This window comes from Triticum dicoccoides, chromosome 4B (assembly GCF_002162155.2).
Source record: "Triticum dicoccoides isolate Atlit2015 ecotype Zavitan chromosome 4B, WEW_v2.0, whole genome shotgun sequence".
In the NCBI taxonomy this organism is placed as follows: domain Eukaryota; kingdom Viridiplantae; phylum Streptophyta; class Magnoliopsida; order Poales; family Poaceae; genus Triticum; species Triticum dicoccoides.
This window is the reverse complement of record NC_041387.1, coordinates 597,357,805-597,425,966: the sequence shown is the minus strand read 5'-3', so window position 1 is coordinate 597,425,966 and position 68,162 is coordinate 597,357,805. Positions and strand designations below refer to the sequence as shown.

The 68,162-nt window shown below is 46.6% G+C and overlaps 2 protein-coding genes across 2 annotated transcripts; both read left to right on the top strand.

The window, feature by feature from the left end:
* Positions 1-10,058: 10,058 nt before the first annotated feature.
* On the top strand, positions 10,059-11,675 carry LOC119291668 (ethylene-responsive transcription factor 1-like). The gene is made up of 3 exons (XM_037570474.1): positions 10,059-10,337; positions 10,469-11,192; positions 11,277-11,675. The coding sequence occupies exons 1-2, from the start codon at positions 10,091-10,093 to the stop codon at positions 11,161-11,163; spliced, it is 942 nt and encodes a 313-aa protein (XP_037426371.1). The 5' UTR covers positions 10,059-10,090; the 3' UTR covers positions 11,164-11,192; positions 11,277-11,675.
* Positions 11,676-27,339: 15,664 nt separating this feature from the next.
* On the top strand, positions 27,340-56,934 carry LOC119292865. The gene is made up of 6 exons (XM_037571544.1): positions 27,340-27,433; positions 53,611-53,804; positions 53,902-54,166; positions 54,290-54,385; positions 55,222-55,341; positions 56,662-56,934. The coding sequence occupies exons 1-5, from the start codon at positions 27,340-27,342 to the stop codon at positions 55,308-55,310; spliced, it is 738 nt and encodes a 245-aa protein (XP_037427441.1). The 3' UTR covers positions 55,311-55,341; positions 56,662-56,934.
* Positions 56,935-68,162: the final 11,228 nt, after the last annotated feature.

Sequence of the window (68,162 nt, the reverse complement as noted above, 5' to 3'; positions counted from 1 at the left end):
GTCAGATGGCCGAGGCTCCAGTCTGTGACAAGGATTTCGGTTCTTCGAGAGGAGCACGCAGGACTTGGGTTCTTCAAAATGTTGAGCGCGAGCGAAACACCCACTGGGCCGGTTGGCGGCAACCCAGCGGAGCCGGTTGGCGAGGAGCCGGCCGTGCGGCTGTTTATTTTTATTTTCTGAGCGGCGGGCCGGGTTGGTCGACCCGGCAGCCTTTGACTTGGTGTTTGAATCGTGAAGGAGCTCTGGCCTGTTGTGCCTGCCAGCCGACAGCCGAAGCCGGATCTGTGGCCTAGGGCAAAGTGGGGGACCGCGGCATCCTTAGCGCATCAGGAATCACCAAGTTAGGCGGTAGGGTGCTGGTCGAGCCGGCCAGCCCCCGAGCCCCCGGGTCGAGCGGGTCGGACCGGTGGCCGGGGTCAGGAGCGTAGTGATGCAAAAAAGGTAGGGAAACCATAAATTGGTCGACAAAAGGCAACCCCCGAGTCTTGTTCGGGGACCCCATAGTTTCATGCATTTATAAAAGGCGACGATACATACATTCGTGCGGCTAACTGTAAAACGGACGGAGGAGTTCCGCGTTCCACGGTCGGGTCGTTTCTTCGCCGGCGATGTCTTTCTTGCGCTTGTTTGACTTGCATGCGTCGATGAGGTAGTAGGCGTTGCGATCGCGCAAGGCCCTGCTCACGATGAATGGGCCATCCCATGGGGGGGACAGCTTGTGCTGGCCGGCTTGCACTCGATGTCTTGATCTTCTCCGGGTTCGCCTCAATGCCACGCTCCGAGACGAGGAATCCGAGTAGCTTTCTGGCCGGGATGCCAAAAACGCATTTTTTCGGGTTAAGCTTGACCTTGTATTAGTGGAGGTTGCCGAATGTTTCCTTCAAGTCGTCGAGGAGCGTAAGGTGCTACTTGGTCTTCACCACGATGTCGTCCACGTAAACGTGGATATTGCGGCCGAGCTGCGGCAGCTGGCATTTCTGCATGCAGCGTTGGAAGGTGGCGCCGGCGTTCTTCAAGCCGAACAACATGGTGATATAGCAATACGCCCCAAAGGGCATGATGAAGGATGTCTTCAAGGTGTCGGTCGAGTCCAGGTTGATCTGGTGGTAGCCGGAGTAAGCGTCCAGAAAGGACAGGAGCTCGCACCCGGCAGTCGAGTCAATGACTTGGTCGATCCGCGGGAGAGCGAACGGATCCTTGGGACAGGCCTTGTTGAGGCTGGTGTAGTCAATACACATGCGCCAGGTCTTGTTCTTCTTCAGGACGAGGACTGGGTTGGCCAGCCACTCGGGGTGAAACACTTCCATGATGAAGCCGGCCGCCAAAATCTTGGCGACCTCTTCGCCAATGGTTCTTCTCTGCTCTTCAGAAAAACGTCGCAGGGGTTGACGGACAGGATTGGCGTGCTTGCAGACGTGGAGTTTGTGCCCGGCGTACTTCCTCGGGATACCCGGCATGTCCTTGGGGGTCCATGCGAAGATATCCCGATTCTCACGGAGGAAGTCGACGAGCTCGCCTTCCTATTTCCTGTCGAGGCGGGCACCTACGACAACGTACTTGTTGCAGCTGGGATCCTCCAGGTTCAGCTTTACTTTCTTGGTTTCCTTGGAGGGCTTGAAGGCGGCCTCGTCGGCTGTGTCCTTGGTTGGGATTGACGCGGCCGAGGCCTTGCCTGCCATGGCGACGATCCGGTCGATCTGGCGCCGCTCCTCGGCAATTACCAGCGACTTGGCTAGCTTGGCGTCGTCTCAGGCGCACTCCAGGGACTTGCGGTAGTCGTCGATAATGGTGATGAGGCCCTTGGGACCCGGCATATTCATCTTCAGATACGCGTAATAGGGGACCACCATGAATTTGGCGAGCACGGGTCGGCCCAGCAGTGCGTGGTACGCACTGGACAGGTCCACCACCTCGAACCAGATTGGCTCACGCTGGAAGTGGCTGCTGTCACCGAACAGGACGTCGAGCCGGACCCGGCCAATGGGCGAGCAGGAGAGGCCAGGCATGATGTCGTGGAAGATCGTCCGGGTTGGCTCCAGGTCCTCGGCCTTGAGGCCGAGTTTGGTCATTGTGTCGCGATAGAGGATGTTGTGCTGCTGCCGCCGTTGATGAGGACTCGGGAGAATTTGCATGTGCGCCGCGCGACGATGGTAGGGTTGAGGATGAGGGCGTAACCACCCGGGTTCGGCATGACTGTCGGGTGATCCTCCCGGGTCCAGGTGACCGGGCGGTCCGACCAGTGCATGAACTCTGGCTTGGCCGGGACGACGGTGTTCACCTCTTGCCGAAGGAGGTGCTCGCTATGCTTGTCGTCGCTGAGGCTGGTGAAGACGGCGTAGGTCGTGTTCTGGTCCGTGTAGGCGTCATCGTGCATCGCGCCGCCAGCTGGAGGTGGCGGTGGAGACGGAGGTGGCTGCCCAGCGCCTGGAGCCGGAGCCGGAGAAGGCGGGACGTCGCCCCTCATAATGCGCTTTGTGATGGCGCACAGCGTGTGCGTGGATGGTCTCGCGCTGCTGTGGTGCTTGCAGGGGGCGTCGAGCATCTCTTCAAAGCTCATGGCAGGTTACCACGCTATCTTGTTGGTCTGCCAGCGCTTGGCCGCCGGGTCCGCTGCGTGCTCCGCGGCCGCGACGAGCCAGTTGTCATAGCGCTGCGCCGGCTGGTCGGCCTTGCGCTTGATGTTCTGGTGATGCTGCTGTCGTCTGCTTTCGCCGGTCGGCTTCGGAGGGCGAACCGGCTTCGCCTTGCCGGCTTCATCCAGCGCGACCTGGATCTTCATGGTGGAGTCGGCGTTGGCGTACTTGTCCGTTATTACCATGAGTGCGGCCATGGTGGCCGGCTCGGAGCGCAAGAGCTTGTGCTTGAGGAGGGTGTCGTCTCGGCACCCGTTGACGAACTACTGGATTGCTTGGACTTCATGGACGCCCTCACAGCTGTTCCGGAGCTCGGTCCAGCATGCGAGGTACTCGCGATCGGTCTCCGTAGGCCCTTGCACGCACATGGCGAGCTGGCTCGGGTGGCTGGGTCGCCTGTAGGTCCACGTGAAGTTGCGGATGAAGGCCTGCTCGAAGTCGACCCATGTGTTGACGCTGCCCATTGGTAGACCGTTCAACCAGGTGCGGGCCGACCCCTGTAGCATGAGAGGTGCGTAGCACACGACGAGCCAGTGATTGGCACCGGTGATGCCAATGGCGGTCGTGTAGTCGGTGAGCCAGTCTTCTAGCTTCACGGTCCCATTGTACTTGGGGGTGTCGCGGGGGAGCATGAACCCTTTGGGAAAGGGCTCCTCCTGGATGCGTGGACCGAAGCACGCCAGCCCGATAGCGCCGCTTTCCTCCACCTTCAGGGAGTGAGTGAGCTGGTCGAGGCGGTGGCGAGCGTCGGCGTCATCGATGGCGTGCGGGCCGAGTCGACTGGCGGCCAGGCCACGGGGGAGGGGGGGTCGGTTGGAGCCGGACGCCGGCCATGCTGGTCGGGTCCGCGCTGGGTCTCTGGGGTGGGCTCGTCGCCCAGGCCGCCGGCGGCGGTTGTGGCCGGGTCGCGTCGAGTTCGGGCTTGGCCGGAGTGCGCCTCGCCGGGCGGCGAGGGAGGTGTGTCGCCGGGATCCGTCGATGTGGGCGGAGTCGGACCCCGCCAGCTTGGCGAGGTGGTTGAGGCGGTCCTGCTGGGCGTTGGCCGCGTTGAGGAGTTCGCGCATCCGCCCGATACGCTCCCTCAGTTCCTCGCCCGGGAGCCGGTCCAGGTCGTCTGCGGCTGCCTGGGCAGCACGCATGTTCTTCGCTGGGGTCTCGTAGACGGTTGGGACGGTGCCGAGGGCCCGGCCGATCGCTCCTCCCCTGGCATGCACATCGGCGACCCGGCTGAGCGAAATCCAAGCGACGCTGAGTGGCGGCGAGCATCTTGGACAGGTCCAGCATCTGCTGGCACCTTTCCTCGAGCTGGTTCCGGGCCTCAGCGACGTTGGTGGCGTCGATGTCGGTGCCGATGGGGATGCAGAGGCTCTGCATCGCGGCGCGCAACGGATCGGACGGCTCGGTCCGTTCCGTTGCGGCCCTGGCTTTGGCAGCCTTCCTCATCTTGCTCGACGTGAAGGAGGCGTCATCGCCGGTGACGAAAACCTCCATGCGGACGTCCATTGCCCCGGCGCAAATGCCACCGCCGAGGGAGAGGGGGGCGTCGGAGTAGCTGAGTACCTCGCTAGGGTACTCGTCGGCGTGAGCGCAGCGCGGCGAAGGAGGCGGCGAGTGCGCCGACGACGTCGTCCGCCAGCGTGATGGACTCATCGGAGTAGGAGAGGGGGCCGTCCGAAGCATGCTCCCGGCCAGCTCCTCGAGCTACCCCATGGTGGGCGCCAACTGTCGTGGTGGCCGCACGGCAGATGCCATGGGATGGCTAAAGAGAGGAGGAGGCTCGAGAGCACTGGTGGGCTCCAGAGGCAAGGTTGGTATGAGCGAGCACGGGATGCAAGACATACCTAGGTTTGGGGCTCTCCGGAGAGATAATACCCTTAGTCCTGCCGAGTGTGGTTGATATGCAATAGTACAAGGTTGCTCCTTGAGTTGTATGGAGGAGGACGGAGGGCTGGCCAAGGCTTAGGCTGCTCCTTCTCCCCGAGTCGATGTTACTGTTTTGGTGGCTAGTTCCTCTCTTGCTTCTCTACATGTCTCTCTCCGTATACACGTGGGCTCCTGGGGGGTTTTATAGGACAAACCCCCAGGGGTACAATGGTAATGTTACAAGTTGGTGGGTCCGGGTTGTCGGCGTCCGAGGACCCGAGCTGGGACCCGCTGGGGGCCTGTGGTTCACCGGGTTCCCCTAGGTGCGGGCCCTGCATGCCTAGGAGGACTATGCGCCGTCTTGTCGATCGTTAGGGCGTGGCCGAGTCGAGTCAGGTACAGTGGCGTTCCGTCATGTCGCCGCTTGCTGGCGTCGGTGGTGATGATGTGGGCACTGTTGCCACGCCGGCCCTGGTCAGCGGGTAGGTGAGGGGCACTATTGCCACGCCCCGGCTGACCAGAGGCATGGGCGGGGTACTATCGCCTTGGTCATCGATGGCTGAAGACTTGTCCCATTGTACGGCCTAGATGGGACGGGAGCTGACCCGTGGCTGGATTGCAGAGCACACCATGGGTGGAGCTGGCTTGTTGAGGAAGCCTTGGTTGTGCCAGGTTCAGCCGTCTTGTACTACTTGTTGAGGCCGAGTCGATGTACCTTGCCGGGTCGGAGAGTTCGGCCAGGTTGCGAGGTTTGGCCGGGTCGAGCGACGCGGCCAAGCGCGCCGGCTAGAGGGGCGATGCTGGCCCCGTAATTTTGAAAAGGATCCGGGTTCCGTTGCCTACCCGGGGTTCATCCCCCCGACACCTGTCTCGATGGGATATCATTTGCCGACCTAGGGACCAGGGGGTCTCGGCATTGAAAACCTAGAAATTAAGAATAAATGCCTCATGAGTAAATGGATGTATAGATTATTAGTATAGAATGATGGTATGTGGGCACAAATATTACACAACAAATATCTGCAATCAAAAACGCTTGCCCAAGTCACCGCGGGACCTAATGATTTGCCTTTCTGGAAGGGACTTATGAGAACGTAAGATTCTTCTTTCATAGGGTCAAATTCTTGGTTGGCAATGGAATGACAACAAAATTTTGGGAGGATACGTGGTTAGGGGAGACGCCAGTAGCCATACAGTACCCCACCTTATATAATATTATACAACGTAAGGAGGATTGCGTGGGCACATTATTGCAATCGGTACCCTTGAATATTCAGTTTAGGCGATCTTTAGTTGGGGAGTGTTGGAATTCTTGGATGCACTTGGTATGGAGATTGATGGAGGTTCAATTATCCGACCAACCTGATTTGCTGCACTGAAAGTTGGCTAGGAACGGAGTGTTTACGGTAAAATCTATGTATATGGATCTAATCAATTCTAGCCCAATCCTGAGATCGATATATATTTCAAAGGTTAAGGTTCTCTTGTGTATTAAAATTTTCATGTGGTTTGTCCACAAGCAAACGATCCTCACCAAAGATAATTTACTAAAGCAACGGTGTGTAGATAGTTCACGGTGTTGTTTTTGTGATCATGATGAAACAATACAACACCTCTCCATATTTTGCCCTCTCGCGAAATTACTTTGGCAAACGATTCATATAGCCTTTAACATTATTCCTTCAGTTAGCATTGAATCATTATTAGGAATGTAGTTAATTGGAGTAGAACATACTACTGCGTCTCGTATTCGGATTGGAATATGTGCGCTTATGTGGGCTATATGGAATTCCAAGAATGATATGATTTTTAACAGACAACATATTTTAACCTTCTTGCAGGTCATCTTCAGTGCTACGGCACAGATCCGTATGTGGTCCTTACTCACTCCTACGGACTCCAGGGAGCCGTTGGTTACTGGGTGCAAGGTAGCATGGGCTATATTCAACCGGTTTGGATGGCGGTCGCATAACAGGATAGGAGTCTAGGGATCTTGTCCTTTTATTCATACCAGTTGTGTTATTGAGTTTTTTTATGAGTTCTTTGCTCCGTTTGCGAGCTGTAATATTTATTTGACTTTGTGATACTTCGAGACTTCTAATATGGCTGCATGCATCGTTCAGATGCAAAGGCCGGGGGCAAGCCTCCTTTTCCAAAAAAAAGTAGTGAAGTTGTCTATGATGATTCTTTTTCAATCTTGAAACACTCTGACTTGAGTGTTCAGTACGCATTCTGTGTGTGTGAGCACTATAGTTCATTAATGTTTGACTCATTTTATGATCTTCGCTGGATCATGAGAATGTTTACAAAATAGTACTACAAACCAAGACTTACAGTTACCTTTGTTGTTGTTGAATATCCTTTAAATAAGAAGCATTCCATGCATGATTAGAGACAAGGATAAAGTGTGTTATGAAGGAGATACATGCTTAGAAAAATAAGTCATTAGGTGGACAATATTGCATTCTTTAGCTAACCGCCTCATCTTCCCTAGTAGTTCTTTTAGCTGTTGTTGATCTGCCTCGGCGGTCGACCTTAAACTAAGTTTAGCTAGGGTGCGCAAAGTAATACAACTTGATTATTGTTGTTTCATACGGCGCGACATCATTGGTCAAGCAATCAAACAATAATATCAATTAGGCCCAACTAAGTGTTGTCGGCTTTTTTAATACAAGTGGTCGTCCTTTCGTGGATCTAAGATTGGTCACTAGAGCATCCAAGCCAAGTGGCTAGCAAGTTCATAAATCAGGAAAAATTGAGCGATTCATGCCCCAAATTGTGTGGAGTGAGTACTTGGTACTAGAGGATGCTAGAGCTAGAGGGATGTTCATTTGCATGTTGCAGCCACGATAACATTGCATTTGTAGAGAGAGAATAATAAGTTCCTTGAGGCTGGCATTGTGTACAGAACCCGCATTATAAGCTCGCGGCGGGGATTGACTCGCAAAGCCGACTAAGGCGATGGTACGTTCTTAGTTTCTGGGACTGCGGAGGCCCATGTCTTGTTCTGGTGGTTGTTTCGGCGGCGGCGATGGGCAGCGTGCGTTGGTTGGTTTGCAGAAATGCTCTCCAAGGTCCGGATTGTATTTTATTCTTTTAGTGGGGACTTTTTTAGTTCTATTGGGACACATATACTCTCGTGGGTTCTCTTGTCGTTTATGCGTGTATGCCACGTTTGGCCTCGTTGGTTTTAAGGAACATGCAGTGAACTTCTCAAAAAAAACATTAGCAACTTGCAAGCTGGGAGTCACGGGATGCAGCTCTCTCTCGGAGTCCATGTGAAGATCGATCGGGACGGGTGCCTTGCATCGTATGCACTTGGGTGAAGCTAGCGTTGTGGCATTGGGGTCAGATGACCCTAATAGATTTGTGAAAAATTGTACTTCCTCCATTCCATAATTTAGTGCATATAGATTTTTTAAGCAAACTTTACTAATTTTGACCTAGTTTATAGATAAAACTCTTTATCTACAATACCAAATATATAAAATACGAAACTACCTCCTATGATGAATCCGATGATATATCTAGATGTAAATATGTTTCTCCGTAAATTTGGTCAAAGTTTGTGAGGTTTGACTTTTCAAAAATTCTATATGCACTATATTATGAAATGGAGGGAGTACTAGGTAGTACTAAATTGATGGTAATCAAAGTGTATTGAAGGTTGATCATGTGGAGAATATGAAGATGACCCCATTGACAAATTGTATCATTTAGCTGGCTTCGCGCACTTGGTCACCTGACCACTTGCCATGTTTAATAAGTCCTGCCAACCTGATCCGGTTCCGACCTTGCAATCCTTTTTCAAATTGTGTAAGTTGCACGAATGGCTAAGTGCAAGAGGCATACACCATTGCGTTGTGGTTATCCTTCGGCTGGGGAACCGAGATATCTACGAAGGTGACCAAGAGCAGTTTCTTGCCACGACTTCACAGGGCTCATATCTTCGGGTCGACAATGTTCATAGTAACTAGATGATACCCCGCACATTGTTGTAGGAATGTTTTGAATATATTCAATTAGAATTGGTTGTATGAAACATGAATATTTGGAGTAATAATATTAAAACTAGAGATGAGAATAAATATGATGTGTGGTGTTTGATTATTGTATATTGTAAATATCATAATAGATTGATCTCATGCAACTAAATGATTAATTTATTGATATTTGACACATTTTACGTATGAGATCAATCTTCAACGTATCAAGAGAATGTTTACAGATAGCAAAAACCAACAGTTAGGTCATATGTTGTTGTTGTTGTTGTTGTTGTTGTTGTTGTTGTTGTTGTTGAAAATCCTTTGAATTAAAGAAGCATCCCGTGCATGATTAGAGACAAGGAGAGGGTGTTTTATGAAGGAGATGCATGCTTCTTCTTTTTGCGAAATGAGATGCATGCTTAGACAAATTGAAGTCACTAAGTGTGATTCCAAAAAAGAAAATCACTAGGTGGATAACGTTGCATTCTTTAGCCAGCTGACTCATCTTTCCTACAGTAGTAGTTCTTTTAGCTGTTGGGAATTTAAACTAAGTTTTGGTACAGTGCCTACTGAAAGTAATAGTCCCTCTGTCTCAAAATAAGTGTCGTTAATTTAGTACAACTTTGATTTTGGGATGGAGGGAGTACTTGATTACTGTTGTTTCAAACGGTGCGACGTCACTTCTCAAGTAATCAATCAATGGTATCAATTAGGCCCAACTAATTATTGTCAAAAGTTTTTGCAGCACAAGTGGTCGTCCTTTCGTGGATATCTAAGCTTTGTCACTAGAGCATCAAAGCCAAGTGGGTAGCAAGTTTATGAATAAAAAAAATTGAGCGATTCGTGCGCCAAACTGTGTGTAGTGAGTACTTGGTACTCTGAGATGATAGAGCTAGAGGGTTGTTGATCTGCAGGATGCACCACAATAACACTTTTTTTATATAGAGAGAGTAATAAGAACCTTGAGGCTGGCATTGTGTATGGTGTGGCTAGGACATCTCACGTAACTAAGTGTAACTTAAGTGACATAACATGTAAAAAAGAAAAAAAATTACATGAATCTCCACGTAAGATCTCATGAATATAACATGGACTCGGACTTGGTTAAATCTCAGTGGTCCGAGCAATGCTACACCTACGTAGCAATCTATACGTAATTAACGTAACAACTTACGTGGCCTTTTTTGGTTAGAGGAAATCAGGGGAGAGGGCCCCACCCCATTGAAATCAGGGGGCGGTGGAAGGATTAGTTAGGGAGGTTTCGTAAGATTATGTAGGCTTTTACGTAGGTGTAGCATTTTTGGGCTGAGATTTAGCAATCTCGATTGTGTATAGGATCCCGCGAGACAAAGTGCATGCCCTGCCATGTGGCCCCTTGCCAGTCGCCACATAGATCTGTCATGTCATCCAGTAGCTGACCGTTGTGTTCCTGCCACCTGGCATCATGTGACGCCACGTCAGCTGTGAGGACGTCGTCCGATGTACCTGTTCCGTGCCAACCACACGACGGGATCGTCAGCTAGCTTGTGTTATAAGTAGGTGCATTTCCGTCTCTCCGTGACCAACACAAGACGTGAAAGAAAAAGCGCGAGACAGAAAGAGAAAACAATGTGCGGCGGCGCCATCCTAGCGGAGCTGATCCCGCCGTCGGCGGCGGGCCGTGCGCCGAAGCAGGTGGCCGCGGGCCAGGCCTCGTCCAAGAAAGGCGGCATGAGCAAGAGGCACCACAGCAGCATCCCCGACGTCGACGACTTCGAGGCCGCCTTCGAGGACTTCGATGACGACTTCGACCTGCAGGCGGAGGAGGACGGCGGCGACCATGTCGTTTTCGCATCCAAGCCTGCGTTCTATCCGGGTAGGGTAACTCTCACAGTCCATCGAGTATGCAATCATGAAATAATGTTCATCGACGTTAGTTCTTGGGTACGCCCGTCACGTACTTAGGTGGAAAATTTGGATGAAAGACTGATGAGATTCGTTTTGCAGCATACGGTGGTGGCCGCCGCACGGTGCAGGCGGCAAGCATGAAGAAGCGCGTCCTCCACGGCATCCGGCAGCGGCCGTGGGGCAAGTGGGCGGCGGAGATCCGCGACCCGCACAAGGGCACCCGCGTCTGGCTCGGCACGTTCGACACGGCCGATGACGCCGCCCGGGCCTACGACGTCGCCGCCCGACGCCTCCGCGGCAGCAAGGCCAAGGTCAACTTCCCCGACGCGGCCAGGGCCGGGGCGCGCCCGCGCCGCGCCAGCCGTAGAACCGCGCAGAAACCGCCATGCCCCCCTGCGGGGACGACGGCGTACTCTGCCACCGCAGCAGCACGCGCACAGCCGGAGCAGGACGCTATGATGGCCAAGCCCGAGCGGATGGAGTTTTCGGACGTGGACACGTTCGTCGACCTGACCGCCGCCGTCGCCGCGCTACCGCCTGTCACGGCGAGCTCCTTCGCCGACAAGATGCCGAGGGTCGACGAGGACTCGTCGGAGGGGAGCGGCGGCGGCGCCATGCTGGGGTTCGCCGACGAGCTTGGGTTCGAACCGTTCATGATGTTCCAGTACGAATCCATGGACAGCCTCTTCGCCGGACACGCCGTCATCCAGGATGCCCGCGGTGTGGACGGCGGCATGGACGGCGTTAGCCTCTGGAGCTTCGACGAGTTCCCCATGGACAGCGCCATTTTCTGACGTTTTCCGTGCGATGCGCTCGATCGTTTGTAAGAATCTCCATCTGGCATCTTGTTCCTTGTAAATATTCGTGCACAGAACCTTGCTCAGACCAGATTCTGATTCATGGCCAGGAACCAAGGAAGGGTGCAGCTGATGCATGGGTACTGCATGATTGCTTCCTTGATGAATGCTGATGGAAATGTATTCTACTGTTTGAGTTTATTGTTCGTCAGTCAGACCCTGCTGTATTCTACTGTACTGCTGGTACCAAAACTGTATTGTACTCTGTCATGATTTGTACTAGCCTTTGGTACTGTTGGCCAATAGTCCTACGAGTTGATCATGTCGGCGGTGCCGTCTATGGTCGTGCTTGCCATTGTTAATGCCAAATAAGCTTGTGAACCTGGTTATCTGTTGTGTGTGAGTCACCAACTCATCCTGTCATGTTGAGTTGGATTATGTAATAAATATTGTAATTTGCTGAATTCAGTTAAGAACAATGGGCAGTGGATCTTTACTTAATACCACTATATAAGGACTTCAACCTTTGGTGGTGTTCCGTTCATCCTCGGACTCGATCATCCCTGATTTTCACTTTTTCAGTTTTCATGGAAACTGATAACACACAGTCTCAGGTTCAAAACAGGTGCAGTTTACATCACAGGGGAGCCACGTCGCCCTCAGAGAACATGCAATTCTCCACAGCCCATGCTCAGACAAACATAAAACTACAGAATTTATACATCTATCATCCACTACAGAACTAACAGCCACCCTTTCACCTTAGAAATCTTCACTTCTTCTCTTGTGTGTATGTGTCACCTACTCATCCTGTCATTTTGAGCTGGATTATGCATTAAGATGGCAATTTGCTGAATTCAGTTAAGCTGTACAATTTTGGATGTGTTCGCTACATTGTGTAGTTGACCCTTACCTACTATAAAGATGTCAATCTGTGGCGGTGGTCCAAACACACGTCGGATCCCGTATAAGATCGGGACAAGAATGGGTATCTATGGTTTGATCTGGCACAAACGATATCATAAGTATGATTCAATCTAGAACAAATGACAAAATGATAACTTTTAACAGGTATATATTTACTTCATTTTTGCCCATAGCAATGCACGGACTTCACGCTAGTATGTCTAAATGTCGCAGAAAAATTAAACAGTTTTAGGGGACTATGCCTGAAACTCCAAATTATCACACATGTGAGTTCAGAAAACGCATGTCGCGCCACATCTTGTAAATAATTTTGTATCCTTTAGCCATGATTTTGCCGGGGTAGTTTCCCAAATGATGCGAAAACCGCCTCGCACTCCGGTGCGAACCTAGGGGCTACCGGTGGTTTTCATGAGCTGCTGAATTGTACTCCTAGTCCCTATTTTAGGCTGCAATTTGCACATCTTGCTATTATAATTCTTGTCGCGAAATGGGCGTGACAGCGACTCGCTCCAATCCAATTTCATTTAAGTTGCAGGATTCTCAAGCAAAGATAGACTCATAGGTGGAAGGCCACGCTAATGCAAATATATGCAAGTTGTCGCTTACAGGAAAGGAAATTTAAATACCATGCAAGTTGCTACGGTCTGAATACTTTGGCATGATTGTACCTGCAAGTTGAGTTAATTGCCAATATAATTCAGACCCCATACATGGTGCCTAATCCTACCATACGGAAAACTACTAGCCGCGCCGATTCCGGTGAGCGAATGATTTGCGGTATGCTGCCCCTGTTTTAGGGTGCATGATTCTTCATATATAGATTAGACATGCCATATATAGTTCTTATCAAAAGTAACATCCTCTGTATTAGGGTGCATGATTCTTCATATAATTACCTGGGTTTAACTATTCAGATAGTGACGGGTACTTGCACCTGTCTTCCACTATCTAGACACGGGAAATATCCTAAGTAACATCCTCTTATCAGCTCCAGCTCTCCTGGTGATTATTATTTTTCATTTTGTTCTACAGATCCTCACAAGCTCTTCTGGCACAGAAATTGCAGGATCACTACAATAAAGCAAATTTTCTAGTAAACTTTCCTCTATCACCTTCCTTGAAGTACCACTGTTCTACTGCAACTCTCTGACTGCGCGGATAGCTCTAAATTTCTCTCTAGCCAAGGATTGTCGTTGCAGATTTTTTTTTTCTATCAAATTTCACGGCACTAAAATATCTGGATTTGGTTATGAATTACATGCTCATTGAGAAGGCATGGACTTTGTGCAAGATTTGTTACTCCACAGGTCCCATAAAAGAAAGATTTCCTACACATAGTAAAAAAAAAAAGATACGAGGTACCGATGAATGATCACTTACATGGAAAAAAAGACGAGGAATACTTGCAGATTTCCTGCTTCTGAAGAAATGCACATTCAGAAGCCATGGGCTTTGTGCAAGATTTGGTTACTCCACGCATTGGTAAAAAAGGAAGTGACGAGGAACACTTACAGTTTTCCTGCTTCTGAAGAAATGCAGTCGGAGGAGACAACAGGTGGTCAGACATCGTATGCATGTGATGGCCTAAAACTGCTTCAGACATCACATTGGGCAGAGCAGGCATCTGACAAGAGCAAACGAGAACTATATGACTTGGGTTGGGATGCTATAAGTAGTAATGGTGTGACCTATAAGTAGGAGGAAAGTGTGTGATGACCTAAAACCGGAAAATGGTTTCTGACTCTTTCTGCAAACGGGGGCACTTCGAATCTGTTGGATACCTAGTATACAGGCGAAGCAAACCTGGGGTACTCACAAGCTGGCCCTGGTTCCAATCTTTCTATCATCTACTCCCTCCGTTCCAAATTACTCGTCGTGGTTTTAGTTCAAATTGAACTAAAACCACGACGAGTAATTTGGAAAGGAGGGAGTAGTATCCTACTTCACATTCTCATTACACTGTGTATCCTACTTAATTCCATGTGTACTTGGTTAAAAACAAAGAAGAGGCGAGTCACTGATATGATGATCACTTACATGAGAAGCACAAGGATGCATGAATGGCCCCCTTGCTTCTGAAGGAATGAGCTTGATGGAGACAACAGTCTTCAGAATTCAGATAGTATGTACTAGTATTTGCGTGTAATGTCCTGAAACAGACTTGAGAGACATCACAGCACACTGCGGCTGACAAGAGCAAATGAGGTATACATGACTTGATTTGGGGATGCCCTAAATAGCAGTGCTATAACCTAAAATGGCAAAAGGGGGTTCTGACCCTTTCTGCAAATGGGGACACTTCGATTTTTTTCTAGTATAATTATACACATTGGATACTAGTGTTACAGGAGTAGCAAACCCGGGGTGCTCATAAGCAGGCTCGGGGCTGAAAAGGAGCCCATGGTTTCATTCTTTTCATCGCCTTATCTCATTTGCCAGTACTTAGTTTACACTAGTAATTATGTACGTGCAATGCACCTATTAGGTAGGATATTAGTGGCACGTTATATATATTAGGTAAGGTATATTTGTGGCACATTGATATTTTGTAAAATATTAATTACTTTCTTCGCGGGAAGGGTAAGATATTAATTATATGGCAGATTTCATGGGATAGCGTTGAGTCTAAACATGTTTATAACCAATGGCAGTGGTGGGTAATTAGAGCGTTAAACGTGTTTGGTGCTCAACATTGGAGCGATTTTAACCGCTAGATCACATTATTTAACAGTTGAGATGGTTTGGATCTGCCCCTTTGAGTCTTTTTATATTGGTATATAGATATAGATGATGTATATGTTTGATTCACCGTCCTTCTTTTTTGGACATTTTGTCCCTCATGTTTCCAAACCGGACAAAATTCATCTAAAACTAGACCGAAATGGTATGCAGCTGACGTGTCACCAGTTTTACGATCCCACTTGCCCCATGTGGTTCAGCCCGATCGATCAGCTTTGACCTGATCATACTAGACTGCAGGACCCACCAATAGGATTAAAATTACTTTAGAATGGCGAACCAACCTTTGGTTGGATGGTTAGAGGGACTGTGGTATCCTCAGCCCATCAGGGTTCAAATCCTGGTGCTCGCATTTATCTCTGGATTTATTTCAGGATTTCCAGCGATGAGCATTCAGTGGGAGGAGACGTTCCTGTCGACGACGAGGTGCATACGGTGACTTCATAAATCTCAAGATGATATGCCAGCTCAGTCTTTCGGAGGTGCTCATAGGGGTAGGGTGTGCGTGTGTGCGTTCATAGGGGTGAGTGTATGTGCGTGTATATGAGCGCTTGTGTCTGTACTATGTTCAAAAAAAAATTAGAATGCTCAAGTGTTTTTTTAACACGAATGCTCAAGTGTTTTGACTAGAGGCCTTTCGTTCCCCAGCTTCTTACCCTAGCCGCCACTGTCGGAATGCGGCAAAGCTCGGGTGGGGGATCGTGCCAGCGACGAGACCTTCCTCCATCGCATCTCTAGCGTGCGGCCGCGGCGGAGTCTCGCAACGGGTGCCCCGGCCTTTTTCCCAGTGGTATTTGCTATTTGGCAAGGACGGTGATTCCTCGTCGATCACTTCCCCTCAGGGTTTTGCGGCATTGCGGCGGGCTCCTCCTTCCTGTGATGGGGCAGCGAGCCGCGTGTCCGGTGAGGCGAGCTCATTGGCTACCGAGACATCCCTGTGGCTCAGCTCCAGGTGTGTCTTGATGCAACGGATCTGGATCTCCAGATCCTTTTGGTTACGGGCATCTGGGGGCCTGACTCCTTGCGGCTGAGCGCTTCACGAGTGGGCTGCTAGGTGGACAAGCCGGTTCAGATCAAGCTGGCGAGTGGGATTGCTTGAAGGCTCCACTCTGGTGACGGTCGGAGACATCAACGGCGGCACCCGCAGGCGTCGTAACCTTCTGAAAGGCGCCGGCAATGTTGTTTGTGATCCTGCCCAAATCACTCCGGTGGAAACCTTAGATCTATTTCAGGTTGGACGTTGGCGGTGCCTAGTGTCGTTCTCCCACTTCGAGGCTTGTATGGTGGTGCTTGAGGAAGTGGGGCGGCGTGGTAGCTACTGCGTCGACAACGGCGGGTCTCAACGGCATAGCGTGGTGCATTCTCGGAGGTGCACGCGTGATGATGGACAAGCGCATAGCGGTGATACTGTTTGACACCATGGCGGCGTCGATGGCTAGCATCGCAAGGATGATGAGGATCTTGACCCTGAAGATGGGTCGGGACTTCAATGGCGGTGGCAGCTTTCTATTGGACTAGATGTGTGCTCCTGTTACGCCACGGGAGTGGCTCGGTGATGACTCCGGGTCTAGCTAGTGGGGTATTGTGATGGCATCCCCCATTGTCAAGTTTGAAGGTGTGACGTGGTGCCTTCGGGTTATTTGATGTATATGTTTTATCAGATGTTCATTGAATAATTTAATAAAATGGATGTGGTCACCTTCTAATGCAAAGGTCGGGGTTTCAACCTTGTTTCCTCTCAATTAGGAACATGCTGGACCCCGAGGAGCAAGGGTTTGTAGCAAGCAGCAATTTTTCTGAAGTGGCCTCAAGGTTTATCAAACCAGCAAGAGTTCAGTAACATGGCTAATGATCAACACCTGCACACACACACAGATACAAACGTACCTTGGCTCCCAATGGAACTAGCGAGGTTGTCAATCTCACTAGATTTTCTACTTACAAGGATTTAAAGCACAAGTGTATGAAAGATTTGATTGTAACAAGAAAGTAAAATCAAGGAACTGAAAAGAGCGTTTGATTTATATTGGAAGATTATAAGATGGAGAACCGGGGTCCGTAGGTTTGCTAGTGGTCTCTTTGCATATGAAAGCATGGTGTGGTGAACAAATTCTATTTGAGTATCGATTAAATTGCAATGTTTATGATTATGACTATTCATGTCACAATTAACATATGAGCATCACATCACAACATCTAGTAGATTGTTACCCAACTGTATCTATAGTTAATACTCCACCCAAGACCGTTATCCAACAAGCATAAGTGATAAATAAATCAGAGAGCATATATGAATAATAATCATGCAGTAAAGAAACCAAATCGATCTCCAAAAGATTCATATAAATCTGATCATACGTGATAAATTCATCACACCACAAAAAACACACAAACATATTACATCAAATGGATTCAACCATGTAGGAAAGCTCATGTGATCATTGTATTGAGAAACATGGGAGAGAAAACCAACTAGCTACTATTATGGACCCATATGTATATATATACTTGAAAATAGCCATGGAATTGTAACCTTATTTTTTCGCCGCCATACCTCTCTATTCCACGAAGATTCCAATCTGGAGGCTTTTTTCGGAGCTCTGCTACATGGGAGGATTCTTCGTGGTGGTCATCTCCATCAACTTAAAGGCCATCATGGTCACCAGATTGGAATGGAGGTCCATGGGCCCCACACGACCCCACCACGCGCCCCTGGTCGCGTGGTGGAGATGCGTGAGGATGTAGCCCCCTCTGCTGCTTCTTGATTCCTTCGGAAGCTTCCCAATGCAACAAATTACACTGGACACTAAATTACTAGGTTAGTCTATAAAAAACATAAAAATTGATGCCAAAGCAGAAAACAACTGAAAGGATCGATATAGTTGACTAGAGGGGGGTGAATAGGCAACTAATAATTTTTAGCTTTTCTTTATCAAATTTAACTTTGCATCAAAGTAGGTTGTCTAGATATACAACTAGGTGAGCAACCTATATGATGCAACAACAATAAGCACACAAGAAAGCAAGGATAGAACACAAAAGGCTTGCACAAGTAAGGGTGAGAGAAAACCAAAAGGGGAACCGATGGAGACGAGGGTGTATTACCGAAGTTCCTTCCTTTTGAAGGGAAGTACGTCTGCGTTAGAGCGGTGTGGAGGCACAATGCTCCCCAAGAAGCCACTAGGGCCACCGTAATCTCCTCACGCCCTCACACAATGCGAGATGCCGTGATTCCACTATTGGTGCCCTTGAAGGCGGCGACCGCACCTTTACAAACAAGGTTGGGGATCTCCCCACAACTGAATTGGAGGCTCCCAACGAAACCACGGAGCTTCACCACAATGGAATGTGGCTCCGAGGTGACCTCAACCGTCTAGAGTGCTCAAGCACCCAAGAGTAACAAAATCCACACAAGAAAGTATGGGGGAATCAAATCTCCTTTGGTAGAAGTGTAGATCTAGGTCTCCTCCTTCAATCCCTAGCAAATCAACAAGTTTGAGTGGCTAGAGAGAGAGATCGGGCTAGAGAGCTTGAGTGGCATCAATGGTGGAGTGAGAGAGGAAAGAGGTGAATGTGGTAGGTGGAAGAACCACCCTTATGTAGCAACCCTAAAAATCCAACCGTTACCGTGTATTCTGTACTGCAGCGGTACAATCGGTCCTTGCCCTGGTACAACCGGGCCTCGTAGTTTACCAGCAGAACCCTACCTGGCGGTACAACCAGACAAGCAGGCGGTAGTACCGGTCAAAGAGAACAACCGGAAGAACTGCCCAGCCACCGCTCAACCACCGCACTGAAACAGAAGGGAGTCACCCCAAAATGCGGTAGTCGAGCGGTACACGACCGGTGCAACCACCTAGCCATGGGCGCTTGAGCGGCTAATTCCCAAGCGGTAGAACCGCTCGGGGCACCGGTAGTACCGGTGTGCGGGGCACAACCGGACCAACCGGGCCACTACCGCCCAAGTATCGCATCACAATAGAGGCAAGACCGGTTGTTGAGCAGTACTTGGCCGGAACAACCGCCGCAGTCATTGAGGAGCAAGGTGGCGGTACCACCGCCCGGAGGCAGCGGTACTACCGCTCGAACAAGACTGGGTAAGCGCCAGGTTCCAGTGGTACAACCGCTCGAGCGAGCGGTACAACCGCTGGGAATGCACGGCAAGAGGCATGAGAGAAGGGAAGCTCTCTCTTTCTCAGCAAAAATAAGGCAAGAGAGGGGTGAGGCAAGTGTGTACGTGAGAAAAATCCCCAACACCTCCTAATGTGGATTCCCTCTTGATAGTACGGGTTCCCTACGACCAAAGAGATAAAAAACATAGAAAACTCCGTCTTCGATCTTTTCCTTCCAGAGAGAATAGCTAACCGATGTACGCCTAAACACTGAGTACCTGAAGCACTTAGCACACGATTAGAGTAACAAAGGGTTGTCATCGTCATCCAAAACACAGAGTAGGGAAATGCCCTTACAATCTCCCCCTTTTTGGTGGATGATGACAATAACACAATTTGCAAGAGGAAGTCTAGAAAATATAGACGGGACTCCCCCTAGATGTGTGCCCCAATTTGAGAAAGCTATTGGAGTGTAAGAACACACATTAAGGGCGAGACTCCCCCTAGATTTTATAGACTCGCCACTCCTACTAGACAAGCAAAGATAAGACATAAGCACATAAAAGGAAGGTAAGGACTATAACCGATAAAACAACAATATTAAAGACAATAATGATAGATAGATAAGCGCATGTCTTACACCATGCAAGTCTCGAGATAAGCAACGAGCAGCAAGGTCCACAAACTGAAGTTCCACAAGAACACAAACAAACGCAGAGCAAAACAAAAACCCATGCAAATCCCAAGACCTAATAGAACTCTCTCCCCCTTTGGCATCAAGACACCAAAAAGGAAAAGAGCGAAGCTAGCGCCCCAGAGCTCAGTCGTCCTCCTCTGACTCCTCGGTAGCATCTGGATCCTCATCATCATCAGACTCTTCATCTTCGTCCCGATCTTCGTCCTCCATGATGTCATCATCAGCAGCAAAGGAGGTGGAGGGCTGGCGAGGAGTCTCATCATCAGACCACGTGTTGTGCGTCGAGATCCAATGCTCCTCCGGTGTGGTGCTCTTCTCAGAACCACTCTGAACAGGCATGTTGAGGTGCTTCATCATCGCAATCTGACGACGTCGGGCATGCTTCTCATTCACATGGGCCTCATACATCCTCTTCTGAATGTCAGCCTGGAGGCAGAACATCTTCTTCACCTTGGCCGTGAGCTTGGTCACCCAAGAGGGCTTGGCCCCTGGCTCCATCTCAAAGTCCTCATCATCAGAAGTGGCATAAACATCCTCAGGAGCATTAGCAGGAAAGCGAGGCTCGAGATGTTTCTTTTTCTTGAGCACCTTGACCTCATGAACAGTGAGATTATCTGGAGATGTAAGAAGCTCTCCCGGACGGCGAACAGCCCAAACTGAGTTCAGAAAGCACATGGCAAATGGGGCATAAATAGGGACCTTTCTGTAGATGACCATGTTGTACATCTCGTGCCACATCCAGTTGGACACATCAAACCTTTCACCAGAGCCCACCTTGGTCTTCATAGCAACCATCAAGTCAACAAGATAGCCATGAATCTCATCTTGATTGCCCACCTTGGGCAGAAGCACGTTGCGGCACACATGATGCATGATGTCGAAGACCTTCTCAAGGTCCTTGGAATCTCCAATGATACCACGGCCCCAGATGTACAAAGGGGCAAGTTTCTCCTTAGGCATGGACTCAAGATGGTCGTGAGGACGAATGCCACCATTGCCCTCAAGGCCTGTGTCATCATATCCAAGAGCATTGCAGAAAGCTCTCCAGGGAACTTGAAAGAGCTCATCACGGCACATGAACGTGAGAGTGCGAGCATCATCTTCTCCAAAATGAACAGTGGCATAGAACTGATGGATAAGCTGAACATCAGTCACAGTTCACCGACATGAGCTTGACCAAATCAAATTCCTCACAGAGAGCCAAAGCCTCACCGAAATACTCCAAGTTGTTCCTCCAATGGTCAAGATTAATGGTCCATTGCTTGGCATACCTGTTCTTGTTGTGCTCAAAGAGTTCATGAACAACCCGCACTTGCATCCCATTCCGGAACTGAACGGTGGTCCACCGAGGTGCAACGGGAACCTCATAAGGATTCTTTGAGCGGAAGGCTTCCCAATTCTTGGCTTTCCAACGGTGCAAGGGCAAAACCACACGTTGCTTGGCAGCGGCAGACTTCTCACGACGAGTGGGCTTGGTGGGAACCACAACCTCTTCATCAGACTCAACAGGGCGCGGGCATCTCCTAGCCCGCTTCTTGGTCTTGCAAGGAGCAGAGCGAGAACTAGAGCCACCTGCAACACCACATAAGGAGAACACAAGAAACCCAACAAAGATGAGAGGATTGCACACATGAGCGGAGGAATAGATAGATTGCACAAACATAGAAGACAGAACAGGGCTACGTGGTGCAGATACCCCGGTTGTACCGGGTCTCCTACCGATTGTGCCGCCCGTAGGGGCGGTAGTACCGCTGAACAGTGGCACTACCAGTAGGAAACAGATCTACCCGCGGAAAATGAATCACACTAGCCATATTCTAACTTCTAAGAAATGCAATCTAAGCAGGAGGCAAATATAGATCTCTTCCACCCAATAATTTAAGCAATAAATGCAGAATGTCAAGTAATGCCCTAGGAGTAGGGAAAGAACCCTAGAACAAAGAACAAAAGGACAAGGGGCATTACTGGCATCCATGGGAAGAGATCGGGAAGGAGGAGGCCTCCTTGGGGAGGATCCACGGAGACCCCACGGATCCGAAGCACGAGAAGCACTCTGGCGCAGGGGCAATGGCGACCGGCGGCTAGGGCACAAGATGGGAAGGACAGTGGATGAGGGGAAAAAGAGACTCCCTTCATCCTCATAGGCTATATATAGGCCCATAGACACACGGCGGTTGTACCGCTCGAGAGAGCGGTTGTACCACTACCTGGTACGAGCCGGTGGTTGCGGGCGGTACTTGATGTCTACTACGCAACCTTCTCCTTGTAGACGTTGTTGGGCCTCCAAGTGCAGAGGTTTGTAGGACAGTAGAAAATTTCCCTCAAGTGGATGACCTAAGGTTTATCAATCCGTGGGAGGCGTAGGATGAAGATGGTCTCTCTCAAACAACCCTGCAACCAAATAACAAAGAGTCTCTTGTGTCCCCAACACACCCAATACAATGGTAAATTGTATAGGTGCACTAGTTCGGCGAAGAGATGGTGATACAAGTGCAATATGGATGGTAGATATAGGTATTTGTAATATGAAAATATAAAAATAGCAAGGTAACAAGTGACAAAAGTGAGCGTAAACGGTATTGCAATGCTAGGAAACAAGGCCTAAGGTTCATACTTTCACTAGTGCAAGTTCTCTCAACAATAATAACATAATTAGATCATATAACAATTCCTCAACATGCAACAAAGAGTCACTCCAAAGCCACTAATAGCTGAGAACAAACGAAGAGATTATGGTAGGGTACGAAACCACCTCAAAGTTATCCTTTCTGTTCTATCTATTCAAGAGTCCGTAGTAAAATAACATGAAGCTATTCTTTCCGTTCGATCTATCATAGAGTTCGTACTAGAATAACACCTTAAGACACAAATCAACCAAAACCCTAATGTCACCTAGATACTCTATTGTCACCTCAAGTATCCGTGGGCATGATTATACGATATGCATCACACAATCTCAGATTCATCTATTCAACCAACACGAAGTAATTCAAAGAGTGCCCCAAAGTTTCTACCAAAGAGTCAAGACGAAAACGTGTTCCAACCCCTATTCATAGATTCCCAATGTCACGGAACCCGCAAGATGATCACCAAAACATACATCAAGTGGATCACGTGAATATCCCATTGTCACCACAGATAAGCACGACAAGACATACATCAAGTGTTCTAAAATCCTTAAAGACTCAATCCGATAAGATAACTTCAAAGGGAAAACTCAATCCATTACAAGAGAGTAGAGGGGGAGAAACATCATAAGATCCAACTATAATAGCAAAGCTCGCGATACATCAAGATCGTGCCAAATCAAGAACACGAGAGAGAGAGAGAGAGAGAGAGAGAGAGAGAGAGAGAGAGATCAAACACATAGCTACTGGTACATACCCTCAGCCCCGAGGGTGAACTACTCCCTCCTCATCATGGAGAGCGCCGGGATGATGAAGATGGCCACCGGTGAGGGATCCCCCCTACGGCAGGGTACCGGAACGGGCTCCCGAGAGGTTTTTGGTGGCTACAGAGGCTTGCGGTGGCAGAACTCCCGATCTATCTTGTTCCTCGAAGGTTTTAGGGTATATGGACTAATATAGGCGAAAGAAGTCGGTCAGGGGAGCCACGAGGGGCCCACGTGGGTGGAGGGCGCGCCCAGGGGGTGGGCGCGCCCCCCTGCCTCGTGGCCTCCTCGAAGCTTCCCTGACTTCAGCTCCAAGTCTATTGGATCACGTTCATTCCAAAAATCACGCTCCTAAAGATTTCATTCCGTTTGGACTCCGTTTGATATTCCTTTTCTTCGAAATACTGAAATAGGCAAGAAAACAACAATATGGGTTGGGCCTCCGGTTAGTAGATTAGTCCCAAAAATGATATAAAAGTGTAAAGTAAAGCCCATAAACATCCAAAACAGGTAATATAATAGCATGGAACAATCAAAAATTATAGATACGTTGGAGACGTATCAAGCATCCCCAAGCTTAATTCCTGCTCGTCCTCGAGTAGGTAAATGATAAAAACAGAATTTTTGATGTGGAATGCTACCTAGCATAATTCTCAATGTAATTTTCTTTATTGTGGCATGAATGTTCAGATCCAAATGATTCAAAATAAAAGTTCATATTGACATAATAAATAGTAATACTTCAAGCATACTAATCAAAGCAATCATGTCTTCTCAAAATAACATGGCTAAAGAAAGTTCATCCCTACAAAATCATATAGTTAGGTCATGCTTCATTTTCGTCACACAAAAATGCTCCCATCTTGCACACCCCTGATGACAAGCCAAGCAATTGTTTCGTACTTAAATAATCTCAAACTTTTTCAACTTTCACGCAATACATGAGCGTGAGCCATGGATATAGCACTATGGGTGAAATAGAATATGATGATGGAGATTGTGTGGAGAAGACAAAAAAGGAGAAAGTCTCACATTGACGAGGATAATCAACGGGCTATGGAGAAGCCCATCAATTGATGTCAACATGAGGAGTAGGGATTGCCATGCAACGGATGCACTAGAGCTATAAATGTATGAAAGCTCAACAAAAGAAACTAGTGGGTGTGCATCCAACTTGCTTGCTCACGAAGACCTAGGGCATTTTGAGGAAGCCCATTGTAGGAATATACAAGCCAAGTTCTATAATGAAAAATTCCCACTAGTACATAAAAGTTACAACATATGAGACTCTCTATATGCGGAACATGGTGCTACTTTGAAGCACAAGTGTGTAAAAGGATAGTAACATTGCCCCCTTCCCTATTTTTATTGGGCCTTCTTTTTGGCCTTCCCCTTTTTTTATTTGGCCTTTCTTTTTTTTATTTGGCCTTTCTTCTCTCTTTTTTTATTTGGCCTTTCTTTTTTTATTTGGCCTTTCTTTTTTTTTGGCCTTTTTTTGGCCTTTCTCTTTTTTTATTTGGGGACAATGCTCTAATAATGATGATCATCACAGTTCTATTTATTTACAACTCATGAATTACAACTCAATACTAGAACAAGATATGACTCTATATGAATGCCTCCGGCGGTGTACCGGGATGGGCAATGAATCAAGGGTGACATGTATGAAAAATTATGCATGGTGGCTTTGCCACAAATACGATGTCAACTACATGATCATGCAAGGCAATATGAGAATAATGATGCGTGTCATGATGATGAACAGAATGGTGGAAAGTTGCATGGCAATATATCTTGGAATGGCTATGGAAATGACACAATAGGTAGGTATGGTGGCTGTTTTGAGGAAGATATAAGGAGGCTTATGTGTGATAGAGCGTATTGTATCACGGGGTTTGGATGCACCGGTGAAGTTTGCACCAACTCTCAATGTGAGAAAGGGCAATGCACGGTACCGAAGAGGCTAGCAATGATGGAAGGGTGAGAGTGCGTATAATCCATGGACTCAAGATTAGTAAAAAAGAACTCATATACTTATTGCAAAAATCTACAAGTCATAAAAAACCAAGCACTACGCGCATGCTCCTTGGGGATAGATTGGTAGGAAAATACCATCTCTCATTCCCGACCGCCACTCATAAGGATGCACAATCTAAGAACACCGCATGTTTCAAATTTGTTACACAACTTTTACCATACGTGCATGCTACGGGACTTGCCAACTTCAACACAAGTATTCTTTAAATTCACAATTACCCAACTAGCATGACTCTAATATCACCACCTCTATATCTCAAAACAATTATAAAGCATCAAATTGATCATAGCATCCAATTCACTTTCTATGATAGTTTTTATTATACCAACTTTGGATGCCCATCATTCTAGGACCAATTTTATAACCATAGAAAATACCATGCTGTTCTAAAAAGACTCTCAAAATAATATAAGTGAAGCATGAGAGTTCATCTATTTCTTCAAAATATAACCACCGCCGTGCTCTAAAAGATATAAGTGAAGCACTAGAGCAAACGACAAACTACTCCAAAAGATATAAGTGAAGATCAATGAGTAGTCAAATAATTGTGCAACTATGTGAAGACTCTCTAACATTTAAGAATTTCAGATCTTGGTATTTTATCCAGACAGCAAGAAAAACAAAACAAAATGACATTTTAAGGATAGCACACATCATGTGAAGAAGCAAAAACTTAGGTTCAACCGATACTAACCGATAATTGTTGAAGAAGAAAGGTGGGATGCCTACCGGGGCATCCCCAAGCTTGGATGCTTGAGACTTCTTGAAATATTATCTTGGGGTGCCTTGGGCATCCCCAAGCTTGAGCTTTTGTGCCTCCTTAATTCCTTTTATATCTCGGTTCCGTAATCTTGAAAGCTTCATCCACACCAAACTCAACAAGAACTCGTGAGATAAGTTAGTATAAACCAATGCAGAAACCTTATCATCTTCTACTGTAACAAATCACTAAGATTATTATTTAACATTGCATACTAAATTTCTCTGCATATTTAATACTCCTATCCTCAAACAGAATCATTAAACAAGCAAACATGTGCAAACAATGCAAACATAACAGCAATCTGCCAAAACAGTATAGTCTGTAAAGAATGGAAGATTCATCATACTTCCCTAACTCCAACAATTATGAGAAAAATACTACACTGTATAAGATTTATCAGAGCTCAATATGCAAAAAGTTTGAACATTATATCGGTCTCTGACTTTTCTAGGGAATTTTTGCAACAGCGGTAAACTTTCTGTTTTCAAACAGCAACATGTATACTAGCAAAATAAGCATGGTAAAGGCTATCCTTGACATTTTTATTGAAAATATAGATGCAAAACATTATTCTAAATAACATCAAGCAAATATTAACAAAATAAAATGACGCTCCAAGCAAAACACATATCATGTGGTGAATAAAAATATAGCTCCAAGTAAAGTTACCGATGAACGAAGACAAAAGAGGGGATGCCATCCGGGGCATCCCCAAGCTTAGGATCTTGGTTGTCCTTGAATATTACCTTGGGTTGCCTTGGGCATCCCCAAGCTTACGCTCTTGCCACTCCTTATTCCGTAGTCCAATTCCATGAGTGATAAGGCCCACCTGCTGGTAGTCATCTCCTCCCCCTTCCCCCTCCTGCGACACTCCCGCGAGCGCCGGGGGGGGGCGAACCCTAGCCACCGGCCCAGGGCCCTCCTTCCCCTCCTCCTCTCCTCGCCGCCGCCTCAGCGAGCTGACGGGCAAAGTCCGGCCAGCATCGGCGGCGGCAGGGCGTTCTCCTTCCCCTGCTCGGTTCCTGGTGGCGCGGGCCGTCGGAGTTGGGCGGTGGCGTGGCGCGGGCACGGGGCGTGGTGGCGCGGTGGCAGCAGCTAGCGGCGGAGGCGTGAACTGCTAGCGGCCGTGCGAAGGGGCTGTGGGCGTTGGGGGCGGCGCGCGCTTCCTCCTCTCGGTCGGGGTGGTTCGGATCTGGCGCGCGGGCTCGCGGCTCTGCTTCCGGCGGCGGCTGGGCTGGGCCCTGGCGCGCATGGAGGCGGGGTCTGGGCCTTCTCTGCCTTCCCCCCTAGTGGTGGCGCCCCCGCGGTCCTCCAGTCAGGTCCGGCCAACCCTGGTCTGGTCTTGACGCCGGCAGGGGGCGCGGGCTGCGGCGGCAAGGGCCTGCCGGCAGCTCACAGGGGCTGTTGCGCTCGTCATCGGCGGCGGCATGGTGATGGTGGTGGTGCATGCCGGTAGGATTTTGCCATTTTTCTGGTCGGCGGCGCGGGTTGGGGCCCCAGCCCGGCATGGCTGCGGTCCCGGTGATGGGCCGCGGCGAGGAGGTGGTTTCGCCGTGCCGGCTCCATGGCAGCTCGGCGAGTTGGCTGCGGGGGCGGCTGGGTTTCCGGCGTCGGCTTGTCTGTAGGCGGCCCATTTCAACCTTCGACACTCTCGTTGTCTGGTTGCTACCTTCGTCGAAGGTTCGGCCATCCCTCGACTACGGTCCATCGCTCGTCTCACGCTCGGCAGCAGGACTGAGTTTGTCTCGCGCCCGGTAGCAGGACTGACCTTCGTCTCGCGCCCGGCACTAGGACCGTGCTCATCTCGCGCCCGGCAGCGGGACGTGTCGATGGAGGCCAATTTTGGCCGGCCTCTGGGTTTCGGCATTGGGGGCATCACAGGGGTGCGAAAGGCGGTTCCTTTCCGCTCATATCTTCTGTTGGGGTAGCAGCGGGTCACGGGTGAGGTGGTGTTGAGGTCTTGGATGCTGGGGTGGCGGCCCTGGTGGTGGTGGCTACGCGGTGCTCTTGGACAAAGCCCGTGCCTTGGTGCTGCCCAGTCACCATGGTCATGTGGGTGGCGTGGTTGCCGGGGTGTGGCGTTCGGTGGCGGTGATTGTGGGCCGAGGTGAAAACCTGCTCTATCTTCGGACGGACCGGCGGCGGCAAAGATCGTTCCCTTCTTGAAGGCGTCGTCGCGGCTCTCATGCGGCTCCGGGGGAAACTCTGATCCTTGGATCGGGCGGTGGCGGCGCTCCAGCGTCGTATCCTTCCTGAAGGCGCCGCCTTGGAGTGCATGTTTCGTCATATGTAGCTTCATTTCTTCGGAGCGGTAGTGCTAGGAGTGGTGTTGCTGCGCTCGGCGCCTATGTATCATGTCTTGGGTGTGTGCGTGTGTTGCGGTGGCGTGGAGTGTGGATGTACTGGATGCTTGTGGTTTCGTGCTTTATATATAAATCGGGGCGAAAGTCTTTTTCAGTATTCCGTAGTCCATCGAAACTTCACCCAAAATTTGAAAACTTCACAACACAAAACTCAACACAAAACTCGTAAGCTCCGTTAGTATAAGAGAATAAAACCACCACTTATATTGGTGTTAAACCTACTGTATTCCAACTTCTCTACGATTCATACCCTCCAATACTACTCATAGATTCATCAAAATAAGCAAACAACACATAGAAAACAGAATCTGTCAAAAACAGAACAGTCTGTAGTAATCTATATCAAACGTATACTTCTGGAACTCAAAAAATTCTTAAATAAATTGGTAAACCTGAGTAATTTGTCTATTAATCATCTGAAAAAAGAATCAACCTAAAAGCACTCTCCAGTAAAAAATGGAAGCTAATCTCGTGAGCGCTAAAGTTTCTGTTTTTTACAGCAAGATCATAAAGACTTCACCCAAGTCTTCCCAAAGGTTCTACTTGGCACAAACACTAATTAACATGAAACCACATCTAACCAGAGGCTAGATGAATTATTTATTACTAAACAGGAACAAAAATCAAGGAACAAAAATAACATTGGGTTGCCTCCCAACAAGCGCTATCGTTTAACGCCCCTAGCTAGGCATGATGAAATGATGCTCACATAAAAGATAAGAATTGAAACATAAAGAGAGCATCATGAAGAATATGACTAGCACATTTAAGTCTAACCCACTTCCTATGCATAGGGATTTTGTGAGCAAACAACTTATGGGAACAATAATCAACTAGCATAGGAAGGCAAAACAAGCATAACTTCAAGATTTTAAGCACATAGAGAGGAAACTTGATATCATTGCAACTCCTACAAGCATATATTCCTCCCTAATAATAATTTTCAGTAGCATCATGAATGAGTTCAACAATATAACCAGCACATAAAGCATTCTTTTCATGATCTACTTGCATAGAAATTTTACTACTCTCCACATAAGCAAATTTATTCTCATCAATAGTAGTGGGAGCAATCTCAACAAAATAACTATCATGTGAAGCATAATCCAACTGAAAACTAAAATCATGATGACAAGTTTCATGGTTATCATTATTCTTAATAGCATACAAGTCATCACAATAATCATCATAGATAGCAATTTTCTTCTCATAATCAATTGGAACCTCTTCCGAAATAGTGGATTCATCACTAAATAAAGTCATGACCTCTCCAAATCCACTTTCATCAATATAATCATCATAAATAGGAGTCATGCTTTCATCATAATAAATATTCTCATCAAAACTCGGGGGACAAAAATATCATCTTCATCAAACATAGCTTCCCCAAGCTTGTGGCTTTGCATATCATTAGCATCACGGATATTCAAGGAATTCATACTAACAACATTACAATCATGCTCATCATTCAAATATTTTATGCCAAACATTTTATAGACTTCTTCTTCTAGCACTTGAGCACAATTTTCCTTACCATCATTCTCACGAAATATATTAAAAAGATGAAGCATATAAGGCAAACTCGATTCCATTTTTTTGTAGTTTTCTTTTATAGACTAAATTAGTGATAAAACAAGAAACTAAAAGATTCGATTGCAAGATCTAAAGATATACTCCCTCCATTCCGAATTACTTGTCGTAGAAATGGATGTATCTAGAACTAAAAAATGTCTAGATACATCCATTTCTACGACAAGTAATTCCGAATGGAGGGAGTACATTCAAGCACTCACCTCCCCGGCAACAGCGCCAGAAATGAGCTTGATGTCTACTACGCAACCTTCTCCTTGTAGACGTTGTTGGGCCTCCAAGTGCAGAGGTTTGTAGGATAGTAGCAAATTTCCCTCAAGTGGATGACCTAAGGTTTATCAATCCCTGGGAGGTGTAGGATGAAGATGGTCTCTCTCAAACAACCCTACAACCAAATAACAAAGAGTCTCTTGTGTCCCCAACACACCCAATACAATGGTAAATTGTATAGGTGCACTAGTTCGGTGAAGAGATGGTGATACAAGTGCAATATGGATGGTAGATATAGGTATTTATAATCTGAAAATATAAAAACAGCAAGGTAACAAGTGATAAAAGTGAGCATAAACGGTATTGCAATGCTAGGAAACAAGGCCTAAGGTTCATACTTTCACCAATGCAAGTTCTCTCAACAATAATAACATAATTAGATCATATAACAATCCCTCAACATGCAACAAAGAGTCACTCCAAAGCCACTAATAGCGGAGAACAAACGAAGAGATTATGGTAGGGTACGAAACCACCTCAAAGTTATCCTTTCTGTTCTATCTATTCAAGAGTCTGTAGTAAAATAACATGAAGCTATTCTTTCCGTTCGATCTATCATAGAGTTCATACTAGAATAACACCTTCAGACACAAATCAACCAAAACTCTAATGTCACCTAGATACTCCATTGTCACCTCAAGTATCCGTGGGCAGGATTATACGATATGCATCACACAATCTTAGATTCATCTATTCAACCAACACAAAGTACTTCAAAGAGTGCCCCAAAGTTCCTACCGAAGAGTCAAGACGAAAACGTGTGCCAACCCCTATGCATAGATTCCCAAGGTCATGGAACCCGCAAGTTGATCACCAAAACATACATCAAGTGGATCACGTGAATATCCCATTGTCACCATAGATAAGCACGGCAAGACATTGTAACGCCCCGAGACCGACGCTCCAGAAGACTTCCAGCTATTCCGAGTTTCACCGTGTGTTCCTTTTGTGCTTGCTCTTTTATTTTTGCATTTCATCATGTCATCTCTTGCATTACATCATGTAATCACGCCATCAATTTCTCAAACCAACTAAAACTCAAACAAATTGCATGGGTCTTTGATCCATTTAAATTGAGGGAATTCACATGGTGATTTCTCTTTATAACATATCCTCCTAATATTTATGGATCTATTATAAATATTCCATTAATTTGGAATTTACCACAACACACGTGCATGTTAAATCCCTTGGCCTTTCCTTCTTCGAGTTTTGACACCCTAACCTTGCCTATAATTCTTTTCCCATTTATCGAGGCTCTTTCTAAATTCTCAACATTTTTGGATCTACCAAATACCCACTTCCTTCCTACACTCATTTGAATTAAATTCAAATGAGTTTGAATTCAACTTCACGCCCATGCTCACTTTCTAGTTTTCTTGGATCAAGCTCATTTTTATGAGTCCAGGAAAATTGTCCTCCTGCTCAAATTCTTTCCCTAACCTCTCTTTCCTTTCTTTCTCATCTCTATTTTGTTTTTATTTATTTATTTTTAGAGTGAGAGAGAGCCCAGCAGCCAGGCCGGCTTGTTTCCCCGCAGTCCTTTTGGCCCAAAGCCCAGTCAACCCTTTCTAACCCTAGCCAGCCTCCCCGATCCCCTTGACACCCTCGATCCCCATCTCCGTTCCGCAGCGCCGCCATCCCTCCTGCTCGATCTCCCCGCTCGCTGACCTCCTCTCTGCCCATCCCCTGTCCCTCTCCTCCCTCGCGCCGCCAAAGGAGCCCCTCTCCTCGATCTTCCCCTTCCCCTCCTATGCGCCTCCTGCTTGCCTTCCATGGCGCCCCGCATCTGCCGCGCCTCGCCCTTCACCGCTCGTGATGCCCGTTGGCTCCGGCAAGCATTGCGCCGGCGAGCCCCTCCAGGACTCCTTCTTCTACTCCTCGCCTGTGACCCGAGCTATGTGCTCATGGTCTGGCCGCCTCCCTCCGCTGCCAGTCCAACCATGTCCATGGCGTGGGCCGCTCGGCCTGCTCGTCACTGTTGCTCCACCAACGCGCAGCCCTCGACCTCCCCTCGCTCTCGCACTCCGCGCTCGCCGGAGAAGAGAACCAGGCCGGAGCCCCGTCGGCCTCCTCGCCGCCGTCGCACCCCCTTCCATCAGCACTCGCACCCAAGCTGCTCCACCCCTTGCTTCGCCTCGTGCCCGACGGCTTGACCGACGCTGCCCTGCACCAACTCGTGTGTCCGCGCGTGTAGCTAGGACTGCCATGGCTAAGAGTTTTTCATGCATCGGCGGGAGCTCCTCCAATTGTTGCCCCGTACACCGCTTTGCTGCTGCCGCTGGATCGCTGAGACTGATCCCCCGAGGAACCTTGTGTTCAACTACACAACGAGCGTCAAGTACCACTACAACCCATGTTTGACTACGTGGATTCGCCAAGTACCACGACGACCATCGCTTGCAAAGTTTGGCTACATCACGGAGATATGTACAATTACGCGGTTTTGCCAAGTGCCACGTCGAACCATGAAGTTCCTCAAGATACCAAGTACCTCTACTGACGGCCACGAACATCTACGTAACGTGTACAATTACCGTCGCCGTGTACCACTACTTCCACTACCGTCGCCGTTTATGACTACTTCCACTACCGTCGTGAGAACAAATACTTCCACTATGACCGTCCCGAGAACGTCTACTTCCCCTACACCGCATCGAACTCGATCCGCCCCGAAAATGCACGCCTCGAAGGTATAACCCCGAGACGACCGCCCGTGAATGTATGCTTGTGTGTTGTATGAGATGCTCGAGATTGCACCGTATCCGAGAGAGGTCTTTGCACGTTCCTCGTTTGCCATGCCGACGTCCCGTGGGAACCCGGAATCCGGGATCACCCCGCCATCTTTTGCATGTTTCGCACATCCACATCTTTGTTTGCGCCGGTCGCTCAATGAGTTGTCGGATCATCGAAATGTTGTCGTGGCACCATTTCCGTTATCGTTGCCGTGACACCCCTTTCATTCCGCCATGGTGACCAAATGCTTCATAACATGCTCATCAGCATTTTCATAAAATTGCATACAACTTGTATATGTCATCCGCATCATGATAACAACATTTAAAATGTTTAAATTTGTGCTTGCATTAAATTGCTAAATAACATATGGGGATTTTCCGGAATTGTTGTTTGTTGTTCCGGCCTCATTTAAACTTGCCTAAATAGGTGGTTTGCTCATGTTTCACCTTTTGCCATGTTTAACAATATTTAATATTGTTGGGTACATAAACGAGAGAGAACTAAATCAATGCATGTGGTGTTTTGTCAATATGCAACTCGTTGCATATTGAGCTCCACTTAACTTTTAGTATTGTTTGTGCACTTTGCCATGCCATGCCTCATTAAATCGGACATGCACCATACTTGATTGTGCATCATGCCATGATTATGCTTGTGTGTTTACCATGTTGTATGCTTCTTTCTCATTTGCTTCTCTCGTTAGCTTCGGTTTCGTTCCGGAGTTGTGAGGATTCGTTCGACTACGTCTGTTTCTCTTCTTCATGGACACGTTCTTCTTCCTTGCGGGATTTCAGGCAAGATGACCATTACCCTCGGCATCACTTCTATCTTTGCTTGCTAGTTGCTTCGTTCTATCGCTATGTTGTGCTACCTATCACTTGTTCTTCAAGCCTCCCAAATTGCCATGTCAGCCTCTAACCTTTCCACCATTCCTAGCAAACCGTTGTTTGGCTATGTTACCGCTTTGCTCAGCCCCTCTTATAGTGTTGTTAGTTGCAGGTGAAGTTGAAGATTGCTCCATGTTGGATCGGATTATGTTGGGATATCACAATATCTCTTATTTAATTAATGCATCTATATACTTGGTAAAGGGTGGAAGACTCGGCCTTATGCCTGGTGTTTTGTTCCACTCTTGCCGCCATAGTTTCCGTCATACTAGTGTTATGTTCCTTGATTATGTGTTCCTTACGCGGTTGGGTGATTTATGGGACCCCCTTGACAGTTCGCTTTGAATAAAACTCCTCTAGCAAGGCCCAACCTTGGTTTTAACATTTGCCACCTTAGCCTTTTTCCCTTGGGTTCTGCAGACTCAAGGGTCATCTTTATTTTACCCCCCCCCCCGGGACAGTGCTCCTCCGAGTGTTGGTCCAAACTAGAGCACCGTGCGGTACCATTCCTTGGCAACTTGGATTACGTCGGTACCTGTACGCTTAGCTTATCTGGTGTGCCCTGAGAACGAGATATGTGCAGCTCCTATCGGGATTTGTCGGCACAGCGGGTGGTCTTGCTGGTCTTGTTTTACCATTATCGAAATGTCTTGTAAACCGGGATTTCGAGTCTGATCGGGTCTTCCTAGGAGAAGGAATATCCTTCCTTGACCATGAGAGCTTATGATGGGCTAAGTTGGGACACCCCTGCAGGGTATTATCTTTCGAATGTCGTGCCCGCGGTTATGTGGCAGATGGGAATTTGTTAACGTCCGGTAGTAGAGAACTTGACACTTGACTTAATTAAAATGCATCAACCGCGTCTGTAGCCGTGATGGTCTCTTTTCGGCGGAGTCCGGGAAGTGAACACGGTTTTGGGTTATGTTGGACGTAAGTAGGAGTTCAGGATCACTTCTTGATCATTGCTAGCTTCATGACCGTTCCGTTTGCTCTCTTCTCGCTCTTATTTGCGTATGTTAGCCACCATATTTCCTTAGTGCTTTCTGCAACTCCACCTCATTACCACTTCCTACCCATAAGCTTAAATAGTCTTGATCTCGTGGGTTTTGAGATTGCTGAGTCCTCGTGACTCACCAGATACTATCACAACAGTTGCAGGTGCAGATGATACCAGTGCAGGTAATGCAACCGAGCTCAAATGGGAGCTCAACGAAGATCTTGGTCGTTGCTATGTTTCGTTTCATGTTGATCAGTAGTGGAGCCCAGTTGGGACGATTGGGGATCTAGCAGTTGGGTTATCTTCTTTTCTTTTGGCTTCGTTCATAGTCGGACTATGCGTGTGCTCGGAATGATGTGTGAATTATATGTTCATTGTGTGAAGTGGCGATTGTAAGCCAACTCTTTATCCCATTCTTGTTCATTACATGGGATTGTATGAAGATGACCCTTCTTGCGACAAAACCACAATGCGGTTATGCCTCTAAGTCGTGCTTCGACACCTGGGAGATATAGCCGCATCGTGGGTGTTACAAGTTGGTAATCAGAGCCATCCCCGACTTAGGAGCCCTCTGCTTGATCGAATCATTGGCGTTGCTGAGTCTAAAAAAATGTTTTGAGTCTTAGGATTATATATATCGGAGAGTAGGATTCTTTTTACTCCTCAGTCCCTTCGTCGCTCTTGTGAGGTCTCCTGACGTAGATGTTTTGACTTTCCTCTCCTCAAATTTCACTAAAAAAAATTAGGATCACGCGGGTATCTTGGAATCGTTCCGATGGTTTTGTGACGAGAATATTGTTCTTGGTGCCTCCTGTCTTTTATGTGGCAGTGACCCGGGGAGTTGAGCTCTGAGGTGTTGTCGTCATAACTTTATCATTGCAGTTCTGGAATACCTGAGTTTTGCCGACATCGAAAATCTCTTTTATGCAGTTGTTGGTGAGATAACCTCGACGCCACCCAGTACTGGGGCGGGAGTTCGGGAGTATTGCCATAGCTTGTATAATGGATGCTTTTCGAAGGTTGAGGTACACGATTTCCGAAGGTTTCTTGGTTATGTGTTGACGGATGGATACAGCTTGGATGTAGGGATTGTTAGTTTTGGGTGAGATATATATTGCTTCCCCTGTATCCCCAACACCAGATTGCATAACCATAAAGTTTCAGGAGTTTTATAGGTGGGAATTCAAGTAGCCCTAGTTTTTTTTCTTTCCAACAGATGCATAATATAAGATTGGTGTTCGACGTCTAGTGGTCCGCCTATCCACGTCGTTTTTACAGTGGTCTCATTGTGTCTTAAAGAACCCTTGGCTATGCTGGTTCGGGGACACTTTGATGTCATGTGCACTGCCTTGTACATGATGGTGTTGTACGATCGAGCCCGTGTGGGCCCCACCATGAAAACTTCGGATGAAATCTCTATCATATGTTTGTTCCGGCTTATTCTGCAAGCCAATCCTTTCTTTTGTTTTATTTGTGGTATTCGAGTTGCTTCAATGTCAAGTGTTGATTCCATACCTTTCCTAAACGTTGTTCTCATATTGCTATGTGAATACTAATCCTTCTTGATCATCGAGATTGTCATGTCAATTCTTTTCGACCGGTGTGCTTCTCTTCAAGTGGATCTGAACATTTCAACATTCGCAAGATCAATTCTAAGTTTTCTCAATGGTATCCATTCCATCTGCCCCAAGTTGCCTTTGTTTTTTCCGCCCTCCCACCCTTAACTTCAAGGACTCATATATGTTAATCAAGTATCTATTTATTCATGTGAAGTCTCTTCACTCTTTTCAATCAATGTTCTTACCCGGTGATTATCACGAAGTTGGCCAGGAGTTTCAAGTTCGTCATTCTTCGTTATTTTTCTTCTCCGGTGGATTCAAGTCAAGTTTTCGGTGTTGATCATATCCCTTTCCTCGTTTCTAATGCTTTCTCATGCCAGTGCACCTCTTAATCTTTCACCTCTCACTATTCATTTGTTCCGGAGTGCAAAGATATCTCGAAAGATTAGTTAACATTCAAAATCCGTTCAAGTTATTTCGAGGTTGTTATCTCATTCAAGTCATTTAATTCAACCGGTGCAATTTCCCTTTCAAGCAATCATTCAACGGTGTTTTCTTTTGAGTGGGCCCTAACCCACAGGTCTTTTCCCAGGATCTTACCTGACTCTTCTAATTATCAGGAGCTATTCTCAAATTCATTTACAAGTTTGATGTAAGAATGAAATTTCATCAGTCAGATGCCATCTTCAAGATCGTTTTCAAATTCTTTTCATCTTTGGCTCAACCTTTTTTATTTTAATCCTTCCGGAGTGTCTCAACAATTCATGGTGGTGTTTCTCATCATCATTCTCGAATATTGAAGACCGAAGAAGGATTTCTCTTAAATCTTGCTCCATTCTCTTCAAGATTCATGGTTCTAGCTTGATGCCATCCTTTCATAATTGTTTTGATTGTGAAAATTCTTTTCACCCATCCGGAGCATTATCACACCCAATATGCGACCCTATCCAAAAGGAACTTGAAGGTCCCACCAAGGATAGACCCGCATATTGAAACGCTTTTGCAAGGTGGATATCATTACATCAACATTACATAATAGATGGGGATACATACAAGAGGCATACAATGCCACAAGAATACATCAATACATCACAATACATAAGAGCATCATCCGATTATGGATGAAACACAAACAAAAACTCAAATGACATCCACCCTGCTAGCCCAGGCTGCCGACCCGGAACCTATCCCCTGATCGAAGAAGAAGCAGAAGAAGAACTCCAAGACAAGCAAACATCGCTCTCGCGTCATGATCATCGCATGAACCTGTACATGCAACTGTTGTTGTAGTAATCTGTGAACCACGTGGACTCAGCAATCCCATTACCATGGGTATCAAGACTAGCAAAGCTTAATGGGAAAGGAAGGGGTAAAGTGGTGAGGCTGCAGCAGCGACTAAGCATATATGGTGGCTAAAATACGCAAATAAGAGCGAGAAGAGAGCAAATGGAACGGTCCTCAACTAGTAATGATCAAGAAGTGATCCTGAACTCCTACTTACGTCAAACATAACACTGAAACCGTGTTCACTTCCCGGACTCCGCCGAGAAGAGACCATCACGGCTACACACGCGGTTGATGCGTTTTAATTCGGATCTGGTGTCAAGTTATTTACAACCGGACATTAACAAATTCCCATCTGCCTATAACCGCAGGCACGGCTTTCGAAAGATTATACCCTGCAGGGGTGTCCCAACTTAGCCCATGACAAGCTCTCGCGATCAACGAAGGAATAGACCTTCGACCCGATCAGACTCGGAATCCCGGTTTACAAGACATTTCGACAATGGTAAAACAAGACCAGCAAGACCGCCCGATACGCCGACAATCCCGATAGGAGCTGCACATATCTCGTTCTCAGGGCAACACCGGATAAGCGAAGCGTACAGGAACCGACGTAACCCAAGTTGCCAAGGGATGTCCCCGCACGGTGCTCTAGTTTGGACCAACACTTAGACAAGCACTAGCCCAGGGGGGGCTGTAATAAAGATGACCCTTGGGTTAATTACTCCCAAGGGAAATGTAGGTGGTGGTGAGGCAAATGGTAAAACCAAGGTTGGGCCTTGTTGGAGGAGTTTTATTCAAAGCGAACTGTCAAGGGGGTCCCATAAATCACCCGACCACGTAAGGAACGCAAAATCCGGGAACATAACACCGGTATGACGGAAACTAGGGGGAAAAGAGTGGAACAAAACACCAGGCATAAGGCCGAGCCTTCCACCCTTAACCAAATATATAGATGCATTAATAATATAAGAGATATTGTGATATCCCAACCAAAATCCTGTCCACCATGGAGAAATCTTCAACTTCACCTGCAACTAGCAACGCTATAAGAGGGGCTGAGCAAAAGCGGTAACATAGCCAAGCAATGGTTTGCTAGGAAGGGTGTCAAAGGTTAGAGGTTCATGACAATTTGGGAGGCTTGAAGAGCAACAGATAGGTAACGTAGCATAGCGACAGAATGAAGCAACTAGAATAGCAATGATAGTAGTGAGATCCAGGGTAGCGGTCATCTTGCCTGAAATCCCGCTCGGAAGAAGAACGAGTCCATGAAGAAGACAATCGGAAGTAGTCGAACAAATCCTCACAATCCCAACGTTACCGGAACTAAGAAGCAACACTGGAAAGAAGCAAGCAACATAGTAAACACACGGCATAATCATGGCATGATGCACAATCAAGTATGATGCATGTCCGGTTAAAGAGGCAAGGCATGGCAAAGTGCAACAAACAATACTACAAGTTAAGTGGAGCTCAATATGCAACGAGTTGCATATTGACGAAACACCACATTTGAGTTATTTAGTTCGCTCTCGTTTAGGTACTCAACAATAATAAATGTTGTTAAACATGGCAAGAGGTGAAACATAATAAAACTACCTATCTAAGCAAGTTTAAATGAGGCCGGAACAACAAAACAACAATTCCGAAAAATCCCCATGTGCATATTTTAGATTCGGTACTGTTCTGCCCTAAACACAATTTTATTGTTGTTAAACAGGAAAAAAAAGTGGACCATGTTAAACTAGGCATTTTTCCACCCCATTTACATATAAAGTTTATTTAAAATGGAGCTATGGTTATTTAGTTATGAAATAAATCATTTTAGCATGGCATTATGCAAAATTAAATAAACAGCAAGTTTAAACATTTTTAACATAGATGAAAGTGACATATTATCAATCTACACAATTTTCTGAGCATATTACATGTATAAACTATTTACATATGATGCACGGTTAATGAGTTTTTAAATGCATGAACATGGAGGGGTTTTCTGAAAAATTGGCAATCTCTGGATAATGCTAAAAACGCAACAGGGAAAAAAACATGCATCAGGCTGAAACTGCAGGCTGGCCCAACAGGAGAAAAAAACAAAAGGAGGGGGCGCTGGGGGTGGCCTCACCTAGTGGGCTGAGGCCCAGTCGGTGGAAGAGGTAGGCCGGGATAGGCCAGCGGGGCAAGCGGGCCGGCTGGAAGGGGCGCTGGACCTTGGCGCGGATCTGGAGGCCCGCTGGGCTGAAGCGGGCCAACGCGCTGGGCCGGGGCGCTGAGGAGGCCCACGCGGTTGATGCAGGGCGTCGTCCTCCTTAATCCAGAGGGGATCGAGGGAAGGCAGCAGGGACGGGCCGCAGCGCAATGCCGGCGAGGTCCGGCGCCGGGGAGGCCAAAAGGAGGCCGGAGCTGCGGGATCCGGCTGGCACGGCGCCAGATCCGTCGCGGGAGGAGGCCGGAGGGGCTCCTGCGACGAGAACCGAGCAGCGGCGGCGAGCTCCTGCGAGATCCCTGCAGGAGAGAGAGGGAGTGAGGCAGCGAGAGGGAGAGAAGGAGGAGAAGGGGCGGGAGACGGCGGAGGCGGCGACCTGGGATGGCGGAGATGGCGGCTCCGGCGAGGGAGGCTGTAACGGCGGCACAGGGCACGATCTGGATCGGGAGCTCCTCTCCCGATCTGGATCGCTCGGGCGAGCAGGGAGGCGGCACGGTTCGGGCGCCGATGGGCTTCCAGGGCCCGAACTGGGCTTCGGCGGGCCCTCGGCGGTGGGACGGGGAGGCAGGGCGTCGTGGCGCGTGCTGAGAGGCTGGAGGGCGTCGGCTGGAGGCGGCGCGCCCACTGGCGACTCGCCAAGTGGCGCTGAGGAGGTGGCCGGCGCAGAAATGGAGGAGGGAGGCGGCTAGAGGCGCGGATTTCGAGGCTGGGGGGTTAGGACGACCAAATTTGGAAGGAGGGGGGTTTAAATAGGAAAGGGGGGCTAGGGTTTAGTCTCTAGGGGGTTTTGGAGCGTTTCGGGGCCCCAGATCGACATCGGATGGCTCCGGATTAAGGGGGGTTTAGGTGGGCTGCAGGTGGGCTGAGAAGAGGGGTTGGGCTGAGAGAAGAGGAGAGAAAGAGAGGCCCGGCGGCAGTTTCAGAGACCGAAACGTCCGACGAAGGTACCGGCAACGGTACCGCTATGAGTTTAATGGTTGGGCTATCAAACGAGCTCCGAATGCAACAAAACATGGCAGGCGCTCTGTCTACACTATAATAAGACCGCATGACAAGTTGCATCCCATTCCGAGAACATCTTTATGCCACTTATAGAATAATATTTCGGAGGTGCCGCGGGCGCGTGCGAGTGTGTCTGTGCTCAGAACAGACAACGGAGAGAACCGGCGAAACCCGAACGGATGCAAGTTTTGAAAAACATGCGGATGAAATGCAGGTGATGACATGAGATGAGATGCATAACAAGAACCAAATGCAAAACAACAGACAAAACCCAACCACGGAGGAAGTAATAAATCACGTCTCCGGAAAAGGCAAGAGTTGGAGTTACGAATATGGAAAGTTGCATCCGGGGCGTTACAAGCATTTCATGAGTTGTTTCCATTTCTTTGCTCCGAAGGCCATCATGTCATAATTCTTCATTCTCAGCTTTCAACTCTCGTTCTCCAAATCTTACCGGTGGATCATTCAAGTTTACTCTAGTCAGCTCATGATCTCTTTGTTCTCTTGTATCTAAATTCTGTCAAGTATCTTCATTCATTTTCCAATTCTTCCCGGTGAATTGTGCCTTTGTTACTTTCATTTTCAATTCTTACGGTGGTTCGTTCAAGAGTTCTCTTCCTTGGTTATCATTCATTCTTTCATTGTTTCAATCCCGCCGGTGGTTCCATCAATACCTTCTTAAGTTTATGCTATATCTCTCTTAATCCTTTCTACGAGAATAAGTAGTATGCCAAATCCGTTGCTTGTTATCAATTTAATATGGTGAAGGATATGCATAACATAATTCTTATTCTTGTTTCATCCAAGTGATTAATTCCTTCTTTCGGAGTTCGTTCATAATATCAATTCTCGGTTCCAAGTTATTCATCTTTCTTGTCCGGAGTTCAAAGTTTATTCATTTTGTAGCTCCATCTAAATCATCGCAAGGCTTCACCTTGTGTTTTCAACTTTCCTTTCGTTTGATCATTCTTTTATTACCGGAGTTCTTCTTCGAGGCTCTGCATGGTGGTTCGTCAAGGATTCTTTTCATTCTTCAATTGTTCTTCAAGATTTCTCTTGAAGTTAACATCCACCAAGCTATACTCAAAATAAACATGGTGCCCAACACATGTTTTGTTTTGAGGAGTTCAAGCATTCTTTATCGTGCATTCCAAAGTGCAATTCTCCTACCTTATCTTTTCGGATGGTGTTATATCACTCTTGACAATTTCCTTCTTGTTTCATGATTCATATGTTATCAAGAATGAGGTATTTTAAATCCATCAAACTCTTTGTTGTAGATATCTTGGGATATATTTCACCTAAAGCCTTCCATTGGGAATGTTGCTATTTGTGGTGCTTATCAATGATCCAAGCTTTCTCCATATCCTTCTTGGTGAAAGAGGTTTTTCATCTCTTCGTTGATCTCAAGCAAGCAATTGTTTCTGTTAGTGGCCGGTTGTCACCTCATAATTTTGAGATGTTTTCCATAAGCCCACAACAAGCTTGTGCTTTTCGTTGTTCATTTTCCAACAACTCCGTTAAATCCTACTTTGCAAGGATGCGTTCAAGTTCATTTGTGGCAAAAGTTGTCATTTTCTTCTCCGTCCCTTTATCCCAACAATCTAGCTTCTATTCTTTCGTTCCGGAGGCATTGTGATGTTGCTCTCTTCACCCATCACCTCGTTTTGTCAAGATCATGTTCTTTTTTTGCTTATCCATTTAACCGGAGTGGTTTCGAATTCTATCGTGTCCATTAAACTCTTGATTCATGTCTTTGCAACTTTCAAGTTCTTGTAATGTTCCTTGTTCCTCTTTTCTAACGGATTGTTTGCAATCTCGTTCATCTCCTTTGTATTCTTTCTTTCAATTTGTTCAACCTCTCAAGGTTCATGGTTTCACTCTTTTGTCGAAGAAGCAACTTAGTTTTACCTCTTCTCTTCCTCTTCCGTTTTCTCTCTGGTGCCATCCTAGATCTTGGGACGAGATCCTCTTGTAGTGGTGGAGTGTTGTAACGCCCCAAGACCGACGCTCCAGAAGACTTCCAGCTATTCCGAGTTTCGCCACTTTTGTGCTTGCTCTTTTATTTTTGCATTTCATCATGTCATCTCTTGCATTGCATCATGTCATCACGCCATCAATTTCTCAAACCAACTAAAACTCAAACAAATTGCATGGGTCTTTGATCCATTTAAATCGAGGGAATTCACATGGTGATTTCTCTTTATAACATATCCTCCTAATATTTATGGAGCTATTATAAATATTCCATTAATTTGGAATTTACCACAACACACGTGCATGTTAAATCCCTTGGCCTTTCCTTCTTCGAGTTTTGACACCCTAACCTTGCCTATAATTCTTTTCCCATCTATCGAGGCTCTTTCTAAATTCTCAACATTTTTGGATCTACCAAATACCCACTTCCTTCCTACACTCATTTGAATTAAATTCAAATGAGTTTGAATTCAACTTCACGCCCATGCTCACTTTTTAGTTTTCTTGGATCAAGCTCATTTTTATGAGTCCAGGAAAATTGTCCTCCTGCTCAAATTCTTTCCCTAACCTCTCTTTCCTTTCTTTCTCATCTCTATTTTGTTTTTATTTATTTATTTTTAGAGTGAGAGAGAGCCCAGCAGCCAGGCCGGCTTGTTTCCCCGCAGTCCTTTTGGCCCAAAGCCCAGTCAACCCTTTATAACCCTAGCTAGCCTCCCTGATCCCCTTGACCCCCTCGATCCCCATCTCCGTTCCGCAGCGCCGCCATCCCTCCTGCTCGATCTCCTTGCTCGATGGCCTCCTCTTGGTCCATCCCCTCTCCCTCTCCTCCCTCGCGCCGCCAGAGGATCCCGTCTCCTCGATCTTCCCCTTCCCCTCCTGTGCGCCTCCTGCTTGCCTTCCATGGCGCCCCGCATCTACCACGCCTCGCCCTTCGCCGCTCGTGCTGCCCGCTGGCTCCAGCAAGCATTGCGTCGGCGAGCCCCTCCAGGACTCCTTCTTCTCCTCCTCGCCTGCGACCCGAGCTATGTGCTCGTGGCCTAGCTGCCTCCCTCCGCTGCCAGTCCAACCCTGTCCATGGCGTGGGCCGCTCGGCCTACTCGTCGCCGTTGCTCCACCCACGCGCAGCCCTCGACCTCCCCTCGCTCTCGCGCTCCGCCCTCACCGGAGAAGAGAACCAGGCCGGAGCCCCGTCGGCCTCCTCGCCACCGTCGCGCCCCCTTCCATCAGCACCCGCACCCAAGCTGCTCCACCCCTTGCTTCGCCTCGTGCTCGACTGCTTGACCAACGCTGCCCTGCACCAGCTCGTGTGTCCGTGCATGTAGCCAGGACTGCCATGGCTAAGAGTTTTCCATGCGTCGCCGGGAGCTCCTCCAATTGTTGCCCCGTACCCCGCTTTGCTGCTGCCGCTGGATCGCCAAGACCGATCCCGCGAGGAACCTTGTGTTCAACTACACAACGAGCGTCAAGTACCACTACAACCCATGTTTGACTACGTGGATTCGCCAAGTACCACGACGACCATCGCTTGCCAAGTTTGGCTACATCACGGAGATATGTACAATTACGCGGTTTCGCCAAGTGCCACGTCGAACCATGAAGTTCCTCAAGATACCAAGTACCTCTACCGACGGCCCCGAACATCTACGTAACGTGTACAACTACCGTTGCCATGTACCACTACTTCCACTACCGTCGCCGTGTACGACTACTTCCACTACCGTCGCGAGAACAACTACTTCCACTATGACCGTCCCGAGAACGTCGACTTCCCCTACACCGCATCGAACTCGATCCGCCCCGAAAATGCACGCTTCGAAGGTATAACCCCGAGACGACCGCCCGTGAATGTATGCTTGTGTGTTGTATGAGATGCTCGAGATTTGCACCGTGTCCGAGAGAGGTCTTTGCATGTTCCTCGTTTGCCATGCCGCCGTCCCGTGGGAACCCGGAATCCGGGATCACCCCGCCATCTTTTGCATGTTTCGCCCATCCACATCTTTGTTTGCACCGGTCGCTCAATGAGTTGTCGGATCATCGAAATGTTGCCGTGGCACCATTTCCGTTGTCGTTGCTGTGACACCCCTTTTGTTCTGCCAAGGTGACCAAATGCTTCATAACATGCTCATGTCAGCATTTTCATAAAATTGCATACAACTTGTATATGTCATCCGCATCATCATAACAACATTTAAAATGTTTAAATTTGTGCTTGCATTAAATTGCTAAATAACATATGGGGATTTTCCGGAATTGTTGTTTGTTGTTCTGGCCTCATTTAAACTTGCCTAATAGGTGGTTTGCTCATGTTTCACCTTTTGCCATGTTTAACAATATTTAATATTGTTGGGTACATAAACGAGAGAGAACTAAATTAATGCATGTGGTGTTTTGTCAATATGCAACTCGTTGCATATTGAGCTCCACTTAACTTGTAGTATTGTTTGTGCACTTTGCCATGCCATGCCTCATTAAACCGGACATGCATCATACTTGATTGTGCATCATGCCATGATTATACTTGTGTGTTTACCATGTTGTATGCTTCTTTCCGGTTTGCTTCTCTCGTTAGCTTCCGTTTCTTTCCGGAGTTGTTAGGATTCGTTCGACTACGTCCATTTGTCTTCTTCATGGAGTCGTTCTTCTTCCTTGCAGGATTTCAGGCAAGATGACCATTACCCTCGACATCACTTCTATCTTTGCTTGCTAGTTGCTTCGTTCTATCACTATGTTGTGCTACCTATCACTTGTTCTTCAAGCCTCCAAAATTGCCATGTCAGCCTCCAACCTTTCCACCCTTCCTAGCAAACCGTTGTTTGGCTATGTTACCGCTTTGCTCAGCCCCTCTTATAGTGTTGTTAGTTGCAGGTGAAGTTGAAGATTGCTCCATGTTGGATCAGATTATGTTGGGATATCACAATATCTCTTATTTAATTAATGCATCTATATACTTGGTAAAGGGTGGAAGACTCGGCCTTATGCCTGGTGTTTTGTTCCACTCTTGCCGCCATAGTTTCCGTCATACCGGTGTTATGTTCCTTGATTATGCATTCCTTACGTGGTTGGGTGATTTATGGGACCCCCTTGACAGTTTGCTTTGAATAAAACTCCTCCAGCAAGGCCCAACCTTGGTTTTAACATTTGCCACCTAAGCCTTTTTCCTTGGGTTCTGCAGACTCAAGGGTCATCTTTATTTTACCCCCCCCCGGGCCAGTGCTCCTCCGAGTGTTGGTCCAAACTAGAGCACCGTGCTGTACCATTCCTTGGCAACTTGGATTACATCGGTACCTGTACGCTTAGCTTATCCGGTGTGCCCTAAGAACGAGATATGTGCAGCTCCTATCGGGATTTGTTGGCACAACGGGTGGTCTTGCTGGTCTTGTTTTACCATTTTCGAAATGTCTTGTAAACCGGGATTCCGAGTCTGATCGGGTCTTCCTGGGAGAAGGAATATCCTTCGTTGACCGTGAGAGCTTATGATGGGCTAAGTTGGGACACCTCTGCAGGGTATTATCTTTCGAAAGCTGTGCCCGCGGTTATGTGGCAAATGGGAATTTGTTAACGTCCGGTTGTAGAGAACTTGACACTTGACTTAATTCAAATGCATCAACCGTGTGTGTAGCCGTGATGGTCTCTTTTCGGCGGAGTCCGGGAAGTGAACACGGTTTTGGGTTATGTTCGACGTAAGTAGGAGTTCAGGATCACTTCTTGATCATTGCTAGCTTCACGACCGTTCCGTTTGCTCTCTTCTCGCTCTTATTTGCGTATGTTAGCCACCATATTTGCTAAGTGCTTGCTGCAACTCCACCTCATTACCACTTCCTACCCATAAGCTTAAATAGTCTTGATCTCGCGGGTTCTGAGATTGCTGATCCTCGTGACTCACCAGATGCTATCACAAAAGTTGCAGGTGCAGATGACACCAGTGCAGGTAATGCAACCGAGCTCAGATGGGAGCTCAACAAGGATCTTGGTCGTTGCTATGTTTCGTCTCATGTTGATCAGTAGTGGAGCCCAGTTGGGACGATCGGGGATCTAGCAGTTGGGTTATCTTATTTTCTCTTGGCTTCGTCCGTAGTCGGACTATGCTTGTGCTCGGAATGATGTATGAATTATATGTTCATTGTGTGAAGTGGCGATTGTAAGCCAACTCTTTATCCCATTCTTGTTCATTACATGGGATTGTATGAAGATGACCCTTCTTGTGACAAAACCACAATGCGGTTATGCCTCTAAGTCGTGCTTCGACACGTGGGAGATATAGCCGCATCGTGGGTGTTACAGACATACATCAAGTGTTCTCAAATCCTTAAAGACTCAATCCAATAAGATAACTTCAAAGGGAAAACTCAATCCATTACAAGAGAGTAGATGGGGAGAAACATCATAAGATCCAACTATAGTAGCAAAGCTCGTGATACATCAAGATCGTGCCAAATCAAGAACAGGAGAGAGAAAGAGAGAGATCAAACACATAGCTACTGGTACATACCCTCAGCCCCGAGGGTGAACTACTCCCTCCTCGTCATGGAGAGCGTCAGGATGATGAAGATGGCCACCGGTGAGGGATCCCCCCTCCGGCAGGGTGCCGGAATGGGCTCCCGAGAGGTTTTGGTGGCTACAGAGGCTTGCGGCGGTGGAACTCCCGATCTATCTTGTTCCTTAAAGGTTTTAGGGTATATGGACTTATATAGGCGAAAGAAGTCGGTCAGGGGAGCCATGAGGGGCCCACGAGGGTGGAGGGCGCGCCTAGGGGGGTGGGCGCGTCCCCCTGCCTCGTGGCCTCCTTGAAGCTTCCTTGACTTCAGCTCCAAGTCTCCTGGATCATGTTCGTTCCAAAAATCACGCTCCCGAAGGTTTCATTCCGTTTGGACTCCGTTTGATATTCCTTTTCTTCGAAATACTGAAATAGGCAAGAAAACAACAATATGGGCTGGGCCTCCGGTTAGTAGGTTAGTCCCAAAAATGATATAAAAGTGTAAAGTAAAGCCCATAAACATCCAAAACGGGTAATATAATAGCATGGAACAATCAAAATTATAGATATGTTGGAGACGTATCAGTACTTCTGTCGCCAAGAAAGCAGCGGTAGTAACGCCTGTAACCAACCGGTAGTACCGGCCAGACGGGCACCCTAGTGGTTGAGCTGTGGAACCACTCAAGCACCGCTGGGAGTCCTCCTAGGGCAGGACAACAGAGTGTACCAGCGGTAGAACCGCCTGTAACACCGGTTGTACCGCCCGGTCATCATCACCCAAACCACGATCAAATGTGTGCAATAGTACTAGATGGTTCAAAGGGGTAGGAGATAGGCTTGGGATAGAGCACGTAACTGTAATAGGGTGCGAGGAACTCCAAGAGATCAAAAAGACCAACGAGAAGAAAAAAACTTGAAGACCACAACACCTAAGGCCTAGAGCACGACTAAGGCAAAAACAACACGGACAAAACGCGAAAGACAACCTCTCCCAAGAGAGGGCGGTGGCCGGATCCACCTATGTTTGAGTCAATTGGTATGGCACCGCGAAGAATTATCCTTGGGCCCATGACCAAAACTCGTCTTTGAAGCACATGTATATCCGCAAGGTTATCATGAGTGTTGACATACTTGAGCTTGATCTCCCCTCGCATAATGTGATCTCAGATGAAGTGATACCAAATCTCAATATGCTTCGTCTTGAAGTGTTGTACCGGGTTGAGAGAGATCTTGATGGCACTTTCATTGTAACACCAAAGAGGCACTTCGTCACAAGTGACACCGTAATCGTTCAAAGTTTGCCTCATCCATAGAAGTTGAGCACAACAACTACCGGCAGCCAAACAAACAAAACATCTCGGTGCAGTAGCCAGGGCTCCGCCTCCTCCTCTCCTCCTCCAAGAAAGAAAGCTAGGGTTCATGCCTCTCGCCGGCGTCGGCGCAGGTCCGCCTCGTCTCTGGTGGCCCTAGGGCCATGGAGGCGCGATGGATCCTGGCAAGGGCCGGCGGGAGGGCTCCGTTTTTAGTCGTTTTTTTCAATCTTGTTAGGGTTTGTGTCCTACTCAGGAAGGCGAGACGGCGGCGGCTCCCTGAAGATGGAATAAAGGTATCCCCGCCTAGCCCCCGTTCCGGTGGTGCGTCTAGCATCGTTGGTGGGCGTGTGCAGGTGTGTCTCCGGCAGATCTATCTTTGGTGGATTTGCTCAGATCTCGCCGTTGTTTGTCTACATTCATGTGTCTTCGGTTTGGATCCTTCCAATCTACGTTATTTTTCATCGGTGGCGGTTGCTATTCTAGGGTGCTGGTCCTATGGGGCCTTAGCACGACGACTTCCCGACTATCTACTACAACAAGTTGTGCCCGGCTCTGGTGATGGAGGGGCGATGACGGCGGCGCGCCTTCGGCTCACTTCGGTGCTTGTAGTCGTCACCAGGTGGTCTACGAATCTGGATGTAATTTTTATTTCTGGTATTCGTTGTACTGCCATGATTGAAGATGAATAGATTGGAAGTTTTTCCGCAAAAAAAACTACCGGCAGCCACATACTCCGCTTTGGTGGACGAGAGAGATACACAACTTTGCTTCTTAGAAGACCAACTCAGTAGAGAGCAACCAAGAAATTGGCACCCTCCGGAGGTGGACATCCTATCCACTTTGTCTCCCGCCCAATCTGAGTCTGTATAGCCCAAAAGATCAAAGTCGGATCCTCTTGGGTACCATAAGCCAAAGTTTGGGGTATGAGCCAAATATCGAAAGATTTGCTTGACCGCCACAAAGTGGCTTTCCTTAGGTGCGGCTTGAAACCGTGCACAAATTCCCACACTCAACATGATATCCGGTCTAGATGCACAAAGGTAAATCAAGGATCAAATCATGGAGTGATATACCTGTTGATCCATCGCTTTACCATTGGGATCAATGTTAAGTTGGCATTTGACGGGCATTGGAGTGGAGGCCGGGTTGACATCACTTAGCTTGAATCTCTTGAGCATGTCTTGAGTTTATTTGGCTTGCTTGATGAAGGTTCCTTCTCTTCTTTGCTTGATTTCGAACCCGAGAAAGAACTTCAACTCTCCCATCATAGACATCTTGAACTTTGAGGTCATGCACTACAAGAAATATGTCAACTAGTGACCTTCTGTCAGTGATCCCGAAAGAATTGGTCATAGATCTATGACCATTTGAGACCAATTGGTCAAAAGCTGTTCGGGGGGCTCCAAACCCTAAACCATTGCGACCATTTTGGTCAGAAAGGTCGTAATTTCCTTACATGAAATGGTCATAAAGCAAACAACGCTAGTCCGCTGCCTTATTTCTACTTGTTAATGACCAATATAGATGGTCATAGCCTTGTAAATTGTGGTGGGTTGTGATGACTAGGCGCCATCTCATCATTTTTGCCTTTGTGTCATGTCCATGTGTCAATTTTTGCCCTAGGTTGTGAAGCAACCTATATTTCTGTTATTCCAAAAATTCCCAAAAAATTCTCATAAATTGTTTGGATCATATCTTCATCAAATATGTCAAAAACCTTCCTTGCCTGGTTCAAACATAGTTCAACAATATTCATTTTCCTATTCTGTTCAGAGCAGCACTTTGTGAAGGAAGTACCACTTTGGCATGTCCAAATAGTATCCATTTTCTACAGTGCTTTCCTATGCCCAAATAACCATCCTCCACCAAATGCCAGCTCAATCCATTCATTATTTTGAGCCCAGCTTCAACATTCGTATTTATGTCCAGTGTGGTACTTTGCAAAGCAAGTACCACCTAGGCTCATCCTTTTGAGCTGAAAATTTGTGAAGACAGTCTTCTTAGTAACTGATCATCCTCAGCCAAAACTCATGCCCATTAGCCATGTAAATTTCCCGTACCGCTAATCAAACACTTGGCTGCTAATTCATGTTTGAGCATCGATCGGTCTCCTCGTGAGAATCTTATGTTGCAATTTTCTTCCTAGCACCTACCTGGCGAGTTCTCGAACCACTAGACATACCTAGGCCGCCCAGAACACATGGCAACGCCACGGTCACGCGGTGACCACGCGGCGGACATGCGAGTTTACGCGCTCTAGAGTTGGGGGCCTCGGCCACCGCCCAAACCTCGACGTATCGCCACCAAACCATGTATTTATGATTAAATAGGTACTTATGTAACTATAAATTATTTTTGGAAAAAATAAATAGCAAACTATGAGGCAGCTGCAGTTCAAATTTGACCCGCTTCCAGCTGGATCGTGGAAATTTGTCTTTTTCATGAGAGGTGGATCAAAACTTTTTACACCCAACCATTTGTGAATTAAATATGTCCTAGTTTTTTAGAAAATTGATTTGGTCCAATTTTGCAACAATTATTTGGGAGGTCCTTTACAAAAAAAACTCCTTTTGGGCACTCGAAAAATGGAAAATGATTTTTTCGTCCAAAGAAAATGAAAACTTCCTTAGGCAACATTGTTTGTCATTCCAATATGCACCCTTGTGCACAATATGAGATCATTTGAACAAACTATGCCATGAATGTGGCCATAAGATTGATCATTCGGCTTGAAAGCCATTGATCTCCACACGTGATACCTCGTTTCTGAGAACACTTTTTTAAAATAATTTCCGTATTACAAGTTTGTTATTTTTCCTGGGAACTTGGCCACATATAATGACACAATGCGAAGGTTTCCCAATTTTTTGATTTTTTTTAAATTTTTTATGCCCATTTCAAAATGCGGTTAAAACGGCGGGAATGACCGTTCCTAGCTAGTGGTTGAATCTGAGATTTTTTTTGTGTTTCTCTAATTAAATAGATACTTATGTACCTAGAAATGATTTTTGGAAAAAAATAAATAGCAAACTATGAGGCAGCTGCAGTTCAAATTTGACCCGCTTCCAACTGAATCGGCGAAAATCTGTCTTTTTCATGAGAGGTGGATCAAAACTTTTTACACCCAACCACTTTGTCAATTGTGCATTAAATATGTCCTAGTATTTTAGAAAATTGATTTGGTCCAATTTTGCAACAATTATTTGGGAGGTCCTTCACAAAAAACCCTCCTTCTGGGCACTCGAAAAATGGAAAATGATTTTTTCGTCCAAAGAAAATGAAAACTCCCTTAGGCAACATTGTTTTGAATTCCAAGATGCACCCTTTTGCACAATATGAGATCATTTGAACAAACTATGCCATGAATGTGGCCATAAGATTGATCATTTGGCTTGAAAGCCATGAATCTTCACGCATGATAGCTCATTTCTGAGAACACTTTTTTAAAATAATTGGCTTATTACAAGTTTATTATTTTTTCTGGAAACTTGGTCACATATGATGACAGAATGCGAAGGTTTTCCAATTTTTTGATTTGTTTTGAATTTTTTATGCCCGTTTCAAAATGCGGTCAAAATGGCGGGAATAACCGTTCCTAGCTAGTGGTTGAATCTTGGAATTTTTTTGGTGTTTCTCTAATTAAATAGATACTTATGTACCTAGAATTGATTTTTGGAAAAAATAAATAGCAAACTACGAGGTAGCTACAGTTCAAATTTGACCCGCTTCCAATTGAATCGACGGAAATTTGTCTTTTTCACGAGAGGTGGATCAAAACTTTTTACAACCAACCATTTGGTCAATTGTGCATTAAATATGTCCTAGTATTTTAGAAAATTGATTTGGTACAATTTCGCAACAAATATATGGTAGGCCCTTCACAAAAAACCTCTTTTCGGACACTCGAAAAATGGAAAATGATTTTTCCGTGCAAAGAAAATGAAAACTCCCTTAGGCAACATTGTTTTGAATTCCAAGATGCACCCTTGTGCACAATATGAGATCATTTTAACAAACTATGCCATGAATGTGGCCATAAGATTGATCAATTGGCTTGAATGCCATGAATCTTCACGCATGATAGCTCATTTCTGTGAACACCTTTTTAAAATAATTGACGTATTACAAGTTTATTATTTTTCCTAGAAACTTGGTCACATATAATGACACAATGCGAAGGTTTTCCAATTTTTTTGATTTTCTTTTGATTTTTCTATGCCCGTTTCAAAATGCGGTCAAAATGGCGGGCTTGACCGTTCCTAGCTAGTGGTTGAACCTTGAAAAACTTTTGATGTTTCTCTGATTAAATAGATACTTATGTACCTAGAAATGATTTTGGGAAAAAAATAAAGAGCAAACCATAAGGTAGCTCCAGTTCAAATTTGACCCGCTTCCAACTGAATCGACGAAAATTTGTCTTTTTCACCAGAGGTGTATAGAACCTTTTGACAACCAACAATTTTGTCAATTGTACGTTAAATATGCATTAGTATTTTCTAAAAATTATGCGGTACAATTTTGCAACAAATACATATTAGGTTATTCACAAAAAAACCCATTTTGGGCACTCGAAAAATAGAAAATGGCTCTTTCTGCAATGAAAATGAAACCCCCCAAATCAACATTATTTGTAATCCTAAGATACACACATGTGCACAATATTGATTGATTTTAACAAACTATAAGTGGTTAATATGTTGAATGTTTGCCCTGAATAAGAGGATAAAAACTATAAGAAAAACAAAAGAAATTGTTTTTACACAACCTTAATTCTGATTGGTTGAATTAGCTATGGCATGGATCGATGACATGGCGGAGATCCGTCCATCCATACAGCCATCCACCGTCCATCCAACCCACTGATCCAGATCCTACCCTACCCTACGCTTCTCTCCCCAATCCAACCCACCTCTCCCCCTCCCCGCCGCCTCCCCTCACCTTCTCTCCCCGATCCAGATCCACACGCTGCCGCTGCCGCCGCCGCCCCTCATCTCCCTCGACACCTCCCATCCCCACCGACGACCTCGATGCCCTTCTCCCCCACCAGCGCCGCCCCCATCCTCTTCCCTTCCCCTCACCTTCCCTCGCTCTCTTCCCTTGGCCACTGCATGAGCAGGACTGCGGCGCAGCACCACCGGCTCGTCGTCAGGGACGTGCACGGCGGGCTTTGAGCTCACAGCGACAGATCCACGCCGGGGTGAGGAGCCTCCTGTTCCGCGGCCACTTGGTGCCCTCGCGTGCCGCCGGGAGAGGAGCTCTCGTCACGGCCACCTCTTCTCCAAGTGTTGCCATTACCTCAAGGACAAGGAGGTTTGGTTTTTGCTTCTACACTTTGCGTTCATGCCACTCGTAGATGCTTTATTGAATGAATATTGGGTCTCTTTTTGATGCATGTGGAATTCGCTAGGCGCGATATAGCCTCGAGCTGGCCACTGTGACGGATCTGCGCCAAGGGCTGCGCCGGCCGAGGAGCCTTGGTGTTCTGCCGCCACTTCATTCCCTCTTCCCCTCTGTGTGCCACCGGGAGAGGAGCCCTCCTGATCTGCAAACGAGGTGTCCAAGGTCACGCACAGCAGGGAGGAAGAGTGATTGGGCGGCCACTGCTCTGCGTGAATGCTTCTTCAAGGGACGCCGCTACTCCGACCACTCCATGGAGTTATTAGTTCATCAAGGTGCCCCCCACTCCCCCCTCTCTGTTTGATTTGGCACGGTTTCCTCCCAACACACACAGATGACAAACCTGGGCTTGTTGATCTGTTTCTGAAGATGTTGTTTCTATCTTCTCTCTACTGCAGGAGAACATGGCCCTCTAGAAGGTGTTCGAGGACCCGAGGCGCACCTCCAAATATTGCCATTGCCTAAAGGAGAAGGCAATGAAACTGGATGCACGTGTGGGTGGCAGGAGGGCTAGTTCATGTAGCTTACTTCCTGTTTGTCATTTTGGTGGCTTGCCATTTTATTTACAGCAGTGTGGATGATTCCATTATCCTAGTTTTCACATTTATATTAGTCACTTAAACAAGCCTGGGTTAAGTTGAGTTGTTCTGCTGCTGATGGCAATACAAGCCAATAGATCTCACATGCAAAAATTCAACAGATTTTGCTAGGTTAATGTTGAGTTGGGGCTGCTACCTGCATATGAATGAATACAGTAATGAAGCAGAGATACTTACTTGTGCAGGCAAAGATACATATTATTGATGCCACTGGATTGATCAGTTGGCATATATACAAGGATGAATACAACCGTTTAGTTAGTTTCCATGATTGGTTTATTTGTGATTCGCTCTATCTCTGATGGTTACCTTGCTTGTGTCTGAACCTGTATGATAAGCTAATATATTTTCCAGAAATGGCTTGGGAACCTGTTTGGTTCCGACTAGCTACCTATTGTGCAGCTAGTTCCATGAGTATTTAGTCTCCTGTCCTCTTTTCTGGTACTGATTTGCCACATAATGTTCATGATGCATCATATCTCATGTCGAAGTACTTTGTTGTGATGCTTTGTTTTGGGGTCAATCAGTAGTACTCTGAACAAGAGCATAAACATATATGATTGTGTTATATTAATTGATTGCATGCCCTCCTGGATTCTGTTTTTTCCTGCTGCATGTGTGCTGATAGTTTTTGCATGGTGTGCTTCGATTGCATGCCCTCTTGGATTGATTGTGTTATATTAATTGATTGCAAGCCCTCTTGGATTCTTTCTTATCTGCTTCAATTGTAGGTATGCAGAGCCAGATCGTCTGCCACCGTTGCCAGAGGGTGCTGGCCTACCCATCAGGGGCGCCCAGCGTGTGCGGCGCCATGTGCTGAGCCATCACCGTCGTGCCACCCCCAGCGCCAGGTACTATGTGCAGCCTGATTTCCTTTCAGTTGTTCTGCTCTTTTCGTGTTGGCATCGCCTCACAACGTGTATAACCATCCTGAGGTTCAACTCTGGAATGTTGCTTTGGAAGTAGGATGGAGTTTTGCATTGTATGACAAATGTTATAAAAATTACGTAGAAACATTTGTGAGGAGTACATGCTAGACAAAGAGTTACCATGGGATTTAAATTTCATTCTTCCCACATGCATGTTTAGTATGGTCAGATTATTTTCTATGTTTACTTCAGTTCAAGCTTCTGTGTGCCTAGGTTTACTATCTGCTGCTGGTAGGATACTTACTCCATGGCTGATAATATCAGCGTGATGGATAAATCTTATGTTGCACCCTGTCATTTGTTCTCAAGAGGCCAAGTGGTTTTCTGCAAAAAGCATAGAGAAGTATTGTAAATTCATAGGAAATAAAAAAATTGTTTAAAGTTTATTTGGGTTGTATCTGTATATACACTATTTTCTCAAAACACAAACCTGTACATTCACAGCTGAATAGATGATACATTTTTTTTGGATCTGTACATGCAATTTTTTGCACTGGATTGGTGGTTAGTTTTATGTACCGTTTGAACTATAACAGAATAGCATTAGTAGTGCTCTGATTTAGTTCTCATCAAAATCAGTAGCCCTCTCTTGTGTTCCTGTTATCAGAATTGTTCCTTCAAGGATATGCCAGAATGACATATGTGTTCAATCTTCAATGTGAACAATTGGTGTTTTCCTCTTAGTTTTGGCCCCTAAATATTTTTCTTGAAGCTCCACTGCCGCATCCTGTTCTTGGTACAACAAGTAGCACTTCTTGAGTGTTTGCACAGTTTTCCTCCAAAGTATTCTGCATAGAGCTCTAACTAAAATGGCATGTTCTTAGTTCTCCCCTTTGAGTAGTTCTTAGTTCATCATGCTATCTTGTTCCTTTCAGTATGTGCCCACGTATATTTAAGCTGCACCTGATTATATATAGGCATAGCACGGGCTCGGGCTTTTAAGCATGCCACATCTCGTTCTGTTTATGTAGCTACCATGTTACATGTTCTGTACTTACAGTTCCTAGCGATGTATTCAAGCATGTGAACACATATATTTACACGTACCCCTGTTTATATCAAGGCCTCCCTGGTAGGTTATGTACCGAGTGGCAACCAATTAGATCTTATACTGATGAAATGAACTAGTTCTTTTTATATGCCGCATTCAGATTCGTCATGTGATTATTAGTTATTTTTAACCAATGCTAGACCTAGCATGTGTACACTCTAATCTCTAATGATGTTTGTCTTTGTGTTCAGGAGCTCCGGGTCTACAAAATTTGAAGTTTGAAACCATATAGCTCTACTCAGCAAAGAGTCGTCTCTTCTATTTGGTTGTAATAGAATGTAAATATTGTAATATTGTAATAGTAGGCATATCTGGGTTGTAATAAGTATATACAGATTATAGTAGACTTAGTTAGTTTTATTTGATGAACTACATTTGTACTGTTCTGTTTAAAATATTGATTATGTACGTGATTTGAAAACGTGTGGAATGGAAACCTAACTTGTGGGATTCACTTATGAAAATAATCTAAGCAGTTTTGAATTTTCTGTCAAGTGGGCCCAATGTGTGAGAAGATGACAAGTGGGACCAGCTCCAAAATATAATGGCCCAAACAATGTTAAAAGGCCTCGACCCAGAAATAAATAAAAGGCTGAAAAGGGCTTGGCCCGTGTAACTTATAGAAAAAAATAAATATTAAAAGGCTGAATAAATGGGCTAGGCCCATGTAGAAAACCGAATTGGACCGGGCTGATTCTTGTGCCACATCAGCTTGGCACGGTGGATGCCTACGTGGTCTGGGGAGGCTACTAGTGACCAAAATTTTGGTCGAAGAACCAACGACCTTTTACAGAAGGTCGTTAATTTTAGTTTACGACCGCCAGCTTTTGAACTTTTGTTTTTGGTCAAAAAAGGTCGCAAATGAAAAACACTGACCTTTCAGCGGCCAATAGTGAAGGTCACAAGTTGACATATTTCTTGTAGTGATGAGAGCGGCAAATTCTTCATTGAAAGCTTTGTTAGGGGAGCCAAAGATAATATAATCAACATATAGTTGGCACACAAACAACTCCCCTTCGACCTTCTTAGTAAAAAGAGTGGGGTTGATTTTCCCGATCTCGAATCCACGATCTTGTAACAACTCAGTAAGATGCTCATACCATGCACGTGGGGCTTGTTTAAGGCCATAGAGCTCCTTGTTGAGTTGGTACACATGATCAGGTAAATAAGGATCCTTGAACCCTGGGGTTGTTTGACATACACCAACTCATTAATGGGACCATTAAGAAAAGCACTCTTCACATCCGTTTGTTGCAACTTGAAATTATGCTAAGAAGCATAAGCAATCAACAAAAGAATAGATTCAAGGCGAGCGACGGGAGCAAAGGTTTCACCGTAGTCGATACCCTCGACTTGGGAGTAGCCTTGTGCCATCAAACGAGCCTTGTTGCGAACAATGATCCCATGAGCATCTTGCTTGTTCTTGAATATCCACTTGGTTCCAATGACATTATGATTCCCGATTGGCCTTGGCACTAGTTTCCACACTTGGTTGTGCTCAAAGTTGTTGAGTTCTTCATGCATGGCATTGAGACAATCCGGATCCTCGAGCGCCTCATAAACCTTTGGGGTTCGGCACAAGAAACAAATGTGTGATGTTCACAATAGTTTTCTAATTGTCTACGAGTGATTACCCCCCTTCTTAGACTTCCAACCACGTTCTCCATGAGATGACCTTTGGTGGTGAGCTTGGAAGCGACCTTCACGGCATGACGCTCTAATTCCTCCTCGGATGTGAAAAGAGGAGGGGTTACTTGATCATCTTCAGCGCCGTCTTGAGCGTGTTCTTGATCTTGAGCTTGCTCTTGATCTTGAACCTGCTCGAAAGGGAGAACTTGATCTTGGGCATCGCTTGGCGGTTCACCACCATCTTGAGGTTGATCTTGCCCTTGATCTCGTTCACGAGGTTGAGGGCATGCACTTTGTTCTTCGGAAGCGTGTGGGTCTTGGGTTGGTGATGGCTCCACTTGAGTGGAGCATTGTCCTTCTCCTTCGGCCACAAGGGGTTCCTCAATGGGTAGGATATGACCAACACCCATTCTTCTTATGGCTTGGGGAGGAATTTCATCACCTACATCACAAGTACCACTTTGCTCCACTTGGGAGCCGTTATTCTCGTCAAACTCCACATTACACATCTCCTCAATGAGTCTCGTGGACTTGTTGAGGACATGGTAAGCATGAGAATTTGTAGCATAACCAACAAATATGCCCTCATGAGCTCTAGCCTCAAATTTAGAAAAAAAACACCTTTCTTGAGAATGAAATACTTGCACCTGAACACCCGGAAGTACTTGAGGTTGGGCTTATTACCGGTGAGTATTTCATACGGAGTCTTGTTCAAGTCTTTGCGAAGATAGAGCCGATTGGATGCATGATATGCGCTGTTGATGGCTTCAGCCCAAAAGTTGTAAGGAGACTTGAACTCCACCATCATGGTCCTTGCCGCATCCATCAACGTCCGGTTCTTCCTCTCAGCAACACCATTTTGTTGAGGGGTGTATGGTGCAGAATATTGATGTTTAATCGCCTCATCACTAAGAAACTCATCCAAGGTGTAGTTCTTGAACTCGGTGCTGTTGTCACTCCTTATTGTCAAGATCTTTGCATCATGTTGACGTTGAGCTTCATTTGCAAAGTCGATGATGGTTTGTTGAGTCTCACTCTTCCTCTTGAAGAAGTATACCCAAGTGTATCTTGAATAATCATCCACAATCACCAAGCAATACTTTCTACCCCCAAGACTATCAAAGGATGGAGGCCCAAAGAGATCCATGTGAAGGAGCTCCAATGGTCTCTTCGAGTAGATGATAGTCGTGGGAGGGTGAGCCTTCTCATGAAGCTTTCCTTCGATACAAGCACTGCAAGCACGATCTTTGGCAAAAGTAACATTTGTTAGTCCACGGACATGGTACCCCTTGAGAATACTTTGCAAAGATCTCATATTGACATGGGCTAAACGGCGATGCCAAAGCCATCCCACATCAACTTTAGCCATTAGGCATGTCACGGTCTTAGTGAGTCGCTCCGAAAAGTTAATCACATAAAGGCCGTTCTCGACATGCCCAACAAAGGCTACTTTAAGAGTCTTGCTCCACAAGAGGGCCATGGTATCAATATCAAAGAAAGTGGCAAAAGCCATGAGTGCTAGTTGACTAACGGAAAGTAAATTGTATGAAAGGGACTCAACAAGCATGAATTTCTCGATCGTGAGATCATGAGAAATGACAAACTTGCCAAGACCCAATACCTTGGAGGACGAGGCATCACCCCACTCGACATTGGTGGGCATAGATGGAATCTTTTGCACGTCCACCACCAAATCCTTGCTTCCAGTCATATGATTTGTGGCTCCACTATCGAGCAACCATGATCCCCCACCGGAAGCAAACGCCTACAAGAGATCAATGCTTGGTTTTAGGTACCCATTTTGTAATGGGTCCATTGATGTTAGTAACAAGGGTCTTAGGTGTTGGAAATATGCCCTAGAGGCAATAATAAAAGGATTATTATTATATTTCCTTGTTCATGATAATTGTCTTTTATTCATGCTATAATTGTATTATCTGGAAATCGTAATACACGTGTGAATACTTAGACCAAATACGTCCCTAGTAAGCCTCTAGTTGACTAGCTCGTTGGTCAACAGATAGTCATGGTTTCCTGACTATGGACATTAGATGTCGTTGACAACGGGATCACATCATTTGGAGAATGATGTGATGGACAAGACCCAATCCTAAGCATAGCACAAGATCGTGTAGTTCGTTTTGCTAGAGCTTTTCCAATGTCAAGTATCTCTTCCTTATACCATGAGCTCGTGTAACTCCCCGATACCGTAGGAGTGCTTTGGGTGTACCAAACGTCACAACGTAACTGGGTGACTATAAAGGTGCACTACAGGTATCTCCGAAAGTGTCTGTTGGGTTGACACAGATCGAGACCGGGATTTGTCACTCCGTATAACGGAGAGGTATCACTGGGCCTACTCGGTAGTGCATCATCATAATGAGCTCAAAGTGACCAAGTGTCTGGTCACGGGATCATGCATTATGCTACGAGTAAAGTGACTTGCCGGTAACAAGATTGAACGAGGTATTGGAATACCGACGATCGAATCTCGGGCAAGTAACATACCGTCTGACAAAGGGAATAGTATACAGGGTTGCTTGAATCCTCGACATCGTGGTTCATCCGATGAGATCATCGAGGAGTATGTGGGAGCCAACATGGGTATCCAGATCCCGCTGTTGGTTATTGACCGGAGAGCCGTCTCGGTCATGTCTGCATTTCTCCCGAACCCGTAGGGTCTACACACTTAAGGTTCGGTAACGCTAGGGTTGTATGAATATGAGTATGCAGCAAACCGAATGTTTTTAGGAGTCCCGGATGAGATCCCGGACGTCACGAGGAGTTCCGGAATGGTCCGGAGGTAAAGAATTATATATAGGAAGTGCTGTTTCGGCCATCGGGAAAGTTTTGGGGTCACCCGGTATTGTACCAGGACCACCGGAAGGGTCCCGGGGGTCCACCGGGTGGGGCCACCTATCCCGAAGGGCCCCGTGGGCTGAAGTGGGAGGGGAACCAGCCCCTAGTGGGCTGGTGCGCCCCCCCTGGGCCCCCCTCTGCGCCTACGGTTGGAAACCCTAGGTCGGGGGGGCGTCCCACTTGCCTTGGGGGGCACTTCACCCCCCTGGCCGCCGCCCCCTTGGGAGATTGGATCTCCCAGGGCCGGCGCCCCCCCTGGGGGCCTATATAAAGAGGGCAGGGGGGAGGGCAGCCGCACCCTATGCATTGGCGCGTCCCTCCCCCTGCTACACCTCGTCCTCCTCCTGCAGCAGCTTGGCGAAGCCCTGCCGGAGTTCTGCTGCATCCACCACCACGCCGTTGTGCTACTGGATCATCATCAACCTCTCCTTCCCCCTTGCTGGATTAAGAAGGAGGAGACGTCATCCGCTCCGTACGTGTGTTGAATGCGGAGGTGCTGTCCGTTCAGCACTTGGTCATCGGTGATTTGAATCATGGCGAGTACGACTCCATCATCACCGTTCTCTTGAACGCTTCCGCACGCGATCTACAAAGTGGTATGTAGATGCAATCTCTCTCCCATGACTCGTGCTTAGATGAACTCATAGATGGATCTTGGTGAAACCGTAGGAATTTTTTTTATTTTCTGCAATGTTCCCCAACAGTGGCATCATGAGCTAGGTCTATGCGTAGTTCTCTATTGCACGAGTAGAACACAAATTTGTTGTGGGCGTAGATCTTGTCAACTTGCTTGCCGCTACTAGTCTTTTCTTGCTTCAGCGGTATTGTGGGATGAAGCGGCCCGGACCGACCTTACACGTACGCTTACGTGAGACAGGTTCCACCGACTGACATGCACTAGTTGCATAAGGTGGCTAGCGGGTGTCTGTCTCTCCCACTTTAGTTGGAGCGGATTCGACGAAAAGGATCCTTATGAAGGGTAAATAGAAGTTGACAAAGATCACGTTGTGGTTATTCGTAGGTAAGAAAACATTCTTGCTAGAACCCAATTGCAGCCACGTAAAAGATGCAACAACAATTAGAGGACGTCTAACTTGTTTTTGCAGTAATTGTCATGTGATGTGATATGGCCAGAAGTTGTGATGAATGATGAATGATATATTGTGATGTATGAGATCATGTTCTTGTAATAGGAATCACGACTTGCATGTCGATGAGTATGAGAACCGGCAGGAGCCATAGGAGTTGTCTTTATGTTTTGTATGACCTGCGTGTCATTGAAGAACGCCATGTAAATTAATTTACTTTATTGCTAAACGCATTAGCATAGAGGTAGAAGTAGTCGTTGGCGTGACAACATCATGAAGACACGATGATGGAGATCATGATGATGGAGATCATGGTGTCATGCCGGTGACGAAGATGATCATGGAGCCCCGAAGATGGAGATCGAAGGAGCTATATGATATTGGCCATATCATGTCACTACTTTATATAATTGCATGTGATGTTTATTATGTTTATGCATCTTGTTTACTTAGAACGGCGGTAGTAAATAAGATGATGCCTTATAATAATTTCAAGAAAGTGTTCCCCCCTAACTGTGCGCCGTTGCTAAAGTTCGTCGTTTCGAAGCACCACGTGATGATCGGGTGTGATAGATCCTTACGTTCACATACAACGGGTGTAAGAAAGTTTTACACATGCAGAAACATTTAGGGTTAACTTGACGAGCCTAGCATGTACAGACATGGCCTCGGAACACAAGAGATCGAAAGGTCGAACATGAGTCGTATGGAAGATACAATCAACATGGAGATGTTCACCGATGATGACTAGTCCGTCTCACGTGATGATCGGACACGACCTAGTCGACTCAGATCATGTAACACTTAGATGACTAGAGGGATGTCAATCTGAGTGGGAGTTCATTAAATAATTTGATTAGATGAACTTAATTATCATGAACTTAGTCTAAAGTCTTTGCAAAATATGTCTTGTAGATCAAATGGCCAACGCTCATGTCAACATGAACTTCAACGCGTTCCTAGAGAAAACCAAGCTGAAAAATGATGGCAGCAACTATTCGGACTGGGTCCGGAACCTGAGGATCATCCTCATAGCAGCCAAGAAAGATTATGTCCTAGATGCACCACTAGGTGAAGCACCCATCCCAAAGAACCAAGACGTTATGAACACTTGGCAATCACGTGCTGATGATTACTCCCTCGTTTAGTGCGGCATGCTTTACAGCTTAGAACCGGGGCTACAAAAGCGTTTTGAGCGACACGGAGCATATGGGATGTTCGAGGAGCTGAAAATGGTTTTTCAAGCTCATGCCCGGGTCGAGAGATATGAAGTCTCCGACAAGTTCTATAGTTGTAAGATGGAGGAAAACAGTTCTGTCAGTGAGCACATACTCAAAATGTCTGGGTTGCACAACCGCCTGTCCCAGCTGGAGATCAACCTCCCGGATGAGGCGGTCATTGACAGAATCCTTCAGTCGCTCCCACCAAGCTACAAGAGCTTTGTGCTGAACTACAATATGCAGGGGATGGTGAAGACCATTCCTGAAGTATTTTCAATGCTGAAGTCAACAGAGGTTGAAATCAAGAAAGAACATCAAGTGTTGATGGTCAATAAGACCACTAAGTTCAAGAAGGGCAAGGGTAAGAAGAACTTCAAGAAGGACGGCAAAGATGTTGCCGCGCCCGGTAAGCCAGTTGCCGGGAAGAAGTCGAAGAATGGACCCAAGCCTGAGACTGAGTGCTTTTATTGCAAAGGGAAGGGTCACTGGAAGCAAAACTGCCCCAAATACTTAGCGGACAAGAAGGCCGGCAACACTAAAGGTATATTTGATATACATGTAATTGATGTGTACCTTACCAGCACTCGTAGTAACTCCTGGGTATTTGATACCGGTGCCGTTGCTCATATTTGTAACTCACAGCAGGAGCTGCGGAATAAGCGGAGACTGGCGAAGGACGAGGTGACGATGCGCGTCGGGAATGGTTCCAAAGTCGATGTGATCGCCGTCGGCACTCTACCTCTACATTTACCTACGGGATTAGTTTTAAACCTCAATAATTGTTATTTAGTGCCAAGTTTGAGCATGAACATTGTATCTGGATCTCGTTTGATGCGAGATGGCTACTCATTTAAATCCGAGAATAATGGTTGTTCTATTTATATGAGAGATATGTTTTATGGTCATGCCCCGATGGTCAATGGTTTATTCTTAATGAATCTCGAACGTAATGTTACACATATTCATAGTGTGAATACCAAAAGATGTAAAGTTGATAACGATAGTCCCACATACTTGTGGCACTGCCGCCTTGGTCACATTGGTGTCAAGCGCATGAAGAAGCTCCATGCTGATGGACTTTTAGAGTCTCTCGATTATGAATCATTTGACACATGCGAACCATGCCTCATGGGCAAAATGACCAAGACCCCATTCTCCGGAACAATGGAGCGAGCAACCAACTTATTGGAAATCATACATACTGATGTGTGTGGTCCAATGAGCGTTGAGGCTCGCGGAGGATATCGTTATGTTCTCACTCTCACTGATGACTTAAGTAGATATGGGTATGTCTACTTGATGAAACACAAGTCTGAGACCTTTGAAAAGTTCAAGGAATTTCAGAATGAAGTAGAGAATCAACGTGACCGAAAGATAAAATTCTTACGATCGGATCGTGGAGGAGAATATTTAAGTCACGAATTTGGCACACACTTAAGAAAATGTGGAATCGTTTCACAACTCACGCCGCCTGGAACACCTCAGCGTAACGGTGTGTCCAAACGTCATAATCGCACTCTATTGGATATGGTGCGATCTATGATGTCTCTTACCGATTTACCGCTATCATTTTGGGGATACGCTCTAGAGACAGCTACTTTCACTTTAAATAGGGCACCGTCTAAATCCGTTGAGACGACACCGTATGAATTATGGTTTGGGAAGAAACCTAAGTTGTCGTTTCTAAAAGTTTGGGGATGCGATGCTTATGTCAAGAAACTTCAACCTGAAAAGCTCGAACCCAAGTCGGAAAAATGCGTCTTCATAGGATACCCTAAGGAAACCATTGGGTATACCTTCTACCTTAGATCCGAAGGCAAGATCTTTGTTGCCAAGAACGGAACCTTTCTGGAAAAAGAGTTTCTATCGAAAGGAGTAAGTGGGAGGAAAGTAGAACTCAATGAAGTACTACCTCTTGAACCGGAAAGTAGTGCAGCTCAGGAAAATGTTCCTGTGGTGCCTACACCAACTGGAGAGGAAATTAATGATGATGATCAAGGTACTTCGGATCAAGTTGCTACTGAACTTCGTAGGTCCACAAGGACACGTTCCACACCAGAGTGGTATGGCAACCCTGTCCTGGAAATCATGTTGTTAGACAACGGTGAACCTTCGAACTATGAAGAAGCGATGGCGGGCCCAGATTCCAACAAATGGCTAGAAGCCATGCAATCTGAGATAGAATCCATGTATGAAAACAAAGTATGTACTTTGACTGACTTGCCCGATGATCGGCGAGCGATAGAAAACAAATGGATCTTCAAGAAGAAGACGGACGCAGATGGTAATGTCACCATCTATAAAGCTCGACTTGTCGCTAAGGGTTATCGGCAAGTTCAAGGGATTGACTACGATGAGACTTTCTCTCCTGTAGCGAAGCTTAAGTCCGTCCGAATCATGTTAGCAATTGCCGCATACTATGATTATGAGATATGGCAGATGGACGTCAAAACGGCATTCCTTAATGGTTATCTTAAGGAAGAGCTGTATGTGATGCAGCCGGAAGGTTTTGTAGATCCTAAGAATGCTAACAAAGTATGCAAGCTCCAGCGATCCATTTATGGGCTGGTGCAAGCATCTCGGAGTTGGAACATTCGCTTTGATGAGATGATCAAAGCGTTTGGGTTTATGCAGACTTATGGAGAAGCCTGCGTTTACAAGAAAGTGAGTGGGAGCTCTGTAGCATTTCTCGTATTATATGTAGATGACATACTTTTGATGGGAAATGATATAGAATTCTTGGACATCATTAAGGCCTACTTGAATAAGTGTTTTTCAATGAAGGACCTTGGAGAAGCTGCATATATATTAGGCATCAAGATCTATAGGGATAGATCGAGACGCCTCATAGGTCTTTCACAAAGCACATACCTTGATAAGATTTTGAAGAAGTTCAAAATGGATCAGTCCAAGAAAGGGTTCTTGCCTGTATTGCAAGGTGTGAAATTGAGCACGGCTCAATGTCCGACCACGGCAAAAGATAAAGAAGAGATGAGTGTCATCCCCTATGCCTCAGCCATAGGATCTATTATGTATGCCATGCTGTGTACCAGACCTGATGTAAACCTTGTCGTAAGTTTGGTAGGAAGGTACCAAAGTAATCCCGGCAAGGAACACCGGACATCGGTCAAGAATATCCAGAAGTACCTGAAAAGGACAAAGGACATGTTTCTCGTTTATGGAGGTGACGAAGAGCTCGTCGTAAAGGGTTACGTCGACGCTAGCTTCGACACAGATCTGGATGACTCTAAGTCACAAACCGGATACGTGTATATGTTGAATGGTGGGGCAGTAAGCTGGTGCAGCTGCAAGCAGAGCGTCGTGGCGGGATCTACATGTGAAGCGGAGTACATGGTAGCCTCGGAGGCAGCGCATGAAGCAATATGGGTGAAGGAGTTCATCACCGACCTAGGAGTCATACCCAATGCGTCGGGGCCGATCAAACTCTTCTGTGACAACACTGGAGCTATTGCCCTTGCCAAGGAGCCCAGGTTTCACAAGAAGACCAGGCGCATCAAGCATCGTTTCAACTCCATCCGTGAAAATGTTCAAGATGGAGACATAGAAATTTGCAAAGTGCATACGGATCTGAATGTCGCAGATCCGTTGACTAAACCTCTTCCGCGAGCAAAACATGATCAGCACTAGAACTCTATGGGTGTTCGATTCTTCACAATGTAACTAGATTATTGACTCTAGTGCAAGTGGGAGACTGTTGGAAATATGCCCTAGAGGCAATAATAAAAGGATTATTATTATATTTCCTTGTTCATGATAATTGTCTTTTATTCATGCTATAATTGTATTATCCGGAAATCGTAATACACGTGTGAATACTTAGACCAAATACGTCCCTAGTAAGCCTCTAGTTGACTAGCTCGTTGGTCAACAGATAGTCATGGTTTCCTGACTATGGACATTAGATGTTGTTGACAACGGGATCACATCATTGGAAGAATGATGTGATGGACAAGACCCAATCCTAAGCATAGCACAAGATTGTGTAGTTCGTTTTGCTAGAGCTTTTCCAATGTCAAGTATCTCTTCCTTAGACCATGAGATCGTGTAACTCCCGGATACCGTAGGAGTGCTTTGGGTGTACCAAACGTCACAACGTAACTGGGTGACTATAAAGGTGCACTACAGGTATCTCCGAAAGTGTCTGTTGGGTTGACACGGATCGAGACTGGGATTTGTCACTCCGTATAACAGAGAGGTATCACTGGTCCCACTCGGTAGTGCATCATCATAATGAGCTCAAAGTGACCAAGTGTCTGGTCACGGGATCATGCATTACGGTACGAGTAAAGTGACTTGCCGGTAACGAGATTGAACGACGTATTGCGATAGCGACGATCGAATCTCGGGAAAGTAACATACCGTCTGACAAAGGGAATAGTATACGGGGTTGCTTGAATCCTCGACATCGTGGTTAATCCGATGAGATCATCGAGGAGTATGTGGGAGCCAACATGGGTATCCAGATCTCGTTGTTGGTTATTGACCGGAGAGCCGTCTCGGTCATGTCTGCATTTCTCCCGAACCCGTAGGGTCTACACACTTAAGGTTCGGTGACGCTAGGGTTGTATGAATATGAGTATGCAGCAAACCGAATGTTGTTCGGAGTCCCGGATGAGATCCCGGACGTCACGAGGAGTTCCGGAATGGTCCGGAGGTAAAGAATTATATATAGGAAGTGTTGTTTCGGCCATCGGGAAAGTTTCGGGGTCACCCGGTATTGTACCAGGACCATCGGAAGGGTCCCGGGGGTCCACCGGGTGGGGCCACCTATCCCGGAGGGGCCCGTGGGCTGAAGTGGGAGGGGAACCAGCCCCTAGTGGGCTGGTGCGCCCCCTGGGCCCCCCTCTGCGCCTAGTGGTGGAAACCCTAGGTGGG

Excerpts from the sequence above, each read along its gene's own strand:
- LOC119291668 (XM_037570474.1), top strand. The coding sequence starts at position 10,091 with ATGTGCGGCGGCGCCATCCTAGCGGAGCTGATCCCGCCGTCGGCGGCG. Across the intron at positions 10,338-10,468 it reads CAAGCCTGCGTTCTATCCGG|CATACGGTGGTGGCCGCCGC; the intron begins GTAGGGTAACTC and ends TTCGTTTTGCAG.
- LOC119292865 (XM_037571544.1), top strand. The coding sequence starts at position 27,340 with ATGGCTGCGGTCCCGGTGATGGGCCGCGGCGAGGAGGTGGTTTCGCCG. Across the intron at positions 27,434-53,610 it reads TTGGCTGCGGGGGCGGCTGG|GACTGCGGCGCAGCACCACC; the intron begins GTTTCCGGCGTC and ends CTGCATGAGCAG. Across the intron at positions 54,386-55,221 it reads CAATGAAACTGGATGCACGT|GTATGCAGAGCCAGATCGTC; the intron begins GTGGGTGGCAGG and ends CTTCAATTGTAG.